This window comes from Archocentrus centrarchus, unplaced genomic scaffold (assembly GCF_007364275.1).
Source record: "Archocentrus centrarchus isolate MPI-CPG fArcCen1 unplaced genomic scaffold, fArcCen1 scaffold_48_ctg1, whole genome shotgun sequence".
Lineage (NCBI taxonomy): Eukaryota > Metazoa > Chordata > Actinopteri > Cichliformes > Cichlidae > Archocentrus > Archocentrus centrarchus.
The window spans coordinates 1-72,089 of record NW_022060272.1 but is presented as its reverse complement, the minus strand read 5'-3'; the positions used below and the strand labels follow the sequence as shown (position 1 = coordinate 72,089).

Sequence of the window (72,089 nt, the reverse complement as noted above, 5' to 3'; positions counted from 1 at the left end):
GAGTTTACTGCAACCAAATTCAACACAGTCAAGCTTTCTTCACCTTATCTGGCTCGACAGAACGTGAAGCCCCAATCGGAGATAACGGTGGTTATTAACTTTCTCTGTTAAGCCGGGCTCTCTGCTTCAGGATCTGTTTGCACTCACATGAAAATGGGCATTTTGCAGGGTCATGTGACTCTTCTGCACAAAATCATCCAAAAATTGGTGATTAAAAATCTATAAAGAACATACAAAATATAACAGACATAAAAATGCTGCAGAAAATTATTCATCTGCTGATTCATTGCACAGAGCAGTAAAACATTTAAATTTGAGTTCATTACTTTGTTACTGAACGCGTGCTCTGTGCTCCTGCTTATTTCTAAGGTGACAGCTGCACCTGTAGGGTCTTTACCTTAAAGTATAAACCACCTTGAGGTGAGTGTTGTGATTTGGTGCTATATATATAAAATTAAATCGAATTGAGAGTGCTGAAACTTTAAACTGGACACGTTTAATGGGACTGTCCCATAGCCTACAGCAGGAGGTGTGAATTGTCAGCAGGTCAAAGTGAAATTAAATATCTGAAATATGTGCAAATTGTTTTAGCAGCTGCAATTCCAGCAGAGTAAAAGGGACTGACAGATTAGAATCTGATGCTAAGACAACATTTATACATGTTCTACATCACTTAAGGAATACATACACATTCCCATGACGATGGGACGCACAGTTTGCACTTTATTTGTGATATTAGTGAGCCTGTCGACAACTTGCACATATTTATATGTAATTTTGGCCGTCAGATAATCTATAATGCACTTCAAACATGCTGTCGATAAAAGAATCAGTGAAACGTGGCCTTTCCAAACAATATTTGACCAAACTGGGAACATCACCTGCTCTTGACTAGGTTGTGTTTTCAGCATAAGTTACAACATTGATTCAAGCCAGATAAAAAGAGCCACTTTTGTGACACAGAAAACTGACTTTAAGCTTGACGTAGTTTGTTAAAGCCGTTAATCTTGCTTCACAGTACACCTCTCTGGTGTTCCGCGTAGCAGTCGTGATCTCTGCACTGACCCTTGTGTGCAGCATGGCCAGTGCCTCTGGGATTAAAGGCACAGCCAGGTCAGTCTCTACATGCTGTGCAGCATAGTGAGATGCAGCAGCTGTAAAAGAAGAGACATTCTGCATTAAAAAAAAAAAAAACCCTGTGCAATGAACCTTTTCTTTTTACAGTTCTCTTTTATGGTGTAGTTCCTGTGGTTGGAACATCCCGAAAGGTGAAGACCACCATAAAGGTCCTGCAGTGGAAAACGTCCTCATAACATTCCAGAGACTTTCACAAAAACACTGTTGTTCTAAGGAGTTCTTCCAAAAGTTTCTAGTCCTTGGGGAAAGTTATTGAAGTAGAAACGTTTTTTTGAAAATGAATAAAAGTACATTTTAGTTTTTCCAGTTGTCAGAAGATGGATAGATTGTGAACCGATCATGCTGATGTTTTTTTCTCCCAAAACAAACAAAACAGCTAATTTTGCTAGTTTGCTAGTTAAATTAGCTGCAAATGAAAATAGACTCTAGCCTGTGTCCAACACGAGGAAAGAACAAGTTTGTAGAAAATATATATGTTAGGAGTAGGTAATATTGTAAAATATTGCATAAGGATAGGAAGGCCATGAATGAATTTCAGAAAAGTTGACAGTTGCAACTAAACATTTGCACATGGCAAAGGAGCTGCTTGATCTGTTGTCCTAATAGATATTGCCTTTGTACCTGATGAGGTAAATAGGACCAAAATGTTGTAATTTAATAGATGTGTTAGAGGTAAGCCAGATAGTGTGCGGGAGTTATATTTATCTGCTTCTTCTCAGTTCAAAAAACAAAATATCAAAGTGTTTTGTTGCAGCCCTGGGTTTTATTTTTATGTATATTACTGATGATTGTCTTATATTATCGAGAGATTGCATTACAGTGCATTGTCTCTATTTTGTGACTCAGTTGTCCTTATTGGTGATTCGGGTGTGGGAAAGAGTAACCTACTGTCCCGCTTCACTCGCAATGAGTTCAACCTGGAGAGCAAGAGCACCATTGGAGTCGAGTTTGCCACGCGCAGTATCCAGGTGGACGGCAAGACGGTGAAAGCCCAGATCTGGGACACAGCTGGCCAGGAGCGTTACCGAGCCATCACATCAGCGTGAGTATCATAACAGCAGACTGAAGGAGGAGGCTTCACATCTAGCTCTGTTGTTATACACTGCTCAAAAAAAATAAAGGGAACACTCAAATAACACATCCTAGATCTGAATGAATGAAATATTCTCATTGAATACTTTGTTCTGTACAAAGTTGAATGTGCTGACAACAAAATCACACAAAATGATCAATGGAAATCAAATTTATTAACCAATGGAGGCCTGGATTTATAGTCACACACAAAATTAAAGTGGAAAAACACACTACAGGCTGATCCAACTTTGATGTAATGTCCTTAAAACAAGTCAAAATGAGGCTCAGTGTTGTGTGTGGCCTCCACGTGCCTGTATGACCTCCCTACAATGCCTGGGCATGCTCCTGATGGGGTGGCGGATGGTCTCCTGAGGGATCTCCTCCCAGACCTGGACTAAAGCATCCGCCAACTCCTGGACAGTCTGTGGTGCAACGTGACGTTGGTGGATGAAGCGAGACATGATGTCCCAGATGTGCTCAATTGGATTCAGGTCTGGGGAACGGGCGGGCCAGTCCATAGCTTCAATGCCTTCATCTTGCAGGAACTGCTGACACACTCCAGCCACATGAGGTCTAGCATTGTCCTGCATTAGGAGGAACCCAGGGCCAACCACACCAGCATATGGTCTCACAAGGGGTCTGAGGATCTCGTCTCGGTACCTAATGGCAGTCATGCTACCTCTGGCGAGCACATGGAGGGCTGTGCGGCCCTCCAGAGAAATGCCACCCCACACCATTACTGACCCACTGCCAAACCGGTCATGCTGAAGGATGTTGCAGGCAGCAGATCGCTCTCCATGGCGTCTCCAGACTGTCATGTCTGTCACATGTACTCAGTGTGAACCTGCTTTCATCTGTGAAGAGCACAGGGTGCCAGTGGTGAATTTGCCAATCCTGGTGTTCTCTGGCAAATGCCAAGCATCCTGCACGGCGTTGGGCTGTGAGCACAACCCCCATCTGTGGACGTCGGGCCCTCATACCATCCTCACGGAGTCGGTTTCTAACAGTTTGTGCAGACACATGCACATTTGTGGCCTGCTGGAGGTCATTTAGCAGGGCTCTGTCAGTGCTCCTCCTGTTCCACCTTGCACAAAGGTGGAGGTAGCGGTCCTGCTGCTGGGTTGTTGCCCTCCTACGGCCTCCTCCACGTCTCCTGGTGTACTGGCCTGTCTCCTGGTAGCGCCTCCAGCCTCTGGACACTACGCTGACAGACACAGCAAACCTTCTTGCCACAACTGGCATTGATGTGCCATCGTGGATGAGCTGCACTACCTGAGCCACTTGTGTGGGTTGTAGAGTCTGTCTCATGCTACCACGAGTGTGAAAGCACCACCAACATTCAAAAGTGACCAAAACATCAGCCAGAAAGCATAGGTACTGAGAAGTGGTCTGTGGTCCCCACCTGCAGAACCACTCCTTTATTGAGTGTTTCTTGCTATTTGCCAATAATTTCCACCTGTTGACTATTTCATTTGCACAACAGCATGTGAAATTGATTGTCAATCAGTGTTGCTTCCTAAGTAGACAGTTTGATTTCACAGAAGTTTGATTTACTTGGAGTTATATTGTGTTGTTTAAGTGTTCCCTTTATTTTTTTGAGCAGTGTATATCAGTTGATATACTGCTCCTCTTGGGCGAGGTGTTACGGGCATGTCCTACCAGGAGGACGCCCCGGGGTAGACCCAGGACACGCTGGAGAGATTATGGTGCCGTTTACACGAGACCGTTTTCATTTTGAAACGGTGTTGTTTTGATGCGTTTCGGCCTTCTGTTTACACGACAACAGAGTGAAAACGATGTGTTTCAGAAACGGGGTCCAGAGTGGAGCGTTTCAGAAACGCACCGGCTTGCGTTTTCGTGTAAACACTTGAAACCGGGGTGATTTGAAAACGCTCGACTCGCACATGCGCACTATGGTTGCGACGGCCAGTTTTTCGCGCACGCGCAAACTGATAATCAGTACTCGCGGATTCACGAGTGCTTCTTATGCTTTTCCTGTGTTTTTACCGTTTTGTAATTCAGCGTTGTGTGCAGCAGCGATCCAACCTCATCATCTGTCCACACAAAACCTCTCACATTGACCGTTTTGTAAGTAATGAACAATTTGCCGCACTACCTACTGTGTCACTCCACGCATGCGCGTCTTGCGTAAACAAACTGCAAAGAGAAAACCAACGCCAACTTGTGGCCTGGCATGGGAACTACATCGTTTTCATCGTTTCACATGTCCTCGTGTAAACGCGGATCGTTTCTGAAACGCCATCGTGTAAACGAAAGGCTGAAACGCATCAAAACGACACCGTTTCCAGTGAAAACGGCTTCGTGTAAACGGCACCTATATCTCTCGGCATGCCCTGGGAATGCCTTCGGGTCCCTCTGGATAAGCTGGTGAAGTTGGCTGGGGAGAGAAAAGCCTGGCCTTCTCTGCTTAGGCTGCTTCCCCCGCGACCTGGCCCGGATAAGCCGAAGAAAATGAATGGACGGATACTGCTCCAAAAAAAAATAACACTAGTCAGAGTTTAGCATCAAGTCAGTTAAACTTCTGGAAGATTGATCTGGTCAGTTAAGTAGCAGAGAGGGTTATTAATCAGTTTTAACTGTTTTGGTGTTAATGACATTAACAACAGGTGTACTAGAGGGGCAACAATGAGACAACATATATGCATGTAGGGGCCATAAAACTACTGAGTTAAATTCTGGGTTGCTGCAATGAAATCTGGGTAAAATGGACTAACCTGCCACATAATTTTTTCCCTTTAAAGTCAGCTCTCTGTAGGTTGATCATTTTCATTTCCATCAAATAATGTGGCATCCTTTCATTCCTCACACATTACCCAGTCCATATCAGTATAAACATAGCACAAAAAGTAAGGACATTTGTGTTTGTGATTATTTCTTTGTTGTAACAGTGCTTCTTGGCAATAAATCTTGGAAAGCCTGTTGTTTGGAGCTTCTGGTACTCCGGGTGCCGACATTAAACTTGTCATCATTGGAGGCAACCTCAATGCAAATAGATATGCAAACAGTGGCAATCCCATAACTCCACAGTCTGCAAACTTGCCCAGTTTCTGAACTCTGTCCTTCAACACAAGACAACACTCACCCCCCACAGAATGGAGACTACCTCTGAAGAATTTGGTGAATGGACTGGTTCTTATAGAACACTTTCATACTCTACATGAGTACTCAAATGGATTTATATAGCATGTCTCTTTCACCCATTCACACTATCATATTTTACAGCTAAGTGCTTTCTATCTAACATTCACACACAATCAACTTGGGGTTTAGTATCTTGCTCAAGGATACTTTGGATGTAGACTGGGGCAGCCAGGGATCAAACCACCAACCTTCCAATAACCTCCTCTACCTCCTGAGCTACAGCCACCCCTTTCTTTGAGAGTGGAGAGGATGGGATGGGCTGCCTGCAGTCCTAACTTTAACACCACTGAACACTTGTGGGATCATTCAGGCTCTGCTGTTCATGCCAGTGTGACCAAAACAATCACACTGACTGACTTGCGACAAATGCTGGATGAAGAATGGGATGCCGTCCCACAGCAGTGTGTGACCGAGCTGGTGACCAGCACGAGGAGGAGGTGGCTGTGTATGGTTCTTCCACATGCTGCTAAAGGCCCCTGTTTGTTACATGAATAAATTGTTAAATTGCCAGTATGTCTTGTTTCTTCAGACTTCAATCATCCAATCCAATGAATGACACCAAACTACAGTCAATAGCAGAAAAAGCTGTTTGGCAAGTTTGTCATTGGTGCAGCCCACATACTCAACTCTGCTGCTCAACCCATAAATCCCTTTATAAATGTGGCTCCATTTAAGGGGAAAGAAACAGGCTTTCTGATGGTGTAAGATTTATTGCCAAGAAAGCATTGTTGCAACAAAGAAATAATTGACCAAACACACATTTCCTTTATTTTTGTGCTTCAGTTTTGATAGCAAGCATAATTTTTTTTTTCTCTTGGTAAAAGTTTATCTTTGTCTCATCAGTCCATAAAATTTCCCAGAATTTCTGAGGCTGGTCTCTGTACTTCTTGGCAAATTCCAGCCTGGCCTTCTTGTTCTTCTTGCTAATAGTATTTTTGTTCATGAAGTCTTCTGCAAACAGTAGATTGTGATACCTTCACTCCTGCCCTCTGGAGGTCATTGCTGATGTCACTAACAGTTGTTTTAGGGTCTTTCTTTACAGCAGTTACAATGTTTGTGTTATCAGCTGCTGCTGTTTTCTTTGATCTAGCTGTTCCACATGTGTTACTTAGTACACCAGTGACGACTTCCTTCTTCAGGATGTTTTAAACGGTTGTATTGGCGATGGCTAATGTTTGTGCAATGTCTCAGATTGATTTTACGTCTTCTCTCAGCTTCATTATTTGAATAATGAGTGTAACAGGACACACCTGGGAAACAAAGCACACCTGCCATCACATGTTCCAATACTTTTGCTCACAGGAAAAATGGGTGGGTTCAGGCAAAAGGCGCCATCTTCTGAACTGTTTGTCAGATCCAGATGGAAATACCTGAAAATAAAAGACTTGTTTACATGATGTTTCCTTGAAAATAATTGTATTTCATCTCAAAAACCAAATAAATAAGTTTAGCTGAACAAAAAAATCTCACAGTCTGATGGGGAGTGTAGTTGGTCTTTTATGGACAGACACAGATAAAGAAAACCAGTGTGCTGTAACTCCATGACCTTTTGATTATTGAAGAATCATGATCATAGCTAATGTTTGACTGAACAATCAGCCCTGAGACTACAGCCCTACAAAATACCCCCCATTAATCACCTTTATGCACACTTTTAGATTTGTTTGTTGTAACGGTGTGATAACGAGTGTTCTGATGTGATTCTCATGCGCCTGGCTCTGCTGCAGGTACTACCGTGGAGCTGTGGGTGCTCTCCTTGTCTATGACATTGCCAAGCATTTAACTTATGAGAATGTGGAGCGCTGGCTGAAGGAGCTGAGGGACCACGCTGACAGCAACATCGTCATCATGCTGGTGGGCAACAAGAGCGATCTGCGCCATCTCAGGGCTGTCCCCACTGATGAGGCCCGGGCTTTTGCTGGTGAGCCATCCTGTTCTGTTGCCTTATGGAATATAGATCTTTGAGTGTCCCAAAATTAAACAGAAATGGGACTGCAGAATGTGAATGATGTCATGCTAAAAATACCATAAATGGCAATTCTGTAGTGTGAAACCTTACAAAAATGATAAATACACTGCTCAAAAAAATAAAGAAACATGTTGAAAACACATCAAATCTCAATGGGAAAAAAAACATGCTCATATGGACTGGGTAATGTGTTAGGAATGAAGTGTATTCAAAGAATGCCAAAAATCAAAGTGAAAAAAAAATTATGCAGCAGGCTAGTCCATTCTGCTGAAATCTCATTGTAGCAACTCAAAATGGTACTCAGTAGTTCTTTTGGCACCCACATGCTTGTATGCATACCTGACAACATCAGGGCTCCTAATGAGACGACGGATGGTGTCCTGGGGGATCTCCTCCCAGATCTGGACCAGGGCATCACTGAGCTCCTGGACAGTCTGAGGTGCAACCTGGTGGCATCGGATGGAGGGAAACGTAACGTCCCAGAGGTGTTGTGTTGGATTTAGGTCAGGCGAGCGTTATCCAAAGCACACTCTCTGCTGAATCACTTGTAAATTTTATTCATAGTGTTTACTCAGTGTGTTTTTAGGGATTTGACCTAAGCTACTAATTTAGGTCTTAGCTGAGTCACAAACAGCATGGCTTCTTCTCCTGCCCCTCCCACACCTTCCCGCTCTGTGTGTACTTGTAACAAATGTAGCCTGTTTGTTTGGAGGCCAGGCTCAGTGAATTGGAGACTTGGCTCCGCCCCTTGTAGCTAGCCAGGTCCCTGTAGTCTGTGCGGACCAAGGTAGCTTAGCCGCCGTTAGCTCTCCTCCAGCAGATCCCGAGCAGCCGGGAAATCAGGCTGGCTGCATGACTGTGAGGAGGAAGTATAGTCCTAAATAGAAGTCCCAGGTACACCAACAACCCATTCATAACTGTTTTAACCCACTCGAACCAGGAGGGACCCCCCCCCCCCCCCCCCCCCCCCCCCCACCACCACCACCACCACCCAAAAAAAAAAAAAAATGTGACTGCCCAGGGTTGAGACCAGGACGCACAGTTGCAGTTTTACACGCCTCTCTGCAGCTTCTCTCCTCCCATCATCCCCTCAAAACTCCGTCCCCATAGAGACAGTGTCTTGATGCTATACTCAGATTAAAAAGTTTTCTTTTCCTTTTTTTGGCCACAGCGGCTTTTATCAGCAGCGTTGGGAGACAGGAAATGGGGGAAAGATACAGGGGAAGACATGCGTGCAAATTGGCGACAGGCCGGGACTCGAACCCGTGCCGCGGCATATGCATGTGGTCGCCGGCTTCACCACTAAGCCACCTGGGTGCCCCTCTTTCCCTTTTTTTGAGCAGTGTATTAGAACTATGAGTTAAAGGATGTTGATTAATGCATTGTTTGCTGTTGTGTAACACCGTGAAGCAATTCTGTGTAACTGTGGGTGGTGCAAGTTTCACATTCAGATATCTCTGTGTAATGGTCAGACTGATTCATTATTTGTGGAATGCTACATATTAAAAAAGTGATTGTCCACTTTGTCCTGCAGAGAAGAATGGTTTATCTTTTCTGGAGACATCGGCTTTGGACTCCACCAACGTAGAGACAGCCTTCCAGACCCTCCTGACAGGTCTGTAATGTGTGTGTGTGTGTGTGTGTACACCTTCTACACCTTTCACATGGTCATAGCTGCCATCTCAAGGCAGAAAATCCCCTTTAACTAACAGGCTCTGATGGCCTTTATAGCACTGACAAATAGAATACTGAACAGTTGAGTTGCTCTTGTTAACAGGTGTCTTTAAAAAGAAAAAAGGGCTCTGTGCCATAAAGAATAAGATGCATAGACAATATTTGTTATGTAATGCTGTGTGTGATGACCAGGATGTAGGGTGGCTGTGGCTCATCTGCTAATCAGAAGGTTTGGGGTTTGATCCCTGGCTGCTCCAGTCTGCATGCCAAAGTATCCTTGGGCAAAATACTGATCCCTGAGTCGCTCTCTGATGCATTCGTCAGAATGTGAAGGTGTGTGAATGTTAGATAGAACACACTTCAGTATAGAAAGAAGTGCTTGTATGAATGTGTGTGAATGGGCAATGAGAGGTGTTGTATAAAGCAAAGTAGAGGAACAAAGCGCTCTATAAAAACCAGTTCATAGGACATGGTCTACATTCTGGTCACAGTACAATAATGTGTGGAACACATTGAATGGACCAAACATTTAAATGTTGATTTGAGACCAGCTAAACATTTAAGGGCTGTTATGAAAGCTGTTTTTAAAAAAAAAAAGGTATGTTCCAGTGATAGAGGTTGTAGTAATGACTTGCATGATGAGAAATGTCTGCCATCATTTTACAGTCTGTCATGCTTTAGTCAGCTGGCACCCACATGGAGAAATGACACTCCCTCCACAAGAGACACTTTTTTGTTACACATCTGTCATCTGTAAACATTAAATATTGCTTCTTGTCTCCTTCTCCTCCCATCAGAGATTTACCGTATTGTCTCCCAGAAGCAGATGTCAGAGCGCCAGGAGAGCGACATGTCCCCCAGCAACAACGTGGTCAACATCCAGGTGCAGCCCACTGAGAACAAACCAAAGATGCAGTGCTGTCAGAACATCTAGCCCGGCCTCAGATCTGCTACTCCCCCTCCTTTCCCCCTTTTCTCCCCCTCCTTTCCTCCGTCGATCCCCCTCAACCCCAGCTCACGACACCTTTAAGCCCGCCCTCAGATAATAGACTGCCTCGGCATACTGTTCGGTGTGTGAGGGATGAGGCACAGCTTTGAAGCTGTGACCCAATCTCTGCACCTACCTCTACCTGCTAAACCCCTTCCTTTCCTTCCCCAGGTAAATATTATCCCAATTTAGGATAAAGTCACTATTTGGAGTGCCCACCCTGCCCCCCCCCCCAAAAAAAAAAAAAAAAAAAAAACAGAGCCCCATTGTCTTTAGGCTACTGCAGGACAGAAAGCAGCAGGCATTTCATATCACATTAGATTTCATTACTGTAGATGCGCTGACATGTCACAATAATGTCTTAATATATGAATGTGATTTGTTTTCTTCTCCTCATGCTCAGTGCTCCAGTTAATTTCTCCACTTTTTTTAATGACCTATTATATATCTGCTACTAAATATGAATTTAAAGCACATCAAAGTTGCTGAAGTGTATTCCTATATCCAAGCTTTCCCTATTATTTTAGCACCCCTTACCTCCTCTTTTGTGCAATGTACTGTTTGGAAACCACGTGGATGTATCGAGCACAGCGCAGATGTGTGCTCCGGTAGTGTCATGCCGTTTGATGTGATTGCTGTGAATATGACGCCAGAATCTTTCGCATTTGTTGAGCTTCAGTTTGCGCCACGGAAGGGCCAGGAAGTGTGAGCTAGCATGTGGCGCGCAGTCTCGTAAACTCTGTTGTCATCAGCGTCGTCGCCGCGTTTGCAAGTGGCAGGTTCGGGACAGCTTTGCATGCCTTTTGAAGATGGACCTCTGCTGTGTTGCATGTTTTTACCAGGTGGTCGACTCAAACTGGACTCAGTGTGGAACACTATCATTGCCTTGAGAGCGTGTCATTTTAGGAACCCTGTACATTTGGGGTGTCAAGTCATTTTAAGTGGCTGCATATTCAATTACTCATGCTTATGCTGAACAGGATTGAAGACACATTAAATCTATCAGGCTTTTTTGCTCAACATTAAGAAAACATGCATTAATAATTTTTAACATATTTGACTACTATGCAGAAACTAGCACATGGTTCTTTGGCTTTTTTTTCCCTCTAAAACACTTCCATAGCAGAGGAAGGAAAAGGAAGTATGGGTAAAGTAACTGATAGTAGTCTTGTATGACATTCCTGTGATACTCAGTAATATTATAATCAAAAGCCTCCTGTTGCATAACCAATTCTGCTTTGCATGTAACCACAGTACTGTAATTAAGACACACTGAGAAAGTAGGAAAATGTCTCAGTTGGATTTCATGAGCGCTAATTTGTTTAAATCATGCACTTAAGCATAATAGCTGATCTAGTAAACATGCTTTCTTGTCTAGGGTTAGAATTTTGCTGCACATACAGAATTGGACCTCTTTTGCCAGTTTGGAGCACCGATTTGTAAGACGGAGCTACCGTTTAGAACCAAAACGTGATGTTGAGACTGAATCTCAAAAGCCTCATTTATTGTGTGAAGTTGCTCCTCTGGCAAAACGACAAGAATCAGTGGTTTAAGCCACATTCTCACCAACTTATGGCCAGAGTGCCTCCTTCACCTGTGGAGTCTGCCTCTCATTTACCCACTGACAGCTCACCGTTGTGTCTGCCTCCTCATTAACCAAGCTTTGTGTGTCCCTTGACGAAGAGGACGGCCACGTTGCCCCGTCACATAAAGCCTACGCACACCAAGCTGCCTCTTATTCAACACAATGCATGGCTTTGTGTACGACTGCACCGCCACGTCGTATCGCCTTACGTAGCTAACATTGTCATTACTGCCCATGAAATCTCGACAGTTAGGCTTGGCTAACTATTACAACCCACTTAACAAGTTAGCTCAGTTCAATCTGTAAACTGGCAGGCGCTCGCTAACAGCCTACAAGCTAAAAGTCTTGAGTGTGTGTTCAGTTGAACTTTCAGATTATAGCAGACATACAATGCCTGAACTTGGTGTATTTGTGTCTAGCGGCAGAGGGTAGATGGGTAACTCTGGAATGTGTGAGCTTGGCTGGCGGTGCCAATGGCGTTTGTTCGAACAGACGGCACGGTCAGCTGGGCTTCTCCAGATGCAACAGCAAGAAATCTGTGGACAAAGTGATTCCTTTCTTCTGAGAATATGAGTTCTTGTTTCATGTACCTTCATTGTTTCCATTGTTCTCTGTGCATTTTTTTTTTATTTCATTTTTTTAAGAACTGTGTTTTAATTTTTTTGAACTGTTGAACTCTATAACTGACTGTAATTCCAGTGTAAACACATAATAGTGAGATAATGTCATTTCAATGAATTTGGAGGGTTAAATGTGAGAGGGGGGGTCAAAATGAACGGTTTTGTTTTGTACAGATTGATAAATTGTACAATTGTGTCTATACCTTAAGTTATCAATTCATCTTAATAAAGCGCACCAGTCAAAAAGCTTTATCTGATTTTGGATGTTACTTGTGCTACAGTTTTTTATTGTACAGTAGAGCCGACATTGTGAAAGGAGTCTGGAGAATCCTCTTAATAGTAGGCTCTGACTTGGTCTTGATGGTCCATGAAGTCCCAGATCTTAGGTTTGACCTTAGATCTTTCAGTTTGGATGCTGGCATTCTGTGATCATGCCAACTTGTTAACATGTGTCAGTCAAGATGCTCAAGGTTGACCTCTTTGTGTATGAGGAGCCCTCTCTATCCTTTCAGAAACAGCAACGTAGTCTTTTCAACAATTTTGTGAAGGAATGAACCGCTGGCAATGGCCAAGTTCACTCTCAGAATTACTAGCTTGCCATTATTATGTGTGGTCTCTCTAAGAAGCCGTGTGGGCCCCTTCTTGACGGAGATAATGGTGCAGTTATTAAGTAAGTACTCTGACCAACACACTGAAGAACATGCTTCATCTCTCAGCAAGGGATAATAAAGGATTCTCATTGGCAGTTACTCAGATACTCAGCAGGATAAACTGAAGAAAATAAACAATGATAAAATGTGATTTTAAAATATCTGGGAATCAGCCCATTAAAAAGTTATTAATTTAAATTTGTTCAATTTCCCCTTCCTGTTAAAACACAATGGTAAATGGTTGACGCTTCTCTGGCTGATGAACTCAACATCTTCTTTGCGCGCTTTGAGTCGGGAAGCCGACAGCCCGCTGCGCTCCCGGCCGGAGGGGCGGAGACACTCACTGTGACGGAGCGCGACGTGAGGAGGGCGTTTAGACGTGTAAACACCAGGAAAGCGGCTGGACCAGACGGTATTAGTGGACGTGTCCTTAAGACCTGCGCTGACCAGCTGGCACCTGTGTTTACAGTGATATTCAACCTCTCACTGAAACTGTGTGAGATTCCCACCTGCTTTAAAAAGTCCATCATAGTCCCTGTCCCAAAGAAACCACACCCCAGCAGCCCCAATGACTTCAGGCCCATAGCACTCACCTCTGTGGTGATGAAGTGTTTTGAGAGACTCATCAAGACATTCATCACCTCCTCACTGCCCACCACCCTCGACCCACTACAGTTTGCATACCGGCCAGACAGATCCACAGATGACGCCATATCCTTCCTCCTCCACAAGACCCTTTCACACATAGACACTGGTAAGGGGAACTATGTGAGAGTGCTGTTTGTAGATTACAGCTCAGCATTCAACACCATAGTTCCCTCCAGGCTGGTCTCTAAGCTGCTGGACCTGGGCCTGGGCCCATCCCTGTGCAGGTGGGTTCACAGCTTCCTGACCAGCAGACCACATGTGGTACGAGTGGGTCACCTCACCTCATCCTCCCTCACCCTCAACACTGGATCCCCCCAAGGCTGTGTGCTCAGCCCTCTGCTGTACTCACTGTACACCCATGACTGCGAGGCCACGTCAGAGTCCAACGTCATCATCAAGTTTGCTGACGACACTGCTGTTGTGGGACTAATCTCTCACAATGAGGAGACAGCCTACAGGAGAGAGGTCTCCCGCCTGGAGAACTGGTGCCAGGAGAACCACCTCCTGCTCAACGTCAGCAAAACGAAGGAACTGATCGTGGACTTCAGCAGGAAGCAGCAGAGGGACTACCATCCACTTGTCATCAGTGGTGCTGAGGTGGAAAGAGTGGACACTTTCAAATACCTGGGAGTGACCATCTCACAGGACCTGTCCTGGACTCATCACATAAACATCACTGTGAAGAAGGCCAGACAGCGTCTCTACCTCCTCAGGCGGCTGAGAGACTTCAAGCTCCCACTCAAGGTGCTCAGGAACTTTTACACCTGCACCATCGAGAGCATCATGCGTGGGAGCATCACCACCTGGATGGGAAACTGCACCAAGCAGGACTTCATGGCCCTAAAAAGGGTGGTTCGTTCAGCTGAACGGACCATCAGAACCACCCTCCCCAACCTGCAGGACATTTACACCAAGCAGTGCAGGCTGAGGGCCATGAAGATCCTAAAACAGCCCAGCCACCCCGGACACTCTCTCTTCTCCCTGCTCCCATCAGGCCGGCGTTACCGCTGCCTGAGGGCTAAGACTGAAAGGTTGAAGAAGAGTTTTTACCCACAAGCCATCCGTCTGCTCAACTCTGAGCCCTAACTGGACCATTATTGCACAGTGTAAATATTATAATTTATAAAAGTGTGTATAGTGTATAGTATATAGAGTATAGTGTATAGTGTGAATTACTTTTTTTAAAATTTTTATTCTTCTTATTTATATGTGTGTGTATATATGGTTGCAGGTACAAAATACATTTCACTGTGCATTGTACTGTGTATAACTGTGCATGTGACAAATAAACACTATCTTAATCTTAAATAGTTTTTATTACAGGCCTGCTTGGGTTAGGAGGGCTCCTTTCAGCAAACTGCTAATTGATAGTGATTTTCACATCTTAAAGGAAGGAGAGAAACAGTTTGGGTTCAGCAGGCTAAGACAAATATCAGAAGAATGTATTACAAAGCAAGATTAAATAAGTAGCAAGAAAGGACCACAGAGTAGGCATACAGCTGTCATGTTAATAAATGGCAGCGTCAAGAGTAGGGTGAAAAAATCCCGCGGCAGATGTCCTGGGTTACAGACAAAGTTGATAGGTACAGTTGTACTACCTGTTATCTGTAACTGGCATTTTGTGTAAAATAAAAGTGATTTATGTGACTTTGAATGCGGCATGGTTATTCAACAGATGAGTTGTTCTGCCACAGTTATTTCAGAAACTGCTGATCTCCCACACAACCGTCTCTAGAGCTTACAGAGAATAGGGGGCAGCTGTGGCTCAGGTGGTGAAGCGGGTTGTCTACCGATCAGAGGTCAGTGTCTCAATGCCTGGCTCCTGTCCATGTGTCAAAGTATCCTTGGCCAAGATACTGAGCCCCGAGTTGCTTGCAATGCATCCATTGGAATGTGACTGTGTGTGAATGTCAGATGAAAGTGCTTAGGTATAGATAAAAGCACTGTGTGAATGTGTGTGACAGGGTGAAAGAGACTTATAGTATGTAATGAAGGTCCTCTTCAGTATGTGTCTAATAGATAATAAACAGATAATTTTAACTTGTGTAAAAGAACACATTCACATGAAAAGGTTTGACATGCTTTATTTGTTTTGTAGGTTTCTGTTGGCGGTCTCCCAGCTGGTACTGGTGAATAGTGATGGCAGTGTGACACTGAAGCTTTGATATGCGCTTCGAACCCTGGGCTTACAATTCCATAGAACCACTACTTTGAAGCTTGCCTTGGAGCGGGAAAAAAAAAAAAATCACGTGACATATGATGTCCAAACCAGCAACTGCTTCATTCCCGAAATGAAGCACCTGACTGGTTCACAGTCCGGTCAGGTGATTCATTGACATCACCACAACTCAAACTACTTCCCCTGTCCTCAGAGGATGATACTGAACATTTTTTGACAACTTTTGAAAGAATGGCTCAATTCTGCCGGTGACCAAAAGTCGCCTTGTCCCACTGCTTACAGGTCAGGCACCTAGTGCCTATGTGTCAGTGGATATCACTGATTCAGAAGAGTATGATAAGGTGAAAGCAACAATATTGCAAACATATGAAATTACATCAGAAACCTATCATCAACGACCCCAAGAGAACTGTATGTTCAGCTGAAAGATATGTTCACCAAATGGGTAAAACCAGAAAAATCAACAGTGAAAGAAATATCAGTGATAATGATACTCGAGCAGTTCCTGAAGATGGTGCAGCCAAAGCTTGAAGTGTGGATTTGGGAGCATGATCCACAGACAGCAGAAAAAGCAGCCCAGCTGGCTGAAGTTTTCATGGCAGCGAGAAGATTGCCCATGCATAGCACCCATGGCCAAGAAGGCAATTTCGCCCAAAGAAGTAAGTCCACTGGGGGTGAGTGGGGTACTGGACAGCGTCAGAATAGAGTTTTTTTTCCAGTGGCAGAGAGTTTACATCCAGTAATGTCAATAAGTCAAACCCTTCTAGGAATTCTACATCTAGATTCTCTAAACAATATGTTATTTGTGTAATGGTTTAGGCCACACTCAGTACTGTTGTCCACTTACAAATCAGACAAAACCATCTTTCCTTTGCACAGTCCCCAGGCCAACTGCACAATATACAACTCAGAAAGCAGCTTGTACAGTCCCTGTTCTGGTTAATGGTCAGTGTAGTGTTAAAGCATTGTTAGATACAGGAGGATTTCAGTCAGTCAGGTACCTAGAGAGAAATGGAGTGAAGATAAGTCCTGCATAGGCTGTATACATGGAGATGAGTGTGTATACCCAACACCTGAAGTACATCTGACAGTAGGGGTCATTCTGGGTAATGATGTCCCCACTATTCTAGATCTTGTGCAGCAGACAACATAGAATCTTACACATCACATCAAGGAACTACTGAGGTTGAGAGCCTAGGGCAATAAAGTGGGGAGGTTTCGTCAGAAGCTGAAAAAATCCCAGTTAAAGCTAAGGCTAAATTATGCAATATGGTGACCACTAGGGCTCAGAGTGCAAGAGACATTTTCAGGGAGCTGCCATTTTATGGGGAGGTGTTGAAAATTGCTCCAGTTAAAACTCCAAAATCAAAAGCTCAGAGAAGAGAAGCTAGGAAGGAGAATGAAGATCTTTTGAAGCCAAGCCAACCATTACAACATATGGAAGGAGGAATTTTCTATCAGTGTAAGGGAAATGTAAAGGGTTTAGTGTTACCACAGCAGTTTAGAGAGAGGGTTATGGATCTAGGACACTCAGTTCTCTGGGCAGGACACATGGCATTTCAAAAAACTGTGTAGGATTGCCAGTTGTTTTGTGTGGCCAGGAATGTATGGTATGGTGATATTTCCCAGTTCTTGTAGTTTTTGTGCCAAATGTCAGCTTACCGCAGGAAGGAAGGTTGCACGAGCGAAGTTACAGCCTTTGCCAATTATTGCGACACTTTTTGAGAGAATTGCTATGGATACTGTGGGGCCCCTAGGGATGAGTTCAACAGGCAATAGGTACATCTTAGTCATCTGTGACTATGCAACCCGTTACCCTGAGGCTTTTCCTTTGAAGTCAGTGAAGGCTAGAAATATTTCTGTCTTATGCAAACATTCTCTAGAGTGGGAGTACCTGACAGATTGTGGGACAAATTTTATGTCTATGCTGTTGCAACAAGTCTATAAACTGTTAGGAGTGGTAGGACTTAAGATCGCCAATTATTACCCCCCCAAACGGACGGGCTTGTTGAAAGATACAACTAGACACTAAAAAACATGCCGTGGAAGTTTGTTTCCCATACAGGAGCAGATTGGGACCAATGGTTGCCATATTTTCTCTTTGGCTACCGAGAAGTACCTCAAGCTTCTACAAGTTTCTCACCATTTGAACTGTTGTATGGATGCCAAGTTGGATTTATTGAAGGATTATTGGGAGAACCCCAAATCAACTGGAGAAAATGCTGTGGTGTATGTGGTCAAGATAAAACAAAAACTAGAGGAAATGACAGTACTGGCCCAGGAAGCTATGAAAACAGCACAACAGAAACAGAAGAAATGGTGTGATCAAAAAGGGAGGGAGAGAGTTTTTGAACCAGGCCAGAGGGTGTTGTTGCTTCCAACTTCTGACAGCAAGCTTTTGACCAAGTGGCATGGACCTTATGAAGTCTCCAGATGTGTTGGTAAGGCAACATATGAACCTTTGATGCCAGATAGAGTCAAAAAACACCAGATAATTCATGTTAACTTATTAAAGGAGTTCCAGGTGCGGCAGAGGCCCATGCACCAGCAGCTGTTGGTTTGTTCAGTCTTTGATGAGGAGGCGACTGAAAAGTTCTTACCTACCAACAAGGGGGGGCTGTACTTCAGTTAACCTGTTTCATTTGTCAGCTTCTTAGCAGCAGGATGTTGCACCTTTTCTGGATCCAAAGCTCTTCAAAGAGACTCCAGGTTTTACAAACCTGGTCCAGCACAACATCCGTCTGAATAAAGATGCTCCAGCACAACAAAAGAGCTGTAGGATTCCTGAGGAGTTAGTGTCTGTGCTAAATGATGAGATCAAATTGATGTTGGAGCTGGGTATAATTGAGGTGTCCTGCAGTGAGTGGTGCAGCCCAGTTGTTTCGGTGCCAAAGAAAGATGGTTCACTGTTTTGTATTGACTTTCGGTACTTGAATGCTGTGTCTCAGTTTGACACATGAGTGAATTGGATGAGCAAAGTATATTACCACTTTGGACCGCAGCAAAGGCTACTGGCAGGTTGCGCTGGCACCAGAGGCCTGGGAGCTAAAAGCTTTTAAGACTCCATTTGGTATGTATCAGTTTAAAGCCATGCCATTTGGTGTTCAGGGAGCACCTGCTATGTTTCAGAGACTTATGGACCATGTCTTAAGAGAGATGTCAGAATTTTCAGTGGCATATCTAGATGATGTGGTCATTTTCAGACAGTCCCGGTAGGAGCAAATATCCCACTTGCAACAAGTGTTGCAGTGCATCAGAGCTGCAGGCCTAACCATTAATCCCCAGAAATGTGTGATTGCCCAGGAAGAAGTGGGGTATTTGGGCTATGTCATTGGTTTTGGCAAGATCAAGCCTCAAGTGGGAAAGGTGGAGGCCATCCATTCCTTCCCTGTTCCTACCACCAAAAAAAGGTAAAGAGCATCTTGAGGCTGGTGGGGTGGTACAGGAAGTTTATTCCTCACTTCGCAGAGCAGACAGTTGGTGTTAAATAACCTCACCAGAGACTCAGTCCCCAGAAAGGTGCAATGGACTGAGGACTGTGATAAAGCTTTCATATAACTCAAAAATGCCATCTGCACCCAGTCAGTTTTGCACAGCCCTGACTTTGAGAAACCATTTATTCTACAAACAGATGCTTCAGGAGTTTTACCGTTCACTACAGGTGGAGAAAAATGAACACTGTAGCTGACTCTCACATTTCTGAAAACTGAGGTATTGTGTTTTCAGGAGAGGTGGGAGGAAATGTAATGAAGGTCCTCTTCATGTGTCTAATAGTAGAATACACAGATAATTTTAACTTGTGTAAAAGAATGCATTCACATGAAAAGGTTTGACATGTTTTATTTGGTTTGTAGGTTTCTGCTGGCCGTCTCCCAGCTGGTACTGGTGAAGGTCTGCCCAGGAACAAATGTTGATTACTATGGAAGGTTTGGTTCAGTCAACAGGAAATTCCATCTTAACATTTACTGAATGTATATTTTAATGGTTAAGGTTCCAGGTCAGACCAAGTAATCGAAGAGGGGATTGAATAATGATTATCAGTTTTATTGTCGATTTTGGGCGGTAGGCCTAGTGGGGAAATATTTTATTTAACAGTTGTTGTTTTGTAGTATTATTCTAATGTTAATAAAGCTGATTAGATACGTTGTGTGTTTAGTTCATTAGTGTAATTTTCTTTTTGGTGTAACCCCCAGAGAATGGTTTGGCTTGGGGATAAATTAGCAGCCTCTATAAAAGGCTGCCAGTTAACATCAGAGACTGCTGCTGGAACCCTGCCCCATCACTGGGTGGTATTTTATTTTTGTTATGTTTTGTTTGTGTAAATGTTGGTAAATAAACACCTGCTGGGTCAGCACTTCATCGCTGCCTCAAGCCTCCTATTTTAATTCAACCGCTATGGCCATCCTAACATAGTAGAAAGCTTTAAGTGCTCAAATTGAGTAGAAAGGTATTACGTAAGTACCAATCCATTTACCAGAGAACTATTTTTGGCTATCCATTCTGACTTGAGGTGACTGTTTGTTGTGATTTGGCACTATATAAATAAAATTGAATTTAACTTGTATCAGAGGTTGAGGAATGTCATTCTGGTGGTGTAATGGTGTAGGGGATGTTTGACACACTTGGGCCCATTAGTACCAAGCAAGTGTCAATCCAGTAGAGCACCTACGGGATGTTGTGGAAGAGGAGATTCACATCATGGATGTACAGCCACCAAAAGTGCAGCAACTGTGTGATGCTCTCCTGTCAGTATGGATCAAAATCTCGATGTTAAGACAGTTCTGAAGGCAAAAGCGGGTCCATGCTGGTACTAGGCAAGGTGTACCTAATTTTTTGATTGACAGGTTATGATGATTCCACTGAAAACAGGAATACTGAACTTCATTTTTTTATTGAATAGTTTCATTGTTTTAGGAATTTTGCTTGACTGTTATTTCTCAAAAACAAACAAACAAACCAGAAAAACAAAACAAAACAAAATACTTAAATACCCCTTGTAGTATATGTAAGGGTGCTAGTACCAACATTTGAGAAACACTGGTCTATGGTGTTCCTCAGGGAAGCATTTTGGGCCTCTTTCTATTCTACATATCGTTAGCCTAATAGCATAATTGCCTAAGTCATATTTTGGCATATTTTGAGATACCTACCTAATTCCACTCTGCTAACAGTGTAGATTCATTTAGATAGATATCTCAATTTTGGCCAAAATATGACTTAGGCAATTATGCTATTAAGCTAACGATATCTGTTATCATATTGCAGCTTTCACTTTTACACAGATGAGACACTACTGTATATCTGCAGTCCACATGACTACAGTTTTATATCTTTGACATTATTTTTCAACACTTGCTGCTAAACAAGTTCTGACACGACTCCTCCTGAGCTATGATGAGTTTATTAAGTTTAGGGCTTGAAAGAAAAAAAATAAAAGAAGCATACACACACACACACACACACACACACACACACACACACACACACACACACACACACACACACACACACAAACAAACAAAAAAACAAAAACAAAATAAGCAGCACTAAATATACCTACTGTAGAAGAAACTATTATTTAGATCAAAGATGTTAAAACAATACACAAGCAAGATAAAGTTAGGGCAAATGGAACAAAATTCATTACTGAGGTAATTCATTACTTTGTGTACATCCTTTGGCAGCAGTTACAACCTTTAGTCTTCTAGACTAAACTTTCAGCCAGTTTAAAGTCTAGTTTAAGCAAATTAAACTTTTTTCATCTAGTTTTACTTTAGTTTTGGTTAATTGGTTTGGTTAACTACAATAACCTCGGTTTATTCACACATTTCTGTTTTTGCAATGTCACTATATGTAACTATACAGACTGATGGAAAATGTCAATTTTTTTTATCAATTTAAATGTAAATCTACAAAACTACAAAGTGTGCAAAAAGGAGGAGTCTGAATACTTTGATGTTTTTGTATGTCTGTCAGCATTTTTAACAGTTGTCCTGCTACTGTAAAGTTACTGCTCTATTTATCAATTGTTGTTGCATAAGACATTGTTGGCACAGCAAAAAAGGAAAAATATTTAATTGTGTTTAGGAACATAAATCTAGTGATTCTACAATTAAATTAGGGAAGGGGGAAGTTATTTATAGAATTTTTACAGCATAACCTCCAACCTATAATATATTTATATTTCAAAAAAGCATGTTTCAAATTGGAGCTGTGGTATGTTCACAGTCAAATGACAGTAATCAGCAGAAGACATTTGCCATCTGAACATGATAGACAGATAAGGGTATTCCTATTTCCTTGAATGCCTTGAATAGCCTTTGGCATGCATGTGTAATGAGCTCAACATAACAAAGGAAAATCACAATTATAATCACTAGTGTACAATAAATACATCCAATACACCACTTTGTCTACAGTACATACAAAAAGATACTTTTACTGAGAAAAAACATGAACCCCAGCAGTATCTTTAAATACGTAAACATGAAATAAGAAACAATGTGTAAAAATACCAGAACTATACAGGTAGTGTACATCTGAAGATACAGCAGTTTGTCTTTTTCTTTATATCCTTTTCTCAGTTGTGTATTTTCAGAGAATACCTAAGGAAAGAATGCCTTCTTCAGAGGTGTCCACTGGATTTCTTTGTCCAAACTTGTTCGCACAGCCAACCATAATGCCCATATGATGTTCATTTGGACCGCCCATGATTGTATAGTAGTCTTTACAAATATAAAGTGAGCCTCAGTCTTGTCTTTGGCACAGTCATTTACAGTATTTTTTTGTGGGTGTGTGTTATTTTTTAAAGAGTCCCAGACAGACAAATTTACATGTGAAAGTCAATGTTTCTGGTGACACTTGTCTTCTGAGCAGGGTTGTCTCAAAAATAGCTGAAAAGAATATACTTATGTGCATATGTACTTGTATTACCCCTCTACTGGCAATTTTGTTGAGGAATTAATAGTACAACATAAATATGTACTGGTGACTGGCACAAAACAGCTCAAACTGTTTGGATGGCAGGTCAATCACTAAAATATCAAACAGTGGTCTAGCACTGCAAAAAACAAGCAAACAAAAAGCTACATACACAATAAATAAATAAATATTAGTCCCAGCAACACCTTTCCTTTGTTCTTTAAATATCCATCTTCATCCACTGATCAAATTCACAAACATTTTCCACTTTTATACTTCAGTTTCTGGTGCACTGTGTCCTGCTGGTGGGCCTAGAGAAGTGAGCTGGTGGGGCTGCCAGGCAGTGAAGGGCTGTGGCTGTGCAGGGTGAAGCTGTGGCTGTGGGAGGGGCTGGGGCGCATTGGCAGCAGGTCGTAGTGGCTGGGGATGTGGCTATTTCTAGGCAGGTCATATGGGTTCTGAGGGTAACTGGGAACCACTATAGCACCACCTCCTGGGACAATACTGATGGTTGGCTCTGGAGGAACAAAAACCAGGAGAGTGCAATTTTTATTTTATTTATAAATTTATTATTTATAATTTACACATACAATATTCTTTTCAACAATGAACATTAGTTTTCTGCAGTCATAATTCAATCAAGTCTTAACTCCATAATTATTAAAATGTATTAAAGACATCAAAGTACAACAGTTAAATACTAAAATGTCATTATTAGACTTTCATGACCATGCTTGTTGCATTTTTAGGTACTTGAGGTGGAGCTTAATTTAATTACTACACTCTAAATAGACCAAAAGGATTTTAAGATGATTAGCCCCTTGTTTTATGCTTGAGCAGGGGCAGCACGAAGACAGCCCGCACCTGTACAGAGTTAATTGTTGTTCATGGAGGGAGTGCACAGTTGGGATTTTAGTGTAATTTACACATAATTTATGGTCCTGCACATGTGTCTGTCTGCGTACACTTTTCTGTTTGGACAGCGAGGGGAGAAGGATTTTCATCCAACGCAAAACATCGGATGACTATAATAGCCCGGGTTTATGGTTAATTAATAAGCCAGAATGGAAGATTGCTGCTACTCCTCCTCCTCAACCTGTGCTTCAAGGATTCTGACAGTTAGTGTGATTCAAACTAACATAATCATCTTACTGTAACCATCTCTCAAACATCATTATGTTTAGCTGCTTTCAGAACTGCTCGGATTTGTTTAGACTCTTTCTCTCCGATTGACCTGCTGAGATAACTTCAATAGATACTTCCTCTAAACCATCATGTGTCTATATGGCATTGAAAATAACAGTGGACGAATGATATCTTTACATTTAGTTACAGCACAATTAAATAATCTCTTTGAAAGTTCTGCAGGCTTTCATACATGATTTCACCTTGACCTGACTACTGTAATGCACTTTGCACTGGTTTTATTGTGTCTGTGTGCAGCAGAAATTTCTGTAGCCCACCTTATAATTGGGATCAAGCAAAAACATATTAACTAGATTTTAGCCTTGCTTAAAAATTTACCTGTTCTTTTAGAATTGATTTTGAGGTAGTATTATTTGTTTTTAAATGCTCAAATGGGCAGGCTGCTTGATATCTGATGGAATTCCACCTGTACTTTCACATTCCAGTCAGATTCCTCAGATCACCTGACCAGATCACCTGTTGGTTTCCAGGCTAAAAACAAAATTAGCCTCTAAGCTGTGGAACAGACTTAGTTGAAAAAGCAGCTGGATTTCTGTTGTTTACCATAGTGTGTACAGTATGTGTGTTTTGACTGAGTAACTTCTCATCGACTTTCCAAAAAGTGCCCCCCCCCAATGTTTTTTTCTTGCAGGAGATATGTTTAACAGAAGCAATGGTTAACGTACCCATGTCATAGACATTTTTGGCAGGCACAGTGGTGGTCGTAGTCGTACTGATGATGGAGGAGTGTTCGTGGTGGGCCGGTGATTTCATCTCTACATAGCTGCTCTCTGAGTGCTTACACAGACCGGCATTGTCGTTGATGGTGGCATATGGGTTTTCACTGTTGAGGGAACAGGTGCTGGACAAGGAGCCCTTCACATAGTCTAAGGAAAGAATGAAGACAAAGAAAAAACAGACAGATTGTTTAATCTTGTGTGATACAACATGAATGCTTAAAATATGAGATTGCTCTTCAGGTCAGCTGGTGGTGAATTTCAACAGTGATCAAAGCTTTCCTGTTTAAAGGTTTTAATACTGATGAAAAGAGTGATATATTTCATTAGGAGAAAAAAACACTATGAATTCATTGTTTTCTTAAAAACCCCAGAATGCTGTAAAGCATGGATGGCTGTATTTTTGCTATTATGGATGGTTTTAACCTGGCAGCACTCCAGCTTTTATCCTTGATGACGATGAGACCCTTGGGCCGCAGCGCCATCTGACATTTATAGAATGATTTGTGTGTGTTTTTTTTTTTTTTTGTGTGTGTGTCTCCTCCGTGAATCGCCACCTTATCGTGGTGGAGGGGTTTGTGTGTCCCAGTGATCCCAGGAGCTATGTTGCCCGGGGGCTTGTCCCCCTGGTAGGGTCTCCCATGGCAAATTGGTCCTGGGTGAGGGTCCAGACAAAGAGCGGTTCAGAAGACCCCTATGTCTATAAAAGCAAGGGAACAGTTTACCCTGCCCGGGATAGGGTTACCGGGGCCCCACCCTGGAGCCAGGCCTGGGGAGGGAGCTCGAGGGAGAGCGTCTGGTGGCCAGGCATTAGCCCGTGGTGCTTGGCCGGGCGCAGCCCGAAGAGGTTACATGGGCCCGCCCTCCTGTAGGCCCACCACCCGCAGGAGGTGTCATAGGGGTCGGGTGCAGTGTGTGTCGGGCGGTGGCCGAGGGCGGAGGCCCTGGCGGACCAATCCTCGGCTATCAAGACTGGCTATTGGGACATGGAATGTCACCTCTCTGGTGGGGAAGGAGCCTGAGCTAGTGCATGAGGTTGAGAGATACCAGCTAGATATAGTTGGGCTCACCTCAACGCATGGCCTGGGCTCTGGAACCAGTCTCCTGGAGAAGGGCTGGACTCTGTTCCAGTCTGGAGTTGCCCTCGGTGAGAGGCGGCGAGCTGGGGTGGGTATTCTTGTATCCCCCCGGCTTGCTGCTTGTATGTCGGAGTTCTCACCGGTGGATGAGAGGGTAGTTTCCCTGCGCCTTCGGGCCGGGGAACGGGTCCTGACTGTTGTTTGCGCTTATGCGCCGAATGACAGTTCAGAGTACCCACCCTTTTTGGAGTCACTGGGCGGGGTGCTGGAGAGTGCTCCATCTGATGTCGATGATCGATTTTGTAATCGTATCATCAGATCTGCGGCCGTATGTTTTGGACACTCGGGTGAAGAGAGGAGCTGAGCTGTCAACTGATCACCACCTGGTGGTGAGTTGGATCAGGTGGCGGGGAAGATGCTGGACAGACCTGGTGCACCTAAACGTATTGTGAGGGTGCGTTGGGAACGCCTGGCAGAAGCCCCAGTCCGGGAGATCTTCAACTCCCACCTCCGGCAGAACTTCGACAGCATTCAGAGGGAGGCTGAGGACATTGAGTCCGAATGGACCATGTTCCGCACCTCCATTGTTGAGGCTGCTGCTCAGAGCTGTGGCTGCAAGGTGGTTGGTGCCTGTTGTGGTGGTAACCCCCGAACCAGATGGTGGTCACCGGAGGTGAAGGGAGCCATCAAGCTGAAGAAAGAGTCCTATCGGGCTTGGTTAGCCTGTGGGACTCCGGAGGCAGCTGACAGGTATCGACAGGCCAAGCGGAACACAGCTCGGGCAGTGGCCGATGCAAAAACTCGGGTGTGGGAGGAGTTCGGTGAGGCTATGGAACAAGACTTTCGGACGGCATCGAAGCGATTCTGGCAAACCGTCAGGCGACTCAGGAGGGGAAAGCAGTGCTCCACTCACACGGTTTATAGTGCGGGTGGGATGCTGCTGACCTCAACTGAGGCTATAGTTGGGCGGTGGAAGGAATACTTCGAGGACCTCCTGAATCCCACTGACACGCCTTCTGTAGTGGAAGCAGAGTCTGGGGACGAGGGGGATGACCTGGCCATCACTGGGGGTGAGGTCACTGAGGCAGTTAAACAACTCTTTGGTGGCAGGGCCCCTGGGGTGGACGAGATTTGCCCTGAGTTCCTGAAGACTCTGGATGTTGTAGGGCTGTCTTGGTTGACACGCCTCTGCAATATCGCGTGGAGATCTGGGGCAGTGCCACTGGATTGGCAGACCGGGGTCCTGGTCCCCATCTTTAAGAAGGGAGACCGGAGGGTGTGCTCCAACTTTCGAGGGATCACACTCCTCAGCCTCCCCGGTAAGGTCTATGCCAGGGTGCTGGAAAGGAGGGTCCGTCTGTTAGTCGAACCTCAGATCCAGGAGGAACAATGCGGTTTTCGTCCTGGTCGCGGAACGCTGGACCAGCTCTTTATCCTCTCAAGGATATTCGAGTGCGCAGGGGAGTTTGCCCAACCAGTCTACATGTGCTTTGTGGACTTGGAGAAGGCATTCAACCGTGTCCCTCGGGGTATCCTCTGGGAGGTCCTGCGGGAGTATGGAGTGTCTCTGTACAACCGCAGTGAGGGCTTGGTCCGTACAGCCGGTAATAAGTCGGATTCGTTTCCTGTGGGTGTTGGACTCCGCCAGGGCTGCCCTTTGTCACCGATTCTGTTCATAACTTTTATGGACAGAATTTCTAGGTGTAGCCAGGTGGCGGAAGGCTTCTTCCTTGGTGGCCTCATCTCTGCTCTTTGCAGATGATGCGGTCCTGTTGGCTTCATCAGGGGGTGGCCTCCAGCTCGCAGTGGAACGGTTCGCAGCCGAGTGTGAAGTGGCCATGGTCCTCAGCCGGAAAAGGGTGGAGTACCCTTTCCGGCTCAGGAACAAGTTCTTGCCCCAAGTGGAGGAGTTCAAGTATCTCGGGGTCTTGTTCACGAGTGATGGGAGAAGGGAGCGGGAGATCGACAGACGGATCGGGGCTGCTTCTGCAGTAATGCGGACGCTGCACCGGTCTGTCGTGGTGAAGAGGGAGCTTAGTGTAAAAGCGAAGCTCTCGATTTACTGGTCGATCTACGTTCCTACCCTCACCTATGGTCACGAGCTTTGGGTAGTGACCGAAAGAATAAGATCGCGAATACAAGCGGCAGAAATGAGTTTCCTTCGAAGGGTGGCTGGTCTCTCACTTAGAGATAGGGTGAGGAGTGCAGCTATCCGGGAGGGGCTCAGAGTAGAGCCGCTGCTCCTCCACATCGAAAGGAGCCAGTTGAGGTGGGTCGGGCATCTGATTAGGATGCCTCCTGGCCGCCTCTTGGGTGAGGTGTTCCGGGCATGTCCCACTGGGAGGAGGCCCCGCGGCAGACCCAGGACACGCTGGAGAGATTATATCTCTCGGCTGGCCTGGGAACGTCTTGGGGTCCCCCCGGATGAGCTAGAGGAGGTGGCTGGGGAGAGGGAAGCCTGGGCTTCTCTGCTTAGGCTCCTGCCCCCGCGACCCGGCTTCGGATAAGCGGAAGAAAATGGATGGATGGATGGATTTGTGTGTGTGTGTGTGTGTGTGTGTGTGTGTACTTCCTGGGACTATTTCCAGAATAAATGAAACCAGATTCCTGGTTATTATGATAGTTACCATAGTGACCAAATTCTCTCCTGATACTACTATCAGCAAGACTCTTCATTCAGATTCAGATTCCTGCTGTTGTCACTCTAAATGTCATTTTTGTAGATTCTGCTTGTAACGCATGAGGCTGTCTGTGTTACTGCGTGTCTCAGTACTTCTTGACAGGCATACCCCGTCTTTCACTTTTTACTGAAGATGAAATAAATCTTTAATAGGAACCCTGACTATGAAGACATGTATAATATATTATACATTAAATTAACATTAATGTCAACATTTTAAATTGCCTTACAAACCCAGTTTCAAAAAAAGTTGGGATGCTGTGCATAATGAAAATTAAAACAATGCAATGATCTGAAAATCTCATAAGCCCTTATTTTACTGGGGTGGCTGTGGCTCAGGAGATAGAGCAGATCATCTACTAATCGAAAGATTGGTAGTTCAGTTTCTGGCTCCAGTCGGCCAAAGTATCCTTGGGCAAGATACTGTAACCCAAGTTGCTCTCCAATGCAACCGTCGGAGTATGAATCTGTGTGAATGTGAGATAGAAAGCACTTTAAAATAGAAAACAGTGCTTGAGTGAATGGGTAAATTCAAACATGTTTGAGCTTTGAGTGCTCAGCTAGATTACAAAACTGGCCCATTTACTATTTATTCACAATAGAACAAGAGCACCTATCAAATATGAGAAAATATATAATTTTTAGAAAATTATTACCTTTTTTATGGCAGCAACATGTCTCAAAAAGTTGGCACAGGGTCAACAAAAGACTTTCCAGTCTTTTGTTGACCCTGTGCCAACTGTGCCAAGTAAGGGGTACTAAAGAGAAACAACTGGAGGAACATTTTGTAGCTATTTAGGTTGATAGGCAACAGGTCAGTAAAATGACTGGGTAAAAAAAAGAGCATCTTAAACAAGGAGAGTATCTCAAAAGCAAAGATGGACAGAGGTTCATCACAATTTGCAAAAAAGTGCAGCTAGTTGACAAGTTGAGAGTCTGTGTATGGAGCTGTGCGCCTCCTCCAGCAGAGAGGGAGCACTAAAAGTAATTTCAGAGGTTGGCATTAACTGTTAAGTATAGACCCTCCCTACTTCATATTTTTAAATTTAAAATTATGAAGTAGGGAGGGTCTATACTTAAGTATAGACCCTCCCTACTTCATAATTTTAAATTAAAAAAAATTTTTTTATCCAAGTCAGTTTCGTGTTTCATGTATAAATGTGGTCCATAATTACAGGCTCCTCCATGAATCGCCACCTTATCATGGTAGGTTGGATCAGGTGGCAGGGGAGGATGATGGATAGATCTGGAGCACCTTAATGTATAGTGAGGGTGTGCTGGGAAACGCATGGCAAAGGCCCCAGTCCACAAGATCTTCAACTCCTACCTCCAGCAGAAACTCAACAGCATTCCGAGGGAGACCGAGGACATTGAGTCAGAATGGACCGAAGCTGTGTTTGACAGGTGTTTGGTACCTGTTGTGGCAGTAATCCCCAAACCAGATGGTGGAAACCGGAGGTGAAGACAGCCATCAAGCTGAAAAAGGAGTCCTATCGGGCTCGGTTAGCCGGTGGGACTTCAGAAGACTCCTGGTGGGCCAAGTGGAATGTGGCTGGTGGCTGAAGCCAAAAGTCAGGTGTGGGAGGAGTTCTATGAGGCCCAGGAAAAAGACTTTCCGACTACCTCAGAGCAATTCTGACAAACCGTCAGGTGACTCAGCGGTGTTCTAATCACACTGTGTATAGTGCGGGTGGGGTGCTGCTGATGTCAATTGAGGATATAGTCGGGCGGAGGAAGGAATAATTTGAGGACCACTTTAATCCACTAACACGCCTTCTGTACAGGAAGCAGAGTCTGGGGAAAAGGGGGACAACACGGCCATCACTGGGGTGAAGTCACTGAGGTAGTTAAACAACTCCTTGGTGACAGGGCCCCTGGGGTGGACGAGATTCCCGAAGGCTCTAGATTTTATAGAGCTGTCTTAGTTGACATGCCTCTGCAACATTTAATTTAATTCAATTCAGTTCCATTCCAATTCAATTTTATTTATATAGTGCTAAATCACAACAGTCACCTCAAGGCGCTTTACATTGTAAAGACCCTACAATAATTGCAGACAATAATTGCCAATCACTTGAGCAATCACTTGGGAAGGAAAAACTCCCTTTTAACAGGAAGAAACCTCCAGTGGAACCAGGCTCAGAGAGGGGCAGTCTTCTGGCACTACCGACTGGGGGTGAGGGGAAGGAGATAGGACAAAAGACGCACTGTGGAAGAGAGCCAAAGATTAATAATGACTATGCAGAGTGGTGAAAAAACAAAGTAAAAAGAGGTGAATGAAAAGAAACACTCAGTGCATCATGGGAAACCCCCCAACAGCCTAAGGCCTATTGCAGCATAACTGAGGGATGGTTTAGGGTTACTTGATCCAGCCCTAACTACAAACTTGATCAAAAAGGAAATTAGAGATGGTGTCTGTCTCCCAAATCCAAACTGGTTCCACAGAAGAACAGCCTTAAAGCAGAAGTCTTTGCCTCCCATTCTACTCTTAAGTATCCTAGGAACCACAAGTAAGTTGACCAGTATGAGAGCAAAGTACTTTATAGAGGTGAGACGGTGCCATGGAGATCTGGGGTGGTGCCTATGCCAGGGGGCTGGAAAGGAGAGTTTGTCTGTTAGTCAAACCTCGGATGGAAAAGGAACAATGTGGTTTTCATCCTGGTTGCTGAACGCTGGACCTGCTCTTTATCCTCTGAAAGATATCTGAGTGTGCGCTGATGAACTTAACATATTCTTTGTGCACTTCAAGTCGCGACGCAGACAGCCCGCTGTGCTCCCAGCTGGAGGGGTGGAGACACTCACTGTGACGGAACATGACATGAGGAGGGTGTTTAGAAGTGTAAACACCAGGAAAGCGGATGGACGAGACAGTATTAGCGGACTTGTCATCAAGACCTGCGCTGACCAGCTGGCACCTGTAGCACAGTGATATTCAGCCTCTCACTGAAACTGTGTGTAATTCCCACCTGCTTCGAAAAGTCCATTATAGTCCCTGTCAAAAGTAACCACACCCCAGCAGCCCCAATGACCTCAGACCCATAGCACTCACCTCTGTGGTGATGAAATGTTTTGAGAGAATCACCAAGACATTCATCACCTCCTCACTGCCCACCACCCTCGACCCACTACAGTTCGCATACCGGCCAGACAGCTCGGCCCTCTGCTGTACTCACTGTACACCCACGACTTCGATGCTATGTCAGAGTCCAACATCATGATAAAGTTTGCTGATGACATACATGTAGCTGTTGTGGGACTGATCTTCCACAATAAAGAGACAGCCTACAGGAGGGAGGTCTCCCGCCTGGAGAACTGGTGCCGGGAGAACCACCTTCTGCTTAATGTCAGCAAAACAAAGGAACTGATCGTGGACTTCAGCAGGAAGCAGCAGAGGGACTACCATCCACATCTCCTCAGTGGTACTGAGGTAGAAAGAGTGGACACTTTCAAATACCTGGGAGTGACCATCTCACAGGACCTGTCCTGGACCCATCACATTAAGATCACTGTGAAGAAGGCCAGACAGCATCTCTACCTACTCAGGCAGCTGAGAGACTTTTTTTTAATTACCTATCCCAGTATATCTCTTTCTGTTTTCCTGCTAAAGGTAGCGCCGGCAAAACGGCTGCACGACCTCAGACACCTGTCCCCCGTTTGTTTCTGTTGTTTGTATTTCTCTTGGATGGGTGTTCTGGAACGCAAATTTCGTTATATGCTTACATATAATGACAATAAAGTCTTCTTGAATCTTGAATCTTGAAGCTCTCACTCAAGGTGCTCAGGAACCTTTACACCTGTGCCATTGAGAGCATCATGTGTGGGAGCATCACCACCTACTGTAGATGGGAAACTGCACTAAACAGGACTTCATGGCCATAAAGGGGTGGCTCATTCAGCTGTGCCACCCTGACCAACCTCCAGGACATTTACACCAAGCAATGCAGGTTAAGGGCTATGAAACTCCTTAAACAGCGCAGCCACCTCGGACACTCTCTCTTCTCCCTGCTCCCATCAGGCCGGCGTTACCGCTGCCTGAGGACTAAGACTGAAAGGTTGAAGAAGAGTTTTTATCCACAAGCCATCCGTCTGCTCAACTCTGAGCCCTGAATGGCACCATTATTGCACAATGTCAATTTTTCTATGTATAGTGTGAATTTTGATTCTTCTTATTTATATAATTTTTTTTACTACTTATTATTAGCTGCAATTACAAAATACATTTCACTGCATTGTACTGTGTATAACTGTGCATGTGACAAATAAACCTTATCTTATCCAGTCTGTGGAAAAGGCATTTGACTGCAACTCTTGGGGGATCCTGTGGGGGGTGCTGTGGGAGTATGGGGTGTCTGCCCCGTTGTCACTGCACCGGTCTGTCATGAGCTGAGTGTAAAGGCGAAGCTGTTGATTTACCGGTTGATCTATTATTGTAGGGTCTTTACCTACAATATAAAGCGCCTTGAGGTGACTGTTGTGATTTGGTGCTATATAAATAAAACTGAATTGAATTGAATTGAATTGAATCTACATCCCTACCCTCAACTATTGTCACAAGCTTTTGATAGTGACTGAAAGAACGAGATGGAGGATGCAAGTGGCGGAAATGAGCTTCGTCCAAAGGGTGGTTGGCCTCTCCCTTAGAGAGCCACTACTCCTACACATCAAAAGGAGCCAGTTGAGGTGGTTCAGGCATCTGATGAAGATGCGTCCTCAGTGTCTCTTGTGTAAGGTGTTCTGGGTATGTTCTACTTGGGAGGAGGCCCCAGGGTAGACCCAGGACATGCTGGAGAGATTATATCTCTCAGCTGGCCTGGGAACACCTCTGTGTTCCCCTGGATAAACTGGAGGAGGTGGTTGGGGAGAGAGAGGTCTGAGCTTCTCTGCTCAGGCTGCCCCCCCCCCCCCCCCCCCCCCCCCCCCCCCCGGGACCCGGCCATAGATAAGTGGAAGAAAATGGATGGATGGATAAATGGATGGAATTACAGGATAACTCACATCTACTGGCCCCTGTAAAGCTGCAACCAACATGTCTGTATTTGTCTGAGTAGATGATCTAGTTGGAGAGGTCTCAGTTGAAGAATACTGAACACTTACAGATTGCAGAGCTGACTGTCACTTTCTCCATGATCATGGTACCATTGGTTCTCTTTCAGAGCATCAGATATTTCCCATTGATCGCATTTCTCCAGGTTTCATTGGCTTTTTAGACTTATTGAAGAAAAAAAATTGCTGGCAAAGCATGTGGCTTCAGTTGCCAAACATAACCAGCAGCATTTGTGACCTCTGTTAATTGGTTAAATGCATCAAATGCATTGGGAGAGAAGTGAAGAGACCACAGATATGGATCTTTTGGGAATTGACTTTGTTCACAACAGTTTTTTTCTATCTCTTGTTTCCTTTCCATTGCAAACTGAAACCAAAATCAACAGAATGTGGTATATTTATAATGTTTTTTTTTTTATATATATATACTTTGCTCCTTTTAAAAGAACATGACTGTAACAATAGCGCTGGAGTGCCACCACTTAACTTCACTGACTCAGAGTGCATTGCACAAGTAAATTAGTAGCTCAAAATGTGTATCAAACATTTAATAGTCTGCAATGTGTTTTAAAGAACAAAAAAACTGATGAGTTACCCTTTAAAAAACATACATGTTAGAGTCACAATAGCAACACTAAACACAAAAGAACAACAACATCAGCACTCAAAGGCAGCTGAGGTTAAAACACACATTTGTGAACCTGCAGATAAAGGAAATATACTGTACATCGAGTGACATGAAGAGTATTCAGTCATAGAAAAGGAGATTTTTTTTTTTTCCCAAGGGGAAGTTTTGGGGCTGATGAGGGTCAAAGGAGGAGGATGACCCCAGGAGGGAGGGAACAAACACAGAGAGAAGAGGAGTTGGGTTCATCCTGCAAAGACACAAACACATCTATGAGCACAGGCTGGAAAATATCAAGAGGAACAGTGAAAGTGGTAGTAAAATAACAGCGTTTGGATACAAGCTTGGATCTGTGTGCCATACTGCATCTCCTACCTCACCTACATGAAATCAGAGTCTGCAGTCAAATTAGTAGCTCTGTGAGATTGTAATTGAAATGATCAAAGGAATTTGCAAATATCAGACCCCCTTTTTTTTATTTTGATATATATCACTTGTGAGGATGTTCTTTCCAAATAAAGCTGTTTTTAAACTGCACTTCATGTTGTTGCAGTGGTGGATGCTCATGTTAAACATGGTCATCAGCCAAAGCTCTTGCTGATTTACCCAGTTTCAGACTGATTTCATGGAGTAGGGATATCATTTGCAGGTGTTAATCTCAGGCACAGAAGGGACCACCCCACTGCTCTACAGTTTTCTTTTCTTTTCTTTTTCTCTCCTAAAGCCTATTAATAATTAAATTCATACAACATGCTGTCTTGCATGTTTTTTTTTTTTTAATTTAAAGCCAGCTGTGGAGGGCCTCTGCTTTCTGGTGAACAGCTCTAACCTGTTTATGAACACTGAAGGTATCCTATGGTATCAGGAACCAAGTCCTGGAAGTGAAGTGATGCCTCCTTGCTGCACTACAGTTTTACAGTTTCCGCATTGTTAGTGGTTCTGTTCTTCTTTATACTGACTTGCTAACTATTAAGGGAGGTTTAAAGTATTGTAATTAGAAAGAGTTAAAAAAAACAAACAAAAATAAAGCTAGTTTGTCAAAATTAACTAAAACTATTAACATAATGTGAAGAAACAAGTGCTAGACTTGAAACATGAACTAGGGTCAGGCCATACCACCTTGTATCATACTGGTAAAAGGCAAAGCATCTGAGAGAAGTTATTATTTCCTATCACTGCGCCTTCGAACATCAAACCGATTTGAGCCTAAATGGAGGACAAATAACACAGAAAAGGCAATCGATGTATCGATCACCACATAAAAGGAGATGAAAGAGGCAAGAATATATATTTCATGTATCATTTATAGCGCTATACTCAGGGGTTGAAGCAGGCCAGAACGATCCAGAATGGCACTTTTGGTGCAGATGTCCCTAAGTTGTGGTTGCAGTATTTTAGCATCTAGCTAGTGCTACAGAAGAGGAGCAAGTATAAAGGGAGTAATATTGTTTTTAAGTGGAGGTAATTTCAAATACAGTATTTCTATCAGCTCACAAATATTAGATCAAGGGAGTTTGAATTGAAGCTGATGCTTAGATTCATTCACTGAATTGCACCTTTATACCAGCTGTATATGGTCAGCATACTGTCAGTGTAGGCGATGGAATCAGATGGCTTGTGAAACATCTGCTCACATCTTGTTCAGTTCAGCTGTGTAACTCCACAAAGAGCAGCAGCAGCACAGCTCAGCTGATCACAGCCTGTGATTCTTTTCCCCACGCTGTCACACTTGCTGAATCCCATATTAACCCATGACAGCTAGCTTTGCACAAAAATAGCTGGTAGAAATGTCCTTCAAAGAGTTACGTTCATACTTTTCAGAGCCTGTTTTCACTTTTACTTGAGTAAAAAAGTTAGTCAGTACTCAACTTTTATCAGAGTTTTTTTTAACATAAATATTTGTACTTCTATTAAGTAAGGATTGTCTGTATTTTTGCCACCTGTGGCATATAAAGATGATTTAATGCTGGACTGCTCTGTAAAATCTGTACAATCAATCAATCTTGTGTTATGTGGAACACGCAACTAGTCACATCCAGTGTAGATGGATCAACACAGGCCACAAGAAGCTGGGGTCTAAAATGTGAGACAGGCAGTTGCTTGCTAAAAAAAAAAAAAAAAAAAAAAAAAAGTTTGAGGAAGCGGATTGGCTCAGGAGTGAGAGGGATGAGAGCAGTCTATCTCGCACAGTACCTCTGCAGCACTGCTCCACGTGATAGCTGTAAGGTCGATCAATGCAGTAAACACCTGCACGGAAACCAACCAGAAAGACAATTAATACAAAAGAAAAAAGAAACATTTTAAGATTTATATGATGAGTTTAAAGAACATGGCTTTATTCCTTTTAAAATTAGTTTACATGCTTGACATTTCTACAGTTCTGCAAATTTTAGATGCTCTGAAAACAAGAACAAGAATTTTTCACACATGGTTTGACACCAGATCATGTCTGATATTTTTCACAGTAATTCATGGCTGGCTGGAGTGTCTTTTGAGAAACAATCAAAGGTCAACAGATTTAACAATCATCTTTTTAAAAAGCTGTTGGCTACAGACAACCTTGTTTTTCAGGATATACTATAAACTTAAATAAAAACACATCTGCAAAAGATTACATTCTTTTTAGAAAGAAGACAATAGCTATGCACATAGCATTAGCATTTCTAATTTTTTTTTTACAGCAACCTAATGGTATTATGTAGAAATCAATTTCTATAATCATTTTCAAAACATGACTAAAACCACCAACTACTGTGCACACAAACATTAACAGAGTGATGATATTGTTGGCAAAAACTCAAACTGAGTAAGTCTGCATTTAAAACAATAAACTTTTACTATTGTCATAAAAAGATTGATTACACCAGGCATAACTACACGTGGAAATGCAACTGGCTGAGAACAGTGAGTTATACAACGAGGCTGGAGGTGTAGAAAAGACTGACCCAGCTTATTGAGATTGCAGTAGGCCCCCCACTCTGGAGCGCTGTTCCTATGTCGCTTCTTTGCCTTCATCTGGGAATTTCACAGAGACACATCGAAGAGCACAAACAAGTAAAAGATGTTCTCAAAGAATGCACTGTACAAAAAAACTGTCTTGAAACAACACTTAAGTGTTTATAGACAGGATGAAGTAGCACAAAAAGACTGCTGTGGTGTTAATGCAGGGAGAGAAGCGGCTTTTATCTGTGTTGAGGAAACCAACAAAAAACAAACAGCATTTTTTCTACTCAGTTTCTTTTCTGTTCTCAAAAGGCAACATTAGCGCTGTACAATATATATCCCAGTGAAAAATTAAGTACCTCCTACGATTCAGTAGCTTGCAGAACCACCTTTAGCAGCAATAACTTGAAGTAATCATTTTCTGCATGACTTTATTAGTCTCACAAAACTGCTTCAGTTCATTGAGGTTTGCAGGCATTTGTTTATGTACGGCTCTCTTAAGGTCCCACCACAGCATTTCAGTCAGGCTGAGGTTTGGACTTTGCTGGTGTGTCTTGCTGCATGTCCAATTTCAGCCAAACTTTAGCTGTTTAACAGATATCCTCACATTGACTCTAGTATACATACTTTGGTATACAGAGGACCAAACAAACCCAAATCATCACCCCTGTATCACTGTGTTTGACAGTTTTCCTTTTTCTAATTATAATATCATGAACTTTAACATTTATTAACATTCATTATGCTGACTAAGGCCTGTAGAGTCAGAGATATATTTCTTGTGTTTTTTTTGCAATTTTTCTGAGCATTGTGGGGTTTGACCTTGGAACCAGAAAACTGCTACAGGTTTTGCTTTTATAGAGGTGGTCACATTTGACCAGATGCAATGCTGCTGTGCTTTATTTCTGTTTCACCAATTTCAGTAAGATGTGTATCTATACCATCACTGACTGGTTTGTGTTAAGGAAATTTTATTCAGGTGGAATTATAAACGTCAGTTTTAGCTAGAGTTTTGCAGACTTCACTGTAGCTTGGGGAAGAAGACAAAGAGACTATTTTGAAAATTGTGTTACTAGTTTATCTGCTGAGTGTTTGGTTTCCTCACACAGCTTTGGAACTCTGACGAAATACTGAGAAGTTTTTCAGGTGTTCCTAAAAATTAAAAAGAAATTAAAAAGCTTTAAGGGATTAAAAACTGAGTACTACTTTTACTAACTCAAACAGTCAAATGGTTAAAATTACGTGTAATGGCAAGAAGTAAATAAAGTATTAAAAAAAGCAAAGACGAACAAGTTTTTTTCTTTTTTTTAATTAGGTCTGATATTAAAAAAATAAATAAATAAATAAAAAACTGAAGTAAGGAATAGTTTCACCCAAATATAATTAGCAAACATATCTGTAGTTTAATTGGAGTAAGCATAGGGACACTTTATCATGGCCCCCTGGGTTTTGTACCCAGAGTTTTGAGTTTGTCTTATTATAATAGTTCTGGGTTTGTTTCTTTACATTTATATTCCTATGTTCTGAGTTCTTATCTAATTCTGTTCAAGGTTTCAGTTCTATTGTTCTCCCTGAGTCTCTGTGTAGTCCTGTGCTCCACTGTTCTTTATGACATACTTTCCCCCTTTTGTAAGAAAGAAACACATTTAAAAGAAGAAAAACATTTCAAAAGTCTTGCTACACTATGTTTGAATATCTGAAAATAACAATACAAATTTGTATTTTAAAATACAAATTTATGACAAGAAAGAGTACTATTAATAAAAGCTATTGTATTAGATGATGGTCTGGTGTATGCACGGGTTGTTTTTACCTCTGGTTTTTTGGGTTGGAGCCACTATTCTCAGACACACATACATACCCATACCGTACTGTGAAAAATTATTTTCTCCTTTCTGATTTTTTTTTAATTTATTTTTTTTGCATATTTGCCACAGTTACATTTCAGATCATCAACACATTTTAATAATAAATGAAGATACTCTGAGTAAATACAAAATGCAGTTTTGATTAAAGTGATTTCATTTATTAAGGGGAAAACTACCCAAACTTGCCCGGCCAATTTCAAAGAGTAATTGCCTCCCCTTGTTAAATCATGAGAAAACCTGGAACAGTGGTGAACCTTTCCAGGAGTAGACGGCCTACCAAAATTACTCCAAGAGAGCATCGACGACTCATCCAGGAAGTCACAAAAGAACCAGGAACAACATCGAGAGAACTGCAGGTCTCACTTGCAGATTGCTAACCTTTGCTGCTTTGGGACCCAGACGACTTGACATAATTGATAGAACCAAGATTTCTGCTCTCTACCAGAAAATCCTGATGGAGAATGTCTGGTCATCAGTTTGTGCCCTGAAGCTCAAGCTAATGCAGCAGGACAATGATCTGAAATACACCGGCAAGTCCACCTAAGAAAACCCCCAAAACAAAACAACTTGAAGGGTTTGGAGTGGCCGAATCAAAGTTTGGACTCAAATCAGATTGAGATGCTTTGGCATGACTTTAAACAGGCTCCAAAAATCTCCAATGTGACTGAATTAAAATAGTTCAGGAAAGAAATTCCTCCGCAGCAATGTGAAAGACTCACTGCCAGTTATTGCACATGTTTGACTGCAGTTCTCGCTGCCAAGGATGGCACATCCAGTTATTAGGTTTAGGAGCCCATTACTTTTTAACACAGGGCCAGATAGTTTGGAAAGCTTGTATTTACAAATTGTATTTACTCAAGTCATCTTTGTCTATTATTAAAATCTGTTTGAGCTAAAACATGCAAGTGTGTCACCCTTTTTCACAGCACTGTATCTACAAGTGTAACGTCACCAACATTCAGTGGGCTAATTATTATTAAAAAGAATAAAGCTTTACTTCCTGCTAAATCATCCAAATTCTGGTTCAAATTACACAATGTACCTGGCCTTCAAAAGCCAGGGTCAGAGTACAGAAAGTAGTTGGCTAAGCAGCAAGAGACAGGGACTAACACAGCCCTTTGACCATTTTTTTTTTTTAAATAAAGGCATGTTAATTACATAAATCTAGGACAAAATGAAAGGAAATTTATGTTTCCTTGAATCTTTTTCTGTTGTAATAATCTGTTGTTTATTTCCCCTTAAATGGTGTCACATTTGTAAGGAAAATGCATTTGTGGGTTGAGCAGCAGGACTGAGTGTGTGGGTTGTGCCCATGAAAAACTTGCCAAATCTTCTCTGCCAAACAGCCTTTTCTGCTATTGACTCTAGTTTGGTGTCATTTATTGGATTGGATTATTGAAGTCTGAAGAAACAAGACCTATTTGCAATTTAACAGTTTATTCAACAAACGTTGGCCTCAGCAGCATGTGGAAGAACCACATGCAGCCTCAAAAGCCTGGCACCTCCTCCTCATGCTGGTTACCAGCTTGGTCACACAACCAACCAAGATTTGTTGGAGGTCAGCTAGTGTGGTTGTGTTGGTCACTCTGGCACGAAAAGCATGCCCAGGCTGATCCCACAGTGTTCAATGGGGTTGAGGTCAGAACTGCAGGAAGGCCATCCCATCCTCTCCACTCCCAAATTCTTGAGATAGTCTCTGATAAAACATGCTCTGTGGGGGCAAGCATTGTGATCTTGAAGGACAGAGTTCAGTCTCAGACTGTGACGATATGGGAATGCTGCTGCTGGTTGCAGAATCTTGATATGTCTCTGCACTGAGATCGCTTCCAATGATGACAAGCCTAACTGTCAGCACCTGGGGTACCAGAAGCTCCAAACTAGAGTCAATAGCAGAATAAGCTATTTGGCATTGGCAGAAAAGATTTAGCAAGTTTTTCATTGGTGTAACCCACATGCTCAACTATGCTGCTCAACCCACAAATGTGGCTCCATTTAAGGGGAAATAAACAAGCTTTCCAACGGTGTAAGATTTATTGCCAAGAAACATTGTTACAACAAAAAAAAAAAAAAATCAACCAAGCACAAATTTCCTTCCTTTTTGTGCTAAGTTTAGATTAAGATGTACTGATGTGTTTTTTGTAACCTCCACAGAACCTCCACAGCGACCCATCTGTAGATAAACTGTAAAAGCTTTCCTAAAGCAAAACTCAGAGAGTTTTTGTACCCACCTTGACGGTGCTCCCCTTGTCTGGCTTGGCATAGTGTGTAGCATAGGTACAGGGCCCCAGGGTGCGGTAGGTGGGGTTGGAGAAGCAGCCACCTAAAGAGCTGCTACTGGGAGATGTGTCTGTAGAAGAGAGCAGGCCTGTGCACTGCAGCCCTGCTGTCCCAGCACAACATCAACACGTTCTCACATACTGTGCTCTACATGACCTCATGCACACTTCTGTTTATTTTTACATATTTAATAGAGCAAACATGTGAACAAAAACAATTTGAAATAACTCGCTGAAGAGAAAAAAGCAGAGATCAAAAGAGGAAACCATCCACGGACATTATACCTGAGAGGGAGTAGTCAGTGGAGTTGATGTGCAGGGCAGGTGTGTAGGTGACACTAGGCACATGGTTGCCTTTCTCTCTCTGGCGATAGCGGAACCAGACCACCAGACCAAGCATGGCCATGATCAGCAGCAGCAGGAAGATGATGCCCAGGACAGCACCTGGTGACTGCTGCTGTGATGCCAAAGCTGGGCTGATCTTGGTGTAGGGGTTCAGTTCCTCCATCATCAGGGCCGCTGAGGAGAACATGGACAAGTAACACTGCTGATCACTGAACTGACTGAACTCTAATGCTTAACAAATTCACATCACCTGTACAGTGCAATCAGATATTTGCCCTGAATGAGAGTTTCAGAGTAAAATTCTTCTCATTTCTCTGAATCTATTGTTACTGTTGGCTCTTATTTTGGTATTTTGCCATGCTAAAAGTGGCTGTAACTACAGTGGGCAGATAATAGGAGACAAATAGTTAAGGGATAGGATGGGGTGACAGTGACAGGACTGGGTAGTGTTTGCAGTGATGCAATTTTTGTACTGGTCTTTGGAGGTAAACTGAGAGCTGAGCACGAAGCCGAAGCTCTTGGATTACTAATTGGTCTACAATGCTACTCTCACCTATGGCCACAAGCTGTCTTTTGTCCTGTCTCCCTGAACTCAATCTGACCCTTGCGACAGATGGCTGCTCCTCCCTGAGCCCAGTCCTGCTGGAGGTTTCTTCCTCTTAACAGGGAGTTTTTCCTTCCCACTGCTCATAGGGGTTTGTCTGGTTGTTGGGTTTTCTCTGTATAGTGTTTACCTTACAATAGAAAGCACTTTAAGGTGACTGTGTTTGTTGTGATTTGGCACTACATGAATAAAATTTAACTGAACAGAATAGTGACCAAATGAATAGCAGTGGAAAAGAGCTTCCTTTAAAGGGTATCTATCTGGCTGACTGACACTGGCTCTGTTATTCACTCATACGTTTACAGATTTGATTAGATAGAAGTAAATATTTTCAGCTCTGACTCTGACTTAACTGTATTTCAAAATTCTCCCGATTCTCCCCTGTCCATAAAGCCAAAGGTTTGTTTTGGAATTGGAGTTGTGGAGCTGAAACTGACTGAATTTTTGGGTGGTTTTCCAGGTGGAAGTTTTAAACTAGAACTCGGTTGCATTCAACCAAGGCAGACAAGTTACATTTTATATCCATCTTTCCTCCTGTTCCCTTCTTATGCCCTTTAATAATGTCCAGAAAAAAGTGTTTTTGCTGAAAACTGGCCTTTTAGTATGGGCTATCAAGACTTCATTTCGTCCTATACATGATTTTTTTTTTTTTTTTTAATTAGCAGACAGTGAAAATTCTTGTAGGGTTTCAGGTCATCTGCCTGAAAGCTGAAGGCTCTGCCTCCTATTCTACTTTTAAATAACCTAGGAACCACAACTAAGCCTGCAGTCTGAGAGCAAAGTGCTCTATTAGGGTGATATGGTACTGAGTGCCTGATTATTCAAGAGCTTGTATGAGAAGAGAAGGATTTGAAATTAAATTCTGGATTTAACAGGGAGCCAATGAAGAGAAGCCAATATGGGAGAAATCTGCTGTCTCTTTCTAGTCTCTGTCAGCACTCTAGCTGCAGCATTTTGGATCAGCTGAAGGCTTTTCAGGGAACTGTTAGGACAACCTGATAGTAATGAATTATGATAGTCAAGCCTAAAATTAATAAATGCATGAATTCGCTTTTCAGAATCACTCTGAGAAAGGATGTTCCTTGACTCAGTGTTACTGAAAGCCAAGGTAATGGCATCCAGAGTGTAATGGAAAATTTGTTTTTCAACTCTAATAACCTCTGTGTACCTCTATGGTATGTAATTGTAATTTTCTAGTATAAAGACCAAGTGTGCGAAGATGGGAAAACAAATTTCTTTGTAGGCTGTGTCCAAGGCCATGACGCACTTATTATCAGACGGATGCTACATGGTGGTGGGAACTTGAACTCCTCAGAGCTATCAGAACAACACACTCATATCAACACAATGAGTATAAAGGAACGGTGGTTATTTTGTTCTTCGGTCAATGCCGGTGCAAAGTCTGTCATATTCTTACTTTCAATAAATCATCATGAAATCAGTTTAGTTTCAGGGCTCAACGTATTTTTTCCACAAGACAGAGTAAATATGTGGTTAGACATCATGTTTCTAAGGTTTGTAGGACCGAGTACAATAACTTCAGTTTTATCTGAATTTAGAAGCAGGTAATTAGAGGTCATCCTTTACGTCTTTAAGACATTCCTGCAGTTTAAAATATTTAAGTATCAAACACTGCACTGAAGTATAGCAAGAAAAGAACAGAGATGAGTCCACTGTCAGAGGCTGTAAGAAGATCATTTGTAACCTTCACTAATGCTGTTTCTGTACTGTGATGAATTCTGAAACCTGACAGAAACTCTTCAAATAAACCGTTCCTCTGCAGATGATCAGTTAGCTGTTTACAACTACTCCTTCAAGAATCTTTGAGAGAAAAGGAAGGGTTGGAGATTGGCCTATAATTAACTAGCCATCACTAGCCATCATTTGACCCAGCTGTTTAGCTGGGTCAAGTGATGGCTTTAAAAAAAAAAAAAACCTAAACAAATTCAAACAAATTAGAAAAAACCTGCCAAATCAAACACACAGAGCTACCTGCTGTGGTGACAAAGAAGCAGTTGATAATAGTTTCTATTCAAAATGCAGTAATTGATATTTGGTAGTTTAGCTGTGTTCTTGGACTTCCCTGCCTTTCTATGAGCATACAGGGAAATCAAAAGGAACAAGGACCCTTTCCTAGAACAGAGCAGGCACAAAAGGCAGTGCACATGGCATTGGTTATGTCAGAGATGACGTGAAGAGCATGAAATGGAGAAGCTGGGAGGGAGGCGGGTTGCAAAGTGCCTTGCAGTGCAACTCTGTTTGGGAGGAAGTAGCTTAAATATCAAAGTCATTATCTATGACTCTGTGACCTGTCTGAACAAATGCTATGCTAGTACTATTTAGCAGGGGTGTCCAAGGCAAATCTCCCTCTGGATCAAACTCTTATCCTATTACTACCGCAGACACACCTTTAAATGTGCAGCTGGATACTCACTAATAATATATTTGTAAACCCAAACATACAGTTTATCTGCTGGAGTTTGAAAGCATTTTTTTTAATGCAGTCTGATTTTTTTAATGCTTTGGCCTTGACTGTTGGCCAATGAATATATTAAAGAAATGTTTTAAAGGCCCAGAATATTTTTTTAGAAAACAACTTCCATGTCTTGACTTAAATTAAAATTCTCTTCATTCCAAAATTGAAAACATGTAGTCATGTTGGTCCATCCATGAGCTCTTTGTACTTTCACCCTATAGGAACAGTCTAATGCTGTCTGTATGAGTTTTCTGGATGTTCTACTATTGCCTTGTATTCTATTATTCAACTGAGGCTAAAGAAACCAACAGGAAGAAGATAACAAAATGTTCAGATCGAGCTCCATCTTCCTCTCTGTGTACAGAGCCATTAGTTCTCACCCTGGTCGCACCGAATGCCTTTGAAGCCGATGCTGCAGTAGCAGGTTCCAGTCACGTAGTCACAGGTGGCATTGTTCATACACTCACACAGCTGCTGGCAGCCGTAGCCAAATGTCCCTGCAGGACACTCTGGACACAGGGATTGGGGGGGGGTTAATACATCTTAAAACCTAACAGGTGGATGTGCAACTGTCCACACATAAGAACCACTAAACACACTCACTGAGCTCACAGCTCTGTCCTATGAAGCCTGTCCTGCAGGAGCACTGTCCAGTGATGTGGTCACAGTCAGCGCCATTCTGACAGCGACACACCTCAGCACACTGAGAGCCATAGAAACCTGCGAGGCAGCCTGGAGGGAAATACACAACAACTGTTTGTTTGTTTGTTTTTTTTGTTTTAATGTCAACATCATGCTTTAAATGTGAGTTTTCACCAGCATCAGTTTTCACTCATCTTCATGCAGAGATGATCCAAAAATTTAAATGTGTTTGGAAGCACTTTCTCTGGGATCAGCTAATTGATTCTGTCAACGTGAAGCCAAAATGCATGATCTCTGGAAATTTAATGAAACCCCAGTTTATTTCAGGTAGATTTTCAACAACTGCCCACACTTTCTCTTCTATATTTCAAGTGATACAGAAACACGATAATGATAGAGAAACAGCATCAAGAAACATAATGTTCACAGAGAATGAACCCAAAAATATCATAAATGTAAATTTAGATAAACAAACTTGGAATATTCACAATATATATAGAACAGCTTTCTAGATAGTTCTGTACTTTTTAAATTATGCAGTTCTTTCATATATTATGCATGTTATGATGGTATTTGAGGGCCTTTGTAGGTTGATAAAAAATAAAAGAGAGGAAAGGTTTAATATCTTTAAAAGAAAAGTAAGTTACAAATTTACAAGACAAAAGTGCATATTCTTTGAGATTAACTTGATAAATTTATGATAAGAACTCACAAATTTCTGACAAAGAATATTCTTACAGGTTATAAACTCCTAAATAAGCAAAGAAGAAAAGAAAAAAATACTTTGAAAAAACAGATGCTGACATCACCTGCAGGGGGTGATCTAATCAACTTATTACTTACACTATATTGCCAAAAGTATTCACTCACTCATCCAAATCATTGAATTCAAGTGTTCCAATCACTTGTATGGCCACAGCTGTATAAACCAACCACCTAGGCATGCAGACTGCTTCTACAAACATTAGTGAAAGAATGGGTCGCTCTCAGGAGCTCAGTGAATTCCAGCGTGGTACCGTGATAGGATGATACCTGTGCAACAAGTCCAGTCTTGAAATTTCCTCACTACTAAACATTCCACAGTCAGCTGTTAGTGGGATTATAACAAAGTGGAAGTGATTGGTAAACAACAGCGACTCCGCCATGAAGTGGTAGGCCACGTAAAATCACAGAGTGGGGTCAGTGGATGCTGAGGAGTACAGTTAAAAGCATTTTAAGTGTAAATCTAAAGGTCACCAATGTTCTGCAGAGTCAGTCACTACAGACCGCCAAACTTAGTTCAAGAACAATGTGTAGAGAGCTTCATGGAATGAGTTTCCATGGCCAAGCAGCTGCATCTAAGCCTTACATCAGCAAGTGCAATGCAAAGCATCATGTGCTGGTGTAAAGCACACCCCCACTGGACTCAGTATAGACGTGTTCTCTGGAGTGATGACTCACGCTTCTCTGTCCGCAATCCAACAGATGAGATGGTTTGGCGGTTGCCAGGAGAACAGTACTTGTCAGACTGCATTGTGTCAAGTGCCAACTTTGGTGGAGGGGGGATCCTGGTGTGGAGTTGTTTTTCAGGAGTTGGGCTCAGCCCCTTAGTTCCAGTGAAAGGAACTCTTAATGCTTCAGCATACTAAGACATAAGCAATGACAACCAAGAGAAGTGGGTGAAGAACCTTTCAGACAGAGTCCTCACCAAATCAGAAGAAAACGTGCTAGCCAAAGGGATCTATTTTGCCATATCCCCACAACAGCTGCCCATAGTGGACCTCATTACGGCCACAGAAACAGCAATAACAAACTATCACAACCGGAAGCAGAACAGATCAGGATGAAAGTTTCAGCTACACTCTTCAGTGCAAGAATTCCTCCATCCAACCTCACCATTCAAGAGAAGAAGGCCATCACAGCCCTGAGTAAGGATCAAAACATCACCATACTACCAGCCGACAAGGGGAATTGCACCGGTGTTCTGAATGCAACTGATTACCGCTCCAAATTTACTACACTCCTCAGTGACAACAATACTTATGAGGTCTTGAGACGAGACATTAGCAACTACAAGAAAAAAGTCAACTGTTGACTACAACAACTCGGAAACGAAAAAGCCATTGACCGCCCCACTTACTACCATCTGTACCTTGGAGAAACTACTCAATGCATTTATGGACTCCCAAAGATCCACCAAGAAGGAATCCCACTCAGATCCATTATCAGCAGTATAAACTCAGTCAACCACAACATTTCCAAACACCTCGCCACCATCTTATCTCCACTTGCTGGCAACACACCCCACCACATTGAAAACTCCACAGATTTTATGAACAAGGTCCATAATCTTGTACTGAATCCAGATGAAACCATGGTGTCCTTTGATGTGGTTTCACTTTTCACTTGCATACCCACAACTGAGGCAGTGCAGACATCAGAAAACGACTACAGGAAGACGACTCTTACAGAACAGAACCAGCTTTATCCCAGATCAGATTTGTGCACTATTAGACCTCTGCCTTACCACAACGTATTTCAAATACAATGATGGATTCTAAAGACAGAAGCATGGATGTGCCATGGGCTCCCCAGTGTCTCCCATTGTAGCCAACCTTTACATGGAGGAAGTGGAAAGTAAAGCTCTTGGTTCTTTTAAAGGGATGGCACCTAGCCACTGGTACAGATATATAGATGACAACTGGGTCAAAATCAAAACCCAAGAAGTAGAAGCCTTCACTGACCACATCAACTCAGTGGATAAATACATAAGGTTTACCAGGGAGGATACCAGAGATAACAGGTTACCATTCCTGGACTGTGCTGTGCTTATTGAGGAAGATGGAGGCGTCAACACTGACGTTTACCAGAAGCCCACACACACAGACCAGACCACACAGACTCTTTGACTCCCACCATCCACTGGAACACAAACTTGGGGTGATCAGGACCCTGCAACACCGGGCAGAAAACGTTCCCTCTAAGACAGAAGGGAAACAAAAGGAACACACACATATTAAGAAAGCCCTCAAAAAAATGTGGTTACCTGAACTGGGCATTCATCAGATCAGCCAATATGCACATGAAGGTCAAACACAAACTGGGGAGAATAAGAATGACAAGAGGAACAACATTGTCATCCCTTATGTGGCAGCTTGTCAGAGAAACTCAGAAGAATTTTCTCCAAGCATGACATCCCAGTATACTTCAAACCAAGTCACATCCCAAGGCAAAAACTGGTTCATTCCAAGGACAAACCCCCCAAAACAAGATCAGCAACGTAATGTCTGCTGTTCAGTGCAGTGAAGAGTGCTCGGACCTCTACACTGGAGAAAGCAAAACGCTTCTTCACAAACGAATGGCACAACATAGAAGAGCCACCTCGACAGGACAAGACTCAGCTGTACATCTGCAACTGAAGGTCAAAGGTCACTCTTTTGAGGATGCCAATGTTGACAGGGAAGACAGGTGGTTTGAAAGAGGAGTAAAAGAAGCCATCTATGTCCATTGTGAAGAACAACCATTGAACAGAGGAGGTGGATTACGTCACCAACCCCCCACCCCCCGCGCGCTTGCAGTGCTGTCCTGAGCTCCCTTCCCAGACGTCTCAACCCTCATTCACACCTTTGTTCCAGTGACCTCAATAGTCCACATGAAACAATGGAGTGAAGTCCTATATTAGTTTCATCTGAAACCACCAATTGTAATGCCCCACGCCTCCTTTCACACCTTGGCGCATGCAATTATGCACATGAACAATAGAGGGTCATAACCATCTCCAGGGGACCTACGCCCACAGGGGTTTAAGTACCTGGGTCTCTCCACCTTTGGTTTGAGAACTGAAGAAGCCTTTGACCCAGGGGTGGGCAATTCCAGGCCTCAAGGCCCGGTGTCCTGCAGGTTTTAGATGTGTCCCTGATCCAATACACCTGAATCAAATGGCTGAATTACCTCCTCAGTATGCAGTCAAGTTCTCCAGAGTCCTGCTAATGACTTCTATATGTGATTCAGGTGTGTTGGCTCAGGAACACATCTAAAACATGCAGGACACCGGCCCTCAAGGCCTGGAGTTGCCCACCCCTGGTCTGACCTCACAAGAAGTGTGTTTATGATCAAAAATTCCCATAAACACTCCTAAACCTTGTGGAAAGCCTTCCCAGAAGACTTGAAGCTGTTATAGCTGCAGAGGGTGGGCCAACATCAAATTAAACCCTATGGATTAAGAATGGAATGTCACTCAAGTTCATATGCATGTGAAGGTGTGAGCAAATACTTCTGGCAATATAGTGTACTTTGAAATGAGATTTTGCAATAGAGTAATACTTGTGATTTACCAGAATTACAAAATCAGAGGCATCTACACTTTGGAGAGACAATGCAGTGAACTGGGTATTCAACAGAAAACAGTTTGATTGGATTTGAGTCAAGTGTTTGCTTTTGTGCAGCAGGACCTACTTTACAAGTGCAGAAACTCAGGCTGAATAATGAAGCCAAAGTGGAACCATATAAAAAGCAGTTCTTTACATGGCCACTTTCCTAAAACTTTCAGTGCTGAAAGTGAATCAATCTGCACAGTTGCATAATATTTAAAAAAAGAAAAAACAGTTTATGAACATGAAGAAACTGCTGAGATAAGCATTTTATGGCCTTCCAACCCAGAGTAATAATATCTGGGGGTGTAGCAAGGGGAAAATGAAGATTATCACCTCCTCCAGTGGTCGCACAATTCATCTAAATGCTCTTTTTTTTTTTCTTTTTCTTTTTTTAACAAATTGAATGTAAAACATTCTACTCTTGAAATAAGCATATGTAAAATATTACTACACAGTTCACCTATCTCCCCATGTTTGTTCTGTTTGTCTTTTTGGGTGAGTGTTCTGTTAACTGTAATTTCCCCATTGTGGGATCAATAAAGTATCATCATCATCATCATCATCATCATCATCATTTAACACACAATTTCAGTCAAAAATTGTGCACTGTATTGTGGAAACAAAACGTAGTGATGTCCATAATTATTTGGATGACACATTTTTTTGTAGTTGTGGTTCTGTACACCACCAGAGTGGATTTTAAATCAAACAGTCAAGGAAGGAGTGAAGTGCAAACTTTCAGCTTTAATTCTAGTGGTTTAAAAAAAGTTGTGCATTAACTGTTTAGGAAGCCATTTTTACACAGTCACTGATTTTCAGGGGCTCAAAAGTAATTGGACAATTGACTGACAAGCAGTTTCATAACCAGGTGAAGCCTGTTCCCTCATTATTCCATGACAGATTAAGCAGGTAAAAGATTTGAACTTCATTCCAAGACTTTTATAGCTGTTCACTAGAACATACAAACCCGATTCCTAAAAATGATTTAAATACTGCCACCTTAAAAGCCTGTGGTATGTAACAAATTAATAGATATAGAATGATCATATTTAAGATTGAAGAATTAATTAATGGTAGAACTTCTTGGAGCAGTCTTAATAGGAATGGTGTCTAATAGACACGTTAATGGTTTAGAAGAAGTAAATACTGAAGTTAACTCAGAAAGATCAATTAGAAGAAAAGAGTCTAAATAAATATCAGTAGTACTGAAAGTAGTTGTATATAAAGATATCTCTGTGAGATGGTTATGAATCATTTTTTTCTAATGGTTAAAATTTTATTTATGAAGAAATTCATGAAGTCATTACTAGTTAATCAGTGATAAATAGTAAGATGTCCTAGCTTTACGGAGGGCTGTTTTATAGAACAACAAACTCTTGTTCCATTTCCTCTCCAGCTTACTGGTTATCTACTTTAAGCTGTGCGTTTGTAAGTTATACCACGGAGTCAGGCACTGGTGATTTGAGAGTCACAGTATCCAGAGAGGATGTAATACTATTGACAAGATAATCAGCTTCACTGGGAGCAGAGTTTATGTAGCTGCTCTGCAATGTGTTGGTACATGACATTAAAAATGATTCAATTTCAATTCAACTGTGTGTGTGTATGTGTGTGTATATATATATATATATATATATATATATATATATATATATATATATATATATATATATATATATATATATATATATATATATATATATATATATATATATATATATATATATATATATATGCAAGAACCAACAGGGCCTTAAAATCTATCCACCAGAATGAAATGCTTGGTGAAGGAGAGGGAGGTGCGGTGCACAGACCTCGAGCCTGGTGAGACGCAGGAGGACCGCGGCCAGGAGTCAGACCACAGAGCCCAGTCTCTCCATGCACCTCAGTTCACCACTCCCTGCAGAGTAGCTCACTGACAGCAGATTAAGTGGCCCCCAGCCAGGAAGTGGAGTGTATGATTGCAGTTTGACATGGATATGAAGAAGATCATTCAAGCTGCAGCTAAAGGAGATGAAGACTGCCGGCTCCATGCAATGACTGCCATCATTTGTGGCTACGCTGCTGAGAGATTTGGTTGTGTTGGAAAAAAGCACAAATACACTTTAACCATGAACCGCAGGGCCGCTAAGATTCACCAGCTCAGGCAGGAACTCTGCGCCCTCAAGAAAAGATACAAAACATCTACCGAAGAAGAGCAGCATGCTCTAGCTGACCTCCAGAACATCAAAGGGAAAAAGCTTACAACCCTCCAGAGAGCAGAGTGGCAGAGGAGAAGGGGAAGAGCGAGAGAGCTAGGAAGTGGGCTGCCTTCATTGCAAATCCCCTTGACTTTACAAGGCAGCTACTTGGGGACAAGTGCAATGGCTTTCTTAGCTGCTCAGCAGAAGAAGTAAACTCCTTTCTGCACAAGACCCTGAACAATCCAATGAGACAACAGGAACTGGAACCCATCAGAGCTCTCATTAGCTCAGCACCGCCAACAGTAGAGTTCAATCTGAGGGAACCCAGCTTCAAGGAGGTTGTGGCGGTGATTAAAGCAGCATGTTCAGTCTCAGCTCCAGGCCCTAGTGGTGTACCCTATGTGACGTACAAATACTTGCCCCCTCATCACCTCTGGAAGATCTTGAAGGTGATATGGCAGAGAAAGAAAGTTGCTGACCAGTGGAGGTGCGCTGAGGGAGTCTGGATCCCAAAAGAGGAAAACTCAAAGAACATCAATTAATTTCATTCCATCTCACTGTTGAGTGTCGAAGGGAATGTGTTCTTTATCACTGTCTCTCGAAAACTCAGAGTTTCTCCTCAAGAATAGTTACATTGATCCCTCGGTGCAGAAGGGTGGAATCCCTGAAATTCCTGGTTGCTTGGAGCACAACAGTGCTGATCTGAGAAACCCATGAGAACAAAGGCGACTTGTGTGTGCTGTGGTTGGATCTGGCTAACGCCTATGGGTCCACCACGCAAACTGGCTGAGCTTGCATTACACCGCCACCATATTTCCAGTAAGATCAATGATCTGATCCTGGACTATTCCTGGACCTAACAGGAATGACTAAGAAGAAGGCCATTAAATCCATGAGTGAAGAAGCAGAGAAAGCCACACAGTGGCTGTGGATACAGAGGACTGACCTGTGGGCAGTTAATGCTGGGATGCAAGTTGGAGTCTGCTCGACCCCGGCTCGGTCGCCTGGGTGAGGGTGTCTGATGTTGAAAGACCTGAAACTGGTTACATCACTGATGATGCACCCTAGTGCATGCAGGAGATGTATCTTGTACACATAAATGCCAAATCACAACAGTCACTTTATATTGTAAGGTAAGTAAGTAAGTAAAATTTATTTATATACCATCTTTCTAGATAAAAATCACAAAATGCTTCACAACAATCAAAGGAAAAACAGTAAAACACAGTAATAAAAACATAATGTATACAGGCATTTTACCACCCAAAGCTCTGATAGTGATCACCAAGATCTTAATAAACTAAAGTCTGAATTTGATGGGGTGCCAGTGCAAAGATGACAAAATAAGTGCCACATGAGACCACTTAGGGGATGGAAAACAAACTCTTCCTAGGCCACAAAGGAAATAGGAATTCATGCATTAGGATATGCAGTTTTTTCATCTACCAGTAGATGGCGATATAGGTATGAGGTACTAAAACATGAGCAGCACTGCAAATTAGTGCATTAGTGATGAGCTCTCACAGCAGCCAGAGCAGGTTGATAGGTGTGTGTGTGTGTGTGTGTGTGTGTGTGTGTGTGTGTGTGTGGGTGTGTGTGTGTGTGTGTGTGTGTGTGTGAGAGAGAGAGAGAGCAATAGAGACATACGTTGAGTACAGTAGAGACCTGTCCATCCAGGGTTGCAGTTACATGCTCCATCTGTAGCGCTGCACTGAGCTCCATTGTGACAGTTACACATGTGGATGCAGTCAAGGCCCCATGAGCCCTGAGGACATGCTGCCAGAAGCACACATTAAAACACAGAAAAAAGTAAGTGCAGACACTCAAAGACACATGCAGTACACAGAGTATTTGATAAAAGTGGCTGCTTAAATGCCACATGACAGCAAATCATGATCTATTATGCTAGGATTTACTAGGCACTTTATTCCTTCATTTTTTTTACAGCATAATGTTGACTTGATTCATGAAAGTGGCAAATACCTATAATACATATAAAAATACATATAACAACAAACCCTTATCATAAGTTTTTAAAACCTTCTTCCACATCAGCACAATCTCTTCAAATGTCACCAAAGTGAAGAACAGACATGACATACATCAGGATTCTGCGTGCCTTCATTAACTTTACAAATGACTGACTGTGGTAGCTATTCAATGTAAGATGGATAATTAATGTCAAAGCCAGTCCAGTAATTGGAGGTTTTTCTTCAGGTTGTCTCGCACTGATCAACTAAAACACAAGGGATGAATAACAAAATGCATTTCAGCTATTCTTTCCAAAGTGAAGAAGTGAAGTCAATAAATGCAGAGGTGCAAAAATGTCCTGTATGTTGCCTCTTACGCTTGGAACAGTCTTCGCCGATCCATCCAGGGTAGCACTGACAGGAGCCATCAATGGGGTTACAAGTGCCATTATTGGTACACAAACAGGTCTCAGCACAGGCTTTACCAAACCTTCCACTGGGACACACTGTGGAGAGACATGCACACACACAGACACAGATGGACTCATGAAAACACAACAAGATAGTAGGTCAAAAATAATATTCTGCATCTATTTTATAAGCACATGAAATGTTCCAACATTTCCAGATATTCACGCAGCCTACTATTATTTTGGATGCATTTTTTTTTTTAATACTTTTAATAAGACAGTTTGATAGAAGACAGACAGCAGGAAATAGAAAATGACTGGTATGCATCAAAGTTCCTGTTGTGATTCATAATCCATTTGCTAAGTTTTTACCCATATGTCATGAATATGTCAAGTTTGATGAACATTAGACTCATCTCCTGAAGAAACTTCTAAAGCGATTAATAGTAATTTTTCCCCCCCTATAAACGAGAGTGCAAGTCTGGTGGATTTCAGTCCAGGCTAAAATGATGACACATGCAGTAACTGGTGGTGCAAATGCACTTTATTACTAATTAATACTTTTAATAAAGAAGCCAGGAAACAACTAGCTTTTTTTCATCATTTTGTGCCCAGCTGTGATCTGATTTTTGCTGCTCATGTCTGTAAATATAATCTCAATAAGATCCACCATACTCTAACTTTAATCCTAGCTCTAACTCAACTTTCTCATCTAAATCTTGTCAGCTTTGACCAACATGGCAACTGTTAAATTATCAGTGGTAGTTCATAAACCAACAGATGACTGCGTGGTTGTTACTTTCACTTCTTTTATACAGTCCATGAGTGAAAGGGATCTGCTCCTGTCTAATACACATAGAAGTCATGCAGTCTGCCTTTTGAAAAAAATGGGTTGCTCTAAAGAGCTCACTGATTTCAAATGTGGTACTGGATGCCATCATTGAGTTCCAAGCCTACACAGTCCCCAATTTAACTGTAAGTAGTATAATTACAAAAAGAAAGCATTTAGGAACAGCAGCAATCAGCCATGAAGTGGTTTCAGTTTTAAATATACAGTACCAGTCAAAGGTTTGGACACATTCACCATGAGTTTGTCCAAACCTTTGACTGGTACTGTAATTAATCTGTATTAACAGACTACATACAACAGGCTTTTAAGGTGGTGATTAAACCATTTCTTAAAAAGCCCATATTGGCTTCTCTTCATTGGCTCTCTGTTAAATCCAAAATTTACTTAAAATCTTTCTCCTCACATACAAGGTCTTCAATAATCAGGCCCCATCTTATCATAGTAACCATATCACCCCAATAGAGCACTTCACTCTCAGACTGCTGGCTTACTTGTGACGGTATTTAAGAGTAGAATCGAAGGCAGAGCCTTCAGCTTTCAGGCCCCTCTTCTGTTGAACCAGCTCCCAGCTTGGATCCAGGAGACAGACACCCTCTCTATTTTTAAGATTAGGCTTAAAACTTTCCTTTTTGATCAAGCTTACAGTTAGGGCTGGATCAGGTGACCCTGAACCCTAGGCTGCTGGTGGGTTCCCTTAATGCAGTAGGTGTTTTTTTCCTTACTTGTCTCTTTTCACTCTGTTTATACAGCACTATTGTATTTAATCATTTGCAATTACTAAACACTGGTATCCTTTCCTGTAGTCTGCCTTTGGAGAAGCTAGAGAGATGATACAAAGTGGAGTTGCTGAGTGCTGAGGTGCATTGTGTGTAAAATTTGCCCTGCTGACTCAATGACTGCAGAGTTCCAAGCCTTCTCTGCCATTAACATCGGGACAAAAACTGTGCACCGGGAGTTTCAATGCATGGGTTTCTATGGCTGGGGGGCTACAGCTGACTTTCAAAATACAAGGAATTCTAAAAAAATCTGCAGCAAAGCTCTATGTACAAAAAAAACCAAATGAACCTTTAACAATGTGATTAAAAAAACTAAAAGTGTGAGAAAGACAGGCAGTGGCCCTGGCCTTTCCTGTTCCACAGTGAAACACAGAGGAGGGCATGTCAACATCAGGGCATGTAGAGCTACCTCTGAAACAACTGTACACACTGATGATAAGAAATGAAAGCAAGAGTAGGTAAATTTAGAATTGTCCCAAATCATCTACAAAGCAGTTCCTGCAATGTCATTGATGTAACCTTAATCCTACAACATGATAATATCTTTCCGCATGATACTAAAACTTTAGTTCTTTCAGGTGTGTGGACTAAAGAAGCCACAGAGCTAAGTCTGGGGCTGCACTTCTTCATCAAATACCCTTGCTTCAATGTCATTATGAAATTAAACATAAAAGACTTTAGTCTTTCCACCAATTACACAAAATGTATTTGTGAAACATCAAATTTCAGTCTCAGTGCCTTCACAATTTGGAGGCACTATAAAAACGGGCACATTCTAAAAAACTCTGTTATTATATTTCTGCTCATAAGGCAAAATGCTGTGCTGCTGAAAACTGGAGAAAAACTAGTTACCAGTGAAAAAAAATGTTAAGGACTGAGACATGAATCTGTGATGTTTAGATCGCCGCTCTGGGTTTGCACCAAGTGTTTGACCAGGCCCCGGACTGTTTTAGTTTTGGCCTGGTTCTGGGTGTGGTTCATTTTACTGGGTGCTGAAGCCTGTCTGACCTGGCTTTCAGCTGGTATTAGACTGGTTTTCCAGTGCTTTTAAGTTGTTTTATTTTGGACGTGGTTGGGGTATCTTGAAGTAGTTATTAGAATCAGAATTTGATTTAGCAACTGCAGTTCTTCAGTGTCCCTGTGAATCTAGATTACATGTTAATTGCTCTGATACTACAGAAATAATACAAACATTGTAATTCTCAGACAAGTTCTGAGAATTTTGAATCCTAATGTCCCTGACAATGTACCGTGCCCACATAGCACTGTACAAAGGGAAGCCTTCAAAAGCTGTATAACCCTGTTATACAATGTACAGCATAAAAAAAATATGCATACATTATCCAAGATCCAAAGCGCAAATTTTACAAACACTGCAACATTAATAAATGAATGGTAAAAATATGAATTCACAATTTAATCATTAATCATTCTTCACTGTAGAAGAAAAGACACAAAGACTCAAAAGACTGAAGGAAAACAAGAAATACTGAGGCTAGCAAATTTGGAAAATGTAATTATTTAATAAAACTGTGGGTAGACGAGATTAAAAGGCAACTATGTGCAAAAGTGGAAAAACATGAAAATCGAGTTATCCAAACCGCACAAACTATGACCTTCTGTTTCAGGGAAATGTTCAGTACAAAATAATATTTACTGTTACCTTCAAGTTATGCTTGTCTTTAATTTGATGGGAATTCAAGTTTGAACACTTCTACAACTTTTTATTGTTACTGTGAGCTTTGCCCAGCTGGAGAAAACAGGACATGCAAAAAGCTCATCCAGTAAGACAAAGCTGGAATAAGCTTTGTGCACAGTTAGTCTGTATTCCAGACAACCGTTTTAGTGAAAGACGCATTGCATTGCTTTAGGATGCAATATTCCTGCTTTTTTATATTCAAATTTGGTAAATGTAGTTATACTAATAAAACATTGAGACACGATCTGTAGTGCCTGACAAGCCTGATAATATATTAATGTGCTGTGGGGTTTTTTGATTATTGCCAATTAACATGAATGAGCACACAGCAACTACTGCGTGTAATATTTCAGCTTCAACTTAGATTTGGCAGCATATTTAGTAAAAACAAATAAACACACACAAAATACTAAAAATTCCAAACAGTAACTTCTTAGTGTTCCCTGGAAAGGAACCATCATATTACAGTTTAAAGAATTCATAGTGTAAAAGTTAAAAAATATTGTAAGCTGGCACTTAATTTGAACCTATACACATGTGTTGAATCCCATTTCATGTCTATGGCAAGCTTTACTGTTAGAATGAGTGACTGTCACACATTTACACTTACACTTAAGTGAGGATGTACAAACTTTTGACTGGCACTGTGTGTGTGTGTGTGTGTGTGTGTGTGTGTGTGTGTGTGTGTGTGTGTGTGTGTGTGTGTGTGTGTGTGTGTGTGAATGGGTGAATACAAATGTAACGGTGATCCCTGAGAAGCTCGGCTATAAGTTGAACAGTACCCTCCATGGAAAAGACAGCTAGAGGCTAAGATCAAGGCAGCACAGTAGGAAGTTATCCAGCTATCAGAGCAGCAGAAAGGAGGGATGAAGAAAGGGGTGCCTAAGAAGTACAACAAGCTGTCCATACCTGAGGCCTTAGAGACTGCCAAGCAAAGTCTCACAGCCTTGGCTAACTGGAGAATAAACCAGGTGTTCTCCACTGAACCATCCAATGTATACTCTCAGTGGCAGGGGAACAATATGAGAACAGCACTCCCACCAAGGCTGGAGACGGAACAATATTGGAAGAGCATATGGGAGAAAGATGCAACACACAACACCAATGTTCAGTGGTTAGTGGACCTAAGAGCAGATCACAGAAACCTCCCTGAGCAGGCTCCAGTGACCATCATCTCAACCATCTTCAGTTAACTACAGAAATCATCAAACTCCTCAGGATGCAAAACTAGTACAGTTATTACCTGTTCTAGCAGCACATTCTTTGGCCTGCTTCTCAATGTATGAATTCTACAATGTTCAAGTTGAATGCTGTTGTTAATTGTTAACTATCAGTCATAGTTGATCATTTTTTTGGTTCCTTGGTTTATGCTGAGGCCACCACCTGATCAGTGGATGTATGAGTGCACATTGTAATCCAGTGGATTTCTCTTGCCCAGGTAGCAATAGTCTGACATGACTTGATATTATAGGCTTATGAATATGGATGGCAAAGTGATCCAATCATGATCCATTTTGGATCATCTACTTAGTGTGTGTGTTGAGTGGTTCCTAGTTGTATGGATAGGATTATTCATTTATGATAAAGGAGTCCAATCATTTAAACATCTCCATGAAATCCAATGAAATCCATCCTGAAGGGTGGAGCTTGTTCTGATATTTTAGTCTTTTTGCAAGACTTTTTGTGGACATTTGTTTTGGATTCTGCATATGACATTTAGTGTTGTTCTGCTTATTTAATTTGCTTATTTCTTTCCCGTCTTGTGCTTTGCCAGAGAAAGTGCTATACTGCAGTGAAGAAGAGGAGGCTTCAAGTGCTACTTCAGGTCAGGATGTATGTGGACCACATACATCCTGACATCGACACACCTGCTTCTTCAGAACCACCACCTGCTGCTAGTCCTCCTATACAAAGTTAAAACTTAGATCATGTGGCACAGCGAATGATGATTTATTGTGTTCTCTGTCTCCAGAACACAGCAGCCTTTCTACATTAGTCTTAGAGAAGGGCAAGAATGTCCACAGTTTGTCAAAACAGCTACAACTGTAATATTGCAACATTGCATCTGACACCAAACATCATGTAGAACTGCAACAGCCACTTATGTAGTGGGTCAGATGACAGTTCAATACAGTAGATCCCATTTTTATTGGCCAATTTTGTGGTTCCAACTCCAAATTCTGTGTTTACGGAAATAATAATAGGTCCCCACTGATAGTGGCTTTATCTGCATGTTTTACAGATTTATCATATAAAGCTGCATTAATTTTTTTCTAGAAATGAGTATGAAAGCGCAGACACAAATGGGATGCAGTGAATGCTGTCGAGAAACACCTAATGAAGTTCAGCAGAATATTCACTGTTCCAGGAAAGCATGACTGCATGGACAGATGTGAAAAACTATGTAAGAAGCAGAATCACTGCCTTAAAGAGACAGATGAGCATTTAAGTGAGGAGTTTGGTATCCCTGCTGTCTGCCATATTCGTAGTATTCATATTAAAGTTCAGTCAAGCGTCACAAATATTTATGTTAATGTTTGAAATTTATTGAAGTGATTACATCACACAGTTCTTTTGTCTTTGTCTCAATTTATTTTGTACTTTATTTTTGTTTTGCTCCTTTGTCACTAAAAGAAGAGGCTGCAACAAACCTCCTCCTCAAACCTTACTCCCAGTGCACCCGCATGTGGATCGCCTTCCTTTTGGTTTTAACATTTACTTGTCATAGTGTGACGGTTTGCTTTAAAGTGAGTTCAGTTTTTCTGAGGGTGACAGTCAGGTCTCTCTCCTGACATGTAAGATTTTACCAACCTCACAAAGGATGTAAGTAACATAAGGACTTAACACCCTGAAACACAGTGAAAACAACCCAGTCCAGTCCAGTCAGTTCAAACACAGCGACCCAAAAGAGAAATTCCACTCTGAGTTTTCCAGATAAAGCAGGATCAAAACAAGGATGTGTGCCCAGCACTTCCAAACAAGGTATGCTAAAGTTCCAACAACAGACAGCCACCCAGATTACCAGCTTTAACCAGCTGGTCTGATTTACTGCACCAGGGTTATATTTTAAAGGAGGACCATTCGGCTGTCACAACAGATTAAACTATTATCACATGTTCTGTGTTGATTCTGTTATTATTAAAATAATATCAGGAACCTTTGTTCCCCCCCACTTCAAATAATTCCTCTTCTGAATTGCAAAATATAATTCCCTAAAGATGAGTTGAGTTTGTGTATGACCCAAACTCCCCAAAGGCTGCTTAAGTAACACATGTCCCCGATCTCTGGGTGAAAAATCACACTGGAAAAAGCAAGCTTTAATCAAAAATCTAATTTGATTTTTATCATTTTTACATTCAGTTACATGGGGAAAAGTTGTGTGTGTGTGCGTGTGTGTGTGTGTGTTCTCAAGGTGGTTATTAGCTACCAAGTTGAAGTGTTTTCCTGCACAGCTACATTATAACAAACATCACATAAAAACTATTAAAGAAGAAGGAAGATGTCTGAAAACAATAAAATAAAAAAAATACTTCTATCAAATATTAGCAGGGCAGAGAAACTCCAGCTGCTTTTTATTCTTTGTGATTTTCATGTTTTTGATGTTAAATTTTACTGACTGGGTTTTGGCTGCTTGAGGGTAAAATGTTGACTTTTTGATGTTCATATAAAATTTAAAACTTCACAAGAGAAGAATATGAATGTTTCCATGGTCCTAGATTCCCACTTTTCCTTTAGTGTATTAAGACATATGAAGACATATTAAGAGCCACACAATATGTCATGGTCCTGGGTGGACCCAGTGTTTTCTGTTTTGGACTTTCAAATTCGGTTTTGTTTGTTTGATTTTTAGTTTATTGATGTTTTTGCAGTTTTGTACATTTTATTGTAGTAATTCCTGGCTGGTTTCTTTATTTGTTTCTTCAAGCTTTCTTAGTTTAGTTATGTGGGTTATGTTCTTGATTATAGATTATTTATATTTGAGTCCTTGTTCTCCTGTGTTCTTCGTGTCCCTCTGTGTTTGTGTTCCCATGTCTCTGATGTTTTGTATTTACTTCCCTGTTCCCCTGCCTGCCTCCCTGTGTTTCTGTTTCCCTGTTTACTCACTTCCTGTTTTATTGCCAGTCCCGTGTTTCATGCAAATTGTGTTCAGTTTTTCTCTTTTTGCATTGTCTCAGTGATTAATCACAGCTTTGCTCCCTTTCTCCTGATTACCTTGTGTAATTACTGTCTGTGATTTCCTCCATTCTCTGCTGTGTTGTCATCAGCTGAGGGTTCCCTTGTGTTTCCCAGTATTTCCTAGTTAGTGTATTCCTGGTTCCTGACCAGCCCAGTGTATATTTTATGTCTTCCCTGAGTTTACCAGCAAATAAAGCTGAGTTTTTTTGAAGTTCAGTCCTGTCTCATGAGCCCTGGGGCCCTAAACACAGCGGTACATGACACAATGGTGCAGAGGAGCAGAAAAAGTTCCCGAAAGAGCTCGTACTATTGTATGTTAAACAAACACAGAGCCAGGAAACACATTTATCTGGTTCCTGTTTGATTGCTGCTCACACTGACGTTATAGGACACTGATCTTAAAACTCTATTTCAAAAAAGCACTTCGTTATCTCACTTTAAAAGAAACCAGCCTTGACTGTTGGTAGGAACTGAGGAAGTTTTCTTGAACCACCCACCTGCCTCAAGTGTTATAAGCTCTGTCTCTGTAAAAACCTCACCCAGGGTTCTCCCTTTCTCTGCAGCAGTAGTGATTGTGTTTTGGTAATAGAAAGGACACTATATCATCTGACTAATAAATCAAGGAACCTCTGTATGTGCATTTCTGATCACTTTCATCAAAACAGCTTCAAACCTGGCCAGTGTATTGCTGTGTCCATTAGATACAAAAGAGATATTTTCTTTCTTCTTCAACAGAGACATCATTTGTGAGATAAAAAAATGTGAGGTCAGAGATCGTACTGTAATACAGCTGACCTAACCGATTATACGTCACACGCCGCTATGACCACATACTGATGTCATCATCTCATATCATACTGATGTTTATAAACCTCAAAGATTAAGAGATGTGGCCCAATACTTTTGTCCATACAGTGTATGTAGAACTGAGGAAAACAACTCTGAGAACAGATTCCCTTTGTATACCATGTAAACACTGGGAACAAAGGAATGACTATGCTGCGCCAGTATACTGTATTCATCATAATTTGACACTGCTTTTATGCAAATCTGAGAGTCTTCCACTTGAAAAAAAAAATTTCTTCATTAAAGCAGCAAAAAAAACCCGTTAATGGTTAACTCTTTCACACACACTTTTCTTAAGATCTTACATACCCTTTGAGAATTTACCAGCTGATAACATCATTAACTGCAAAAGGCTATCCAGCATCAAGAGAACAGGAATAGAGCAGGACTGACACTTCAGGCAGTTAAAAGCCCCAATGCTGGACATCTGATTTATCAAGGCTCACCCAGTTATCTATGGGCTGCTAAAGATGCAGTGGCCAGCAGAATGGCTAATGTAGGACAGGGCATAACTAAGGCCGTCTTCATGTTTAACTATGATGAATATTTCAAAGCACAGCCCTCCACTGTCTCTATTTAAAAGTCGACTTGGCAACAGACCTTGGGCCAACTGCGTTCACAGGAGAATTAACACCTGTTCTACCTACTGAGGAGCTAAACCAAACTGAAATATTGATGTAAAGGAAGAAGTGACAAAAAGATTATTGAGATAAAATGGAAAGGTTGGATACACAGTAAAAAGGGATGAAGAATGAACTCAATGGGTGTATTATTTTCTACACTTCCAAAGAAATGCTGACATTCAAGGACTTGCTTTTGAATGCAGGGCTTTAATTGTAGCCTAAAGCTAATGAGAAATGTAAAGGTTTAACAAAAACAGCTGTGTTAATGACAGTGACGAGAGGCTGACTGAAGAGGATATATTGTATACCAGCTCTGTTTTGGTCCGGTTCCTACATAACGTGGCAGATTAGAAAGAGCTATGAAAACACTTAGAATACAGGGTGAGAGTGTTAAGGTGATTAAATCTTACACCAGCTTTCTGGGAGTTTTGACATCTAACCAGGTCAAAAACTGAAATATTAGTTACTGTATAGCTCACATACCTGCACATAGAGTGTTGTGAAAAAGTTTTGCCCCCTTCCTGATTTCTTACTTTTTGCATATTTGTCAAACTTACATGTTTCAGATCATCAAACAAATTTTTAATATAAGACAAAGATAACCCAAGTAAACAGAAAATGCATTTTTAATGTATCTTATTAAGAAAGAAAAGTTATCCAAACCAGTCTGGCCCTGTGTGAAAAAGTAATTGCCCTCTAAACTTAATAAACAGATGTGCCACCCTTTGCAGCAAGAACTGCAATCAAGCATTTGAGAAAACTGGCATTCAATCATTCAAATTGCTGTAGAGGAATTTTGGCCCACATTTCTTTGCAGAATTGTTTTAATTCAGTTGCATTTTTTAACATGAATGTCTTCTTTAAAGTCAAGCATCTTGATCAAATTTAAGTCTGGACTTTGGCTAAGCCTCTCCAAACTCTTCATATTTTGATTTACTGGTGTGTTTCATAGTCCTGCTATATAACTGAAGTGCGCTTGAGCTTCAGAGCACAACCTGATGGGTACACATTCTCCTTCAGGATTTTCCTGGTATAGAGCAATATTCATGGTTCCATCAGTTATGACTGGTCCCGAGGCAGCAAAACTGGTGATGCGATCCTGTTGGCTTCATCAGGTGGTGGCTCCCAGCTCGCAATGGAGCAATTCGCGGTGGAGTGTGAAGTGGCAGATATGAGAATTAGCACCTCTAAGTCTGAGACCATGGTCCTCAGCTGGAAAAGGGTAGAGTGCCCACTTCGGGTCAGGGATGAGTTGCTGCCCCAGGTGGAGGAGTTTATAAGTATCTTGGGGTCTTGTTCACGAGTGAGGGGAGAAGGAAGCAGGAGACTGACAGATGGACTGGGGCAGCAGCTACAGTAATGTGGAGGCTGCACTGGTCCGTCGTGGAGAAGCGAGAGCTGAGTATAAAAGTGAAGCTGTCGGTCTATGTCTCTACCCTCATCTATGGTCGCAAACTTTGGGTAGTGACCAAAAGAGTGAGAGTGCAGATATCAGGGGAGGAAATGAGCTTCCACCAATGGCTGGCTGGCTTTAGAGGTAGGGTTAGTGCAGTCATTCGAGAGGGGCTCAGAGTAGAGCAGCTACTCCACATTGAAAGGAGCCAGTTGAGGTGGTTCGGGCATCTCACTATAATGCCTCCTGGGTGCATATTGGCTGAGCTATTCTGGGCATGTCCTACTGGGAGGAGGCATCAGGGTAGACTGAGGACACATTGGAGAGATTATCTTTCTCGACTGGCCTGGGAATGCCTCGGTGATCCCCTGGATGAGCTGGAGGAGGTGGCTGGAGAGAGGGAGGTTTGGGTTTCTCTGCTTAGGCTGGCACCCCTGCAACCCGGATAAGTGGAAGAAATGGATGGATGGATGGACGGATGGCTGGATGGATGAAAAGACATTTGTCTGTCCTGAACACCCCTACAATCTTCTTATACTACCACCAAATTCAGAACTCGCTTGTGGTAAAGCGCCACTGCACCAAGATATCACACTAGGCTGGAGAACACTGAGGCTTAGAGGCTCATACAAATAATCTCATCATGCAACACATAATGATAGATAACCTCCAGAAAAACAGATCAGATGCAGAAGCTGCTAAATGCCATCTCCACCTAAAATGAGATAAAGATATTGAGCAAATGTGTTCCACATGTGCTATACGCCAGTCAAATTAAATACCAGTCTCTGCCTAGTCTAAATGTGTTGTCATGAGCCTCTAAATGCCACTTTTCTTTTGCCAGCAAAAGGCTCTGTGTCCTTAGAACCAATAAGAATGCAAGCTTGAATATGTGACTTCAATTATTTTTAGAGAGGAACACTGAGGAACCAGCTTTTCTTGGTGGTGATCAGATTGTAAACACACCTGTAGGTGAGACTAGCATTATTACTGTGTCTAGAAAAAATGTTTGACAATCAAACTTGACTACTACTTACATGTGCAACAACCAGTGAAATAATCCTACCAGTGCAATACTCCCACAGAATCCCCGTCTCTCTCTCTGTTCCCCCCCAAAATAATCTCAGTACCAGTCTATTTATTATTTATTACTGTCACCAACCACTGCCCTCTCCCTGCATATCACCATCCTTTGTACAGTGCCTCATAATTTATAATATATACTTCTATACTTTCTACCTCCTAATGTTGTATATAGTTTCAAAAGTTGATCTGATCTGCTATTGATATTTTTAATTTCTATATTGTCTCTTTGTTCTATTTTTTATACTTATTGCTCGATTTTTATACTTGGTTGACTACGAGAGAGCCCTGCTCAAAAAATTCCAATTGTCTAGACCTTGGTTCATGCACAAATGGCAAATAAAAACCTTGAATCCTTGAATCCTATGTAGAGAACATAAAAGTCATAACAAGGCATCTGAACCTGTGGAAGAATCATTACTATCCCAGCCGACATAGGGCGAGAAGCAGGGTACACCCTGTACAGGTTGCCAGTCTGTCACAGGGCTAACACAGAGAGACAGACAACCATTCACACCTATGGGCAATTTAGAGTGACCAATTAACCTAACCCCAGTAAGTGCATGTCTTTGAACTGTGGGAGGAAACTGGAGCACCCGGAGGAAACCCACACAGACACGGGGAGAACATGCAAACTCCACAGAAAGAGGCCTGGCCAAGGTGGAATCAAACCCGGACCTTCTAGATGTTATTGTAGCTGTGAGGCAGTAGTGCTAACTACCACGCCAGTGTAAAATGAAATTGTAAAATGAAAATACTGAAATTACTGAAGAGCCTAATTTAAAAAAATAAAAAGAAAAGTGGCTAGGTGGATTTAAAGGGTCCTGGGGTCTTGTCGGGTGTGGTAGGGTCCAGGTTTCCACCTTAGCCAGATCTTCTCTTTCAGGTCAGTTGCTCTGGCATTCAACATACCAGTTGTTCTTGGGGCTAGGTACCCAATCTTGGAGTGTGGGGATAATGATATCTCCGTCGTGGCCTGATATCCTGGTTGCCCAAATACTTTGGAATCCCACAGGCAAATGGAAACCATGATAAGCCTGCTAGGTAAGCTGCAACCACTTGCAGAGAGTAAGGCAAGTCCTGAAGAGTCAGCTGAATGGGAATGACAAGATTCGGGCAATCAACACCTACACCCTGCCAGTCAGCAGATATACTGCTGGGATAATAAGCTGGCCAAAGGAGGTGAAAGAAGCGATAAAGACAAGAAAGCTCTTTACCATTCATGGAGGGCTCCACCCCAAATCCAGCACCCTGAGACTGTACACTAAGCAGAAGGAAGGAGGCCGAGAACTAGTGAGTGTCAGAACCACTATCCAGGATGAATGGGATATCCCACTGACAGATAGAAGAAGTGGCTAATATTGGAAAATCCCACCAATGATTGGACAAAGCTGGGCTGAAAGAAAGCACAGAGGCACTCATCATGGCAGCACAGGAACAAGCTCTGAGCACAAGATCGATAGAAGCAGGCTTTGCAGAGACGCCCCTGAGACAGTCCAGCACATAACAGCAGGGTGCAAGATGCTAGTAGGCAGGGCATACATGGAACACCATAACCAAGTGGCCGGCATAGTATACAGGATCATCAAGTATGACCTGAAAATCCTGAGGTCAAAATGGGATACATCCCCACAGGTGGTTGAGAATGACTGAGCTAAGATCCTGTGGGACTTCCAGACGGACAAACTGGTGATGGCTAACCATCCAGACATAGTGTTGGACAAGCAGAGGCGGAAGGCCATAGTCATAGATATAATGACCATTATACAACCAAATAACCAAATGTCAGCCAGATGTTGTATTTAAAAAAAGACCAAAACACGTGTTGTGTTTTTTAAACAACAGCTAGTGACCTAGACGAAGTCATGGAAACTTCATTTTTAAACCAAATTCAACCTAATTTTATTTGGAATGATTCAACATCATACATCTTTAATGACTTTCAAAAACAAGAATTGGGTGCACAATTTGGAATGCATTGTAAATATTCACATAGAGTCAAAAGCATATATACAGGCTCAAATATATACATGAACCCACTTAAAGCGTTTAATAAATGGTGCTGAAGATTCTACAATGTCTTTGTAGATTTATATGAATTGGGAACATCTTTTGGTGCCATTTCAAAACAACTGCAGATTTCAAGATCATCAATTTAAACAACTGTGTGTAAGGAAAGTTATTCAGATGTGTCACCATTTTGTGCCCAAACCATCAGATGAGAAGAAAATATTCAGGAATAACCCAGGAAACACAGAGGCTCAAGCCTGCCTGAAACTGTCTACAGTGAAGTGAGGAGTTTTATACCACCATGGACTGAGTGACTGCTGACCAAGAAAGAAGCCTCTGCTCCACAATCGACACCTTCAAGCTCAACTGAAATTTGCAGCTGCACATATGGAAAAGCCAAATGCCTTAGGTTAACTCTAGTCTAATAATCCCTTTTACCAAGCAGCTGCAGAAGCAGCAAGTTTCAGGCAGGAAACAGCAGGCGTGAAGGCTTTCAGTGTGGCTTCTACTTTTAGATTCCATCCTAGAAGCCTGACCACTTGCACATTGTGCTCTGTGGTTTGAACACGAGCACAGATAGCAAACATCAACTTCTCTTTCAAACTGACGTGAATTTTATGTGGAGAATGATTTTTTTGTCAACATTCAGTGGGTTGACTTGTTCCTCCAGGGTGAGATGTTTAGCATGCACATCTACTGTCACATCCTGAGGTTTCTGAGGGAGAACATTCAAAGAAAACCACCTGAACTCTTGCATGTGCCAGTGTGTCACCATGTATCACCGCAAATCGCATTAAAAAAACAGAAGTTTTTTTGGCAACACCAAAACAATCTTCCCTCACTACCTAAGCCAGATTTGCCTCTCTGTAACTTTGTCCACTACTTGAAAAGGAAAATCAATTTGAAGATTTGTGGATCTGACACACTGGAGGAGATCCTGCACACATCTCAGAGTCACAAGTACAAGGGAGCATAATGGGACTGCCACAGGGAGATATGAAAGTAAGAGCCGTGATCAACACAATTCACATATGAATGAGTAGATGACCATGCACCTGAGGTTGAGCATATCTAAATTAATTAAGGCTTTTGTATCTGTTCTCAAAACACCTTATAGTATGCCAAACATCTGTGAACTTATTATTTTAATATTTACATTTTTTACATTACAATGACTTTACTGGTCACAAAACACACTACTTAGCCTGTAAAACGGTTGTATACTTTCTTCAGTGGCTCTGGATGAGCTTTGTCAGGCTTGAAACAATAACCTTGATGGTAATCTAACTGTGGATGTCTTGAATTGGAGGCAACAGATTGATGGAAGCCTTAAATTACAAACTAGGTGCAGGGTGGTTTGAAAGAGGGCCATTGATCACGCAGGGAGAGTTTAATGTACTTGTTCTTAAACTCTGTTATGTGTCCCTTCAGAAAGATGAAAGAAAATTGTGTGCTCATCCTGGTTTACACAATGCTGAATAGTAAAATAAACCACTTAATCATATTTTTGCAGTGTTATAGCCTCTTAACATAATGGGCTGTGCTACCTGAAAACAAATGATCTAAAGGAATTGAAAGCCAGACTATCTGGGTTCCATGTAGATTTTTTTGTATCTAGACCTCTACACTACGAAACAACCACTTCACACTGTCCACCTCAGCTCTGTTGAGCTCACAAAGTTCCATTTTTTTTCACTTAACTGATGCCTTCCACACTCTATTCAGGCAATATTTAGGCACCCACGAAGAGTGGGATAGTTTCTACTTTTGTACTTCTCAAAATCGTTTCATGGAAAACAGCTAGAACCCAACTGACCTTGGTTGCAGAGGGAGCCAAAAAGCCAGAAAGACATTCGCAGTGGCCGGTGATGTGGTGGCACGCCCCGTCACTGTGGATACACTGAGGACACGACTGGCTGCAATGATGGCCATAGAAACCAGGTGAACAGGCTGCAGAGGAAACACCCACATTGTGGGTCATCCAGAGCCACTGAGGAGTACATGCTACATTTTCAGTATACATACAGACATATGTGAATACTCTGTTTGTGTGAGACTGATTTTCTATCCATTCCCTACTCCCTTGGGTCAGCCAATTGGCTGTATTAGCTTTGCTCTGTTTTACCAACATGCACAGGTCCTCCCTCATAAGACTTCCTCAGGCTTTTAATTTGCTTTAATTGATGTAACTCTCAGTGGTGAAGCAAACCTGTGCAGGCTGAACTAAGGCTTCCTTCATGCTACAGGATTGTCCTAATTATGATTATTGCATAAACTGTGAATCAAGAGGTCTTAAGTTTATTATTCTGATGCAAGAAGAAGCAGAGGAAACTGTCATACAAACACGCTATGAGCACCATCATCAACATGAAGACTTGGGCTTGATTTCAAGCAGGTGCTACATTATATGTTTGCATTATGATTTTTGTTCTGTCTCCCTCCCCTCACCCCCAACCATCACAGTAGATGACTGCCCCTCCCTGTTTGCATGATAATTTTTTCATAAAACAGTAAAAACAGTAAAGTTTCGACCTCCCTTTTATACGAGAATGGTGTGAAAATGCGAAAACGATACTTTTTGTAAATGGGTTCCAGAGTGGAGTGTTTTCGAAATGCTCCAGTAGCTCCACGTCTCTGTCTCTGTGTAAGTGGGCGAAAACGGTACATTTTGAAAATGGGGCTACTGGCACATGCACACTATGGTTGTGACTCCTATTCCACACCACCAACTTGTGGCCATGGCAATGGGAACTATGGTATTTTCAACGTGTTCAGGGGTAAACGGAGATTGTTTGGTTCTGCTGGAGGTTTCTTCTTGTTCAAGCCAGTTTTTCCTCCCACTGTTGCCATGCACTTGTCATAGGGGTCATCTGATTGTTTTCTCTGTTAGGTCTTTACCTTACAGTATAAAGCATCTTGAGGCACTATATAAATAAAATGAAATTGAATAGTTATCTTTTCCTAACAAAATGAATGAATTTTAAACTTCATTTTGAGAACATGCAGCTCGCTGGGCTCTCACACACCACAGAAATAAGATGTTTAGTCTCTGTAAAGTTTTACACAAGCCAGCAAATGTGGGTTAATATGTAGGGTGATTATATTACATAGTATGTTCGACCCAGATGGAGATCCCTAATGCTAAAGTTAGTAAAAATAGCTATACCATGAGGTTAATTGTAGTTATTTTCAATCAGAAAATGATTCCTGAAAAACTTTGGTGTTTTTTCCTCCTCTTTGGGGTGGCTGTAGCTCAGGAGGTAGAGCAGGTCTTCTACCAATTCGAAGGCCTCTGGAGCTTGAAAAAGGCGACTGGACTTCTTTAAGTTTCTTGAAAACGTTTCACCTCTCATCCAAAAAGGCTTCTTCAGTTCTAAAACCAAATGGTGGAGAGTCCCAGGCATTTGAACTCTAGTGTGGATGGAGGTGGTTGTTGACCCACTCCAATCAGTGGCTTTCAGGTGAAACCACTGCAAGACTTTGCCCCACTCTGTTGAGTGACCTAATGAGGTCATCTGAAGAAAGGTGTGAGGTGCCTGGGAAGGGAGCTCAGGACTGCATTGTATATGAGGGACAGTTGGTGTCTGCAAGTGATGGTCAGTTCACAGTGGACATAGATAGCTTCTTTAACTCCTCTTTCTAACCATCTGTCTTCCCATTCCAAATGGGAACACTGGCATCCTCAAAAGCTTGTCCTTTATCCTTTAGGTGCAAATAATATAAAGGGCACTCTTTTGAGGATGCCAAGTTTCACGTTTTGGACTGGGAAGACTGGTGGTTTGAAAGAGTGTTTTGAGTGCTCAGAGTAGAAAAGCACTATATAAATGCCAGCCCGTTTACCGTTTTCCTCTTCCTCTGAATCTTTACAAAGGAGGTGGAGATGGCAGCATTAACATGACCCACAGAGTTCCTCTGGTCAGCCATCAAGGAAAGTTTGTTTCTGTTTTTGTAAGAAAAATGCTACAACCATCAAGTTAGCTAATTATCTTAAACTATTTTTACACATAATTTAACTGACAGATCTATATAGAATTCAAAAACTGGAATAATGAAGTAGGTAACTGTTAGAACTTAACTTGTAACAGATTTTCTGGTAGAAACCATACACCAGGTTGATTTATACCAGAGTTATCATTAGAAAAATACAGCAGCTACCACTTTCTTTAGTTGTAATTAAATTTAAGTAATTTTTTTACTAGTTGTATCAGACTCTTGTTAATATCCCTGTTTATATTTCCTTACCTAGTTTTCTGGAAACTAGATACCCTTATATAAAGCAAAATATCAGGATTTCTTCCACCATTGTAACTGTGATTGAGGAAGCACAGTACGTGCATGCAGAAATGTGGGTGTGAAAAATCATCCTTTACTTCGTCTGCAGTTGGTGCCCCGGTAGCCTGGAGCACACACGCAGGTGCCATCCTCTGGGGAGCAGGAGCCTCCGTTCTCACAGGTGCAGCTGTAGGAGCAGTTGGGTCCCCAGCGACTCTCCTTCGCACACACTGTCACAACGGACACCTGCACAAAATACACATAAACACACATACACATTGTAGGCCACAGTAACGCAAGCAGCGTTTTTAGTCGGGTACTGAAGTCTGAGCTCTT

General features: G+C 42.1%; 1 protein-coding gene and 1 pseudogene across 1 annotated transcript in view; one reads left to right on the top strand and one right to left on the bottom strand.

Annotated features, from left to right (window-relative positions):
* Positions 1-10,229, top strand: part of LOC115777290 (ras-related protein Rab-11A-like) — a 12,004-nt gene extending 1,775 nt beyond the window's left edge. Inside the window, exons 2-5 of the mRNA XM_030725144.1 lie at positions 1,984-2,179; positions 7,101-7,294; positions 8,877-8,957; positions 9,814-10,229. Of these exons, the coding sequence (XP_030581004.1) occupies positions 1,984-2,179; positions 7,101-7,294; positions 8,877-8,957; positions 9,814-9,950 (608 nt within the window). The 3' untranslated portion in view covers positions 9,951-10,229. The remainder of the gene's footprint in view (positions 1-1,983; positions 2,180-7,100; positions 7,295-8,876; positions 8,958-9,813) is intronic.
* An 11,408-nt stretch (positions 10,230-21,637) lies between these two features.
* LOC115777306 (multiple epidermal growth factor-like domains protein 10) lies at positions 21,638-71,999 on the bottom strand (annotated as a pseudogene).
* Positions 72,000-72,089: the final 90 nt, after the last annotated feature.